At 45.6% G+C, this 72,089-nt stretch overlaps 1 protein-coding gene across 1 annotated transcript; it reads left to right on the top strand.

Annotated features, from left to right (window-relative positions):
- The first annotated feature begins 18,695 nt into the window (after positions 1-18,695).
- Positions 18,696-54,473, top strand: VAMP3 (vesicle associated membrane protein 3). The gene is made up of 5 exons (XM_073561722.1): positions 18,696-18,833; positions 49,836-49,911; positions 52,296-52,454; positions 52,715-52,766; positions 53,357-54,473. Coding segments are annotated over exons 1-5 (306 nt in total). The 5' UTR covers positions 18,696-18,831; the 3' UTR covers positions 53,374-54,473.
- The last annotated feature ends 17,616 nt before the right edge of the window (positions 54,474-72,089 follow it).

Below are 72,089 nucleotides of genomic sequence, written 5' to 3'. Positions count from 1 at the left end.
AAATCAAGACAGCAAAGATTGAGACAGAGAGACTCATTGCCAGAGAAAGTAAAAATAATCCCAAAATATTCTTTAACTACATAAATAGTAAGAAACTAAAAAATGATAGTGTTGGTCCCCTTAAAAATAGTCTGGGTGAAATGGTGGATGAGGATGAGGAAAAAGCCAATATGCTAAATGACTTTTTTTCAACAGTATTTACACAAGAAAATCCCATGACAGATAACATGATCAGGGATAAAAATTCTCCATTAAATGTCACCTGCTTAACCCAGCAGGAAGTACGGCAGCGTCTACAAATCACTAAAATTGACAAATCCCCGGGCCCGGATGGGATACACCCACGAGTACTGCAGGAATTAAGCACAGTCATAGATAGACCACTATTTTTAATCTTTAAAGATTCCATAATAACAGGGTCTGTACCACAGGACTGGCGTATAGCAAATGTGGTGCCAATATTCAAAAAGGGGACAAAAACTGAACTTGGAAATTATAGGCCAGTAAGTTTAACCTCAACTGTGGGTAATATCCTGGAGGGTTTTCTAAGAGATACTATACTGGAGTATCTGGAGAAGAATAACCTTATGACCCAATATCAACATGGGTTTACAAGAGACCGTTCCTGTCAGACTAATCTGATAAGCTTTTATGAAGAGGTAAGTTCCGGACTGGACCAAGGGAATGCAGTGGAAGTGGTGTACATGGACTTTTCAAAAGCTTTTGATATGGTGCCACACAAAAGGTTGATACATAAAATGAGAACAATGGGGATAGGGGAAAATATGTGTAGGTGGGTTAAGAGCTGGCTCAGGGATAGGAAACAAAGGGTGGTTATTAATGGAGCACACTCGGACTGGGTCACGGTTAGCAGTGGGGTACCACAGGGGTCAGTTTTGGGCCCGCTTCTTTTTAACATATTTATTAATGACCTTGTAGGGGGCATAGAGAGTAGAATTTCAATATTTGCAGATGACACTAAACTCTGCAGGGTAATTAATACAGAGGAGGACAATTTTATATTACAGGAGGATTTATGTAAACTAGAAGCTTGGGCTGATAAATGGCAAATGAGCTTTAATGGGGATAAATGTAAGGTCATGCACTTGGGTAGAACGAACAAGTTGTATAATTATGTGCCTAATTGTAAAACACTGGGCAAAACAGTCACTGAAAAAGACCTGGGTGTATGGGTGGACGACAAACTCACATTTAGTGGCCAGAGTCAAGTAGCTGCTGCAAAGGCAAATAAAGTAATGGGATGCATTAAAAGAGGCATAGATGCTCATGAGGAGAACATAATTTTACCTCTATATAAGTCACTAGTGCGACCACACTTAGAATACTGTGTACAGTTCTGGTCTCCGGTGTATAAGAAAGACATAGCTGAACTGGAGCGGGTGCAGAGAAGAGCGACCAAGGTTATTAGGGAACTAGGGGGTCTGCAATACCAAGACAGGTTATTACACTTGGGGTTATTTAGTTTGGAGAATCGAAGGCTTAGGGGTGATCTTATTACAATGTATAAATATATGTGGGGACAATACAAAGACCTTTCTAATGATCTTTTTACTCTTAGACCTGTGACGGGGACAAGGGGGCATCCTCTACGTCTGGAGGAAAGAAGGTTTAAGCATACTCACAGACGCGGATTCTTTACTGTAAGAGCAGTGAGACTATGGAACTCTCTGCCATATGATGTTGTAATGAGTGATTCACTACAAAAATTTAAGAAGGGACTGGATGCCTTTCTTGAAAAGTATAATATTACAGGGTATATACACTAGTCTCCTAAATATTGCGTTGATCCAGGGAGCTAGTCTGATTGCTGTATGTGGAGTCGGGAAGGAATTTTTTTCCCCAATGTGAAGCTTACTGTTGCCACATGGGTTTTTTTTGCCTTCCTCTGGATCAACATGTTAGGGCAAGTTAGGATAGGATATGGGTTGAACTAGATGGACTCAAAGTCTCCCTTCAACCTTAATAACTATGTTACTATGTTACTATGTTACATCACATGCAATCCACTTTGAGTTCCTGAAATTAGATTCTACATATACAGGTAATTTGAAGAGCAATGGTGAAAAGATATAGCCTTGTCTGATGCTTCACCCTACTTTGAACCATGCCATTTTGCCATATTCTGTTCAGACTGTTGCTTCTTGGTCAATGTAAATGTTCCTAATGAGGATGATCAGATATCACCCAAATCCTTCATGGTAGTCCAAAGATTCTGGTGATTAACACAATCGAAGGCTTTGCTGTAGTTGATAAAGTAAAAGCAAAAATATACAGTTGTGTGAAAAAGTGTTTGCCCCCTTCCTGATTTCCTATTCTTTTGCATGTTTGGCACGCTTAAATGCTTCAGATCACCAAACAAATGTAAATATTAGATAAAGATAACACAAGTAATCAAAAAATGCAGTTTTTAAATGAAAGTCTTTATTATTAAGGGGAAAAAGAAATCCAAACCTACAGGGTGCTGTGTGAAAAAGTGATTGCCCCTAAAACTATAACTGGTTGGGCCACCCTTAGCAGCAAAAACTGCAATCAAGCGTTTGCGATAACTGGCAATGAGTCTTTTACCACAATCTGGCAGAAATTTGGCCACTCATCTTTGCAAAATTATTGTAATTCAGCCACAATGGAAGGTTTGCAAGCATGAACCACCTTTTTAAAGTCATCACATAGTATCTCAGTCGGATTAAGGTCAGGAATTTGACTAGGCCACACCAAAGTATTAATTTTGTTTTTCTTAAGCCATTCAGAGGTGGACTTGCTGGTGTGTTTTGGATCATTGTCCCTCTGCATAACCCAAGTGCACTTCAGCTTGAGGTCATGAATAGATGGCCGGACATTCTCTTTCAGGATTTTTTGGTATACATGAGAATTCATGGTTCCATTTACCACAACAAGTCTTCCATGTCCTGAAGCAGCAAAACAGCTCCACACCATAAAAACTACTAACACCATATTTTACTGTTGGTATGATGTTCCTTTTCTGAACTGCTGTGTTATTTATATGCCAGATATAATGGGACATACACCTTCCGAAAAGTTCAACTTTAGTCTCGTCAGTCCACAGAGTATTCACCCAAAAGTCTTGGGGGTCATCAAGATGTTTTCTGGCAAAACTGAGACAAGCCTTTATGTTCTTATTGCTCAGCAGTGGCTTTCGTCTAGGAACTCTGCCATATAGGCCATTTTTGCTCAGTCTCTTTCTTATGGTAGAGTCATGAACACTGACCTTAACTGAGGCAAGTTAGGTCTGCAGCTCTTTGGATGTTCTTGTGAGGTCTTTTGTGACCCTTTGGATGAGTCATCGCTACACTCGTGGGATAATTTTGGTCGGCCAGCCGGCAACTCCTGGGAGAGTTCACGGCATGATGTTTAGCTTTTGAGGACCTTTTGGTCTACTTCACTTTGTCAGGCAGGTCCTATTTAAGGGATTACTTGATTGAGAACAGGTGCGGCAGTAATCAGGCCTGTGCATGATTGGTAATTTTATCTCTGCATCCCAAAGATGTGATAAAGCACAGGTTATTTTAATGGGGGGGGCAATAACTTTTTCACACAGTGCCCTGTAGGTTTGGAATTCTTATTCCCTTAATAATAAAGACATTCATTTAAAAACTGCATTTTGTGATTACTTGTGTTATCTTTGTCTAGTATATAAATTTGTTTGGTGATCTGAAACATTTAAGTGAGACAAACATGCAAAAGACTAGGAAATCAGGAAGGGGCAAGCTCTTTTTCACCCAACTGTATCTCTTTGTATTCTTTTTTTTTTTTCCCATTATCTATGTAATGTTAGCAATCACATCTCTTGTTCCTGTGGCTTTTCTGAATCCTGCTTGTCTGGCAGCTCTTTGTCAAAGTAAGGCTAAAACCTTCTTAATATTATCTTCATTAGTATTTTGCTAGCATGATGTATGAGCGTAAAAGTCAGATATTTTCAACAATCGGTAGCATCACCCTTCTTTAGAATATGAATCAACACCGATCTTGTACAGTCCTTGGGCCATTTACCAGTTGTACATATCTTTTGACACAGGCTTGTGGCGACATCAGTTGCAGCTTCAGAAGACTTTAGCAACTCTATTGATATATTGTCACATCCAGGCACTTTGTTGTTTGACAGAATCTTTATTGCAGCAGAAACTTTATCTTTCAGGATGTTTGGCTCTCTATTATTTCCAGTTTTGGTTTCTCCCCATATCACAGAGTCAATCTTATAAAGCTGCTCCGTGTACTCTTTCCATATTTGTTTGAACTGTTTTGGCTCAGTTAGCTTGTTCCCATTGGCGTCTTTCAATATGCCTACTATTGATTAAAACTTTCATCATACTTTTTTGATCTTTGGGTATGCCTTCCTGGTCTTGCCCCTCAGATGTTCGCTTTTAATCTCCATACATATCTTTTGGTAAAAAAAAATCTTTTCTTGAATGGCTCTCTTTAGTTTTTTACTGATGTTTTCAGCAGCATGCTTGTTACCTTTGTTTATTGTCTTACTGGCTTCTTCAGTAATATTAGTCTTTATTGTATATGTTCATAATTCCTCAGGCTTTCTTTCATCTGTGCCCAGTGATGCAAATCGGTTGTGCACTAAGTTCCAAAAAACTTCAGATATTTTAGTCAAGTCGAAGTTAGAAATGGTCTGTTGTCCAATCCATTTGCACAGCTTGACTCTAACCTTTTATGTCAAAAGTTCTTTATCAGTTCCACCATCAGGTCCTGGCCTTGTTTTCACAGTAATGATAGAGGACCTCCATTTTGGGCTAACACACATTGTTATTATTATTATTTATTTATATAGCACCATTGATTCCATTGTGCTGTACATGAGAAGGGGTTACATACAAATTACAGATATCACTTACTTAGGGGCCTGAGGAAGCCCATGCGAAACGCGCGTTGGGGCTGCAGTTTCTGACGGCACTGTGGACCTGAGAGGGTATGACCTATATGACTGTTTACTGACATTCACTCATTAACTTTTGATGGTACTTATTATTTGCCAGCCAGCTGCAGTGTTTGATAGATGAATGATAATGCACTCCTTGCAATAATTTGTATATATATATATATATATATAGATATATTCAAACAATGTAAAGAACATATAGCCAGCTCACCATAAAGGAGTTCCTCGTCGGTGTTCACCTTATATTCTGCACGGATCCAGGCAGGGAGTGTGCCCCAACAAATAGAAAATATAAGAGAATTGGGATCCAGCAAAAACATGAAAGTTCACCAGAATTATAAAATCTTCTTCTTTATTTATGCATTAATTCATATAAAAAATGTATGAGGAACTCCAAACAATTGGTAACATTCCAGCAAAGGGACTACATGTTTCAGCACTATGTGCCTTCTTCACAGTCCTTTTTCAACTGAGCTCCAACACTGACAATATATCCTCCTTTATGGAACATATTCAAATGATCCTTAATTAAAAGCAGTGAAACAAACCAATTAAAAACACCTGAGTAGATGGTTGAAACTCAGTTCAAAAATATTGCTAGAAAAATACATATATTGAACATGTTTTATACATAGACCAATGAAATAAACATTTGGTAATAAATCAACAGTGATATGAAATAACCGCCACACAAAAAAATAATAAAAATTATTAGACATATATGAAAAAAATATATATATAAACATCATGTGGTAGGCGCGATCTAAATATCAGAGACAATCACATATCTTTCCTTTTGAGAGTTATATTTGTGATTGTCTCTGATATTTAGATCGTGCCTACCACATGATGTTTATATATATATTTTTTTCATATATGTCTAATAATTTTTATTATTTTTTTGTGTGGCGGTTATTTCATATCACTGTTGATTTATTACCAAATGTTTATTTCATTGGTCTATGTATAAAACATGTTCAATAAATGTATTTTTCTAGCAATATTTTTGAACTGAGTTTCAACCATCTACTCAGGTGTTTTTAAGTGGTTTGTTTCACTGCTTTTAATTAAGGATCATTTGAATATGTTCCATAAAGGAGGATATATTGTCAGTGTTGGAGCTCAGTTCAAAAAGGACCGTGAAGAAGGCACATAGTGCTGAAACATGTAGTCCCTTTGCTGGAATGTTACCAATTGTTTGGAGTTCCTCATACATTTTTTATATGAATTAATGGATAAATAAAGAAGAAGATTTTATAATTCTGGTGAACTTTCATGTTTTTGCTGGATCCCAATTCTCTTATATTTTCTATATATATATATATATACTCTATTATAATTGCATTGATGGCTTGGAAGGAACTTTTTTGGTCTATTACCTGGTCTATACATTTCTGATGCCTCGGATTCTTTTTATTGTTTGTGTTCTTCTATATAATCTTTGTCCACAAAGGAATTTTTATAATCTTATATATAAATAATTTTATGATTGGAATAATAAAATATTATACTTGGATATTATTCTATTGAGGTTTTTTGCTCCTTGTGTCTGCTGTTTCCAATCAATGTTGCATGTTGTCAAAACAATCCGGCTCCTCATTCATCGTCCTACTGCCGATGCTGGGCAGTATGCTTAGTCTGGCATTTCAGTTGTAACCTGTCTGCCGGGGGTGTCTCTGCAGGTAAAATACACTATCGATGGCACAGTTTTCAACATCGCTGATACACGCAAGCCCCACTAATGCAACAATCTGGTACTGGCATGAATGGGGGGGGAAACACTACCAACAATGAAATTTTTTTTCTTAGCTTTAGACAAAGTTATATTATAAAGATTACGTGTTTGGCAGGACTTATTACATTACACAAAGTAGAAAATAAGACCTGGAAGATTTTTGATTAATAAGCAGGTCTACAACTAACTACAACAAGATTTTGAAACTGGAAAGGAATATTATTGTAATATTCATTAATATTCATACAACTTATTATTCAATATGAACACATAATAATACAAGACATTGAGTCATCCATTACCACCTTACGTGACTCATTAAAAAAGTTCTGCCTAAAAAAAACAGATTTCAAACTTTTGAATGACAAGTAAGAAGAAAAAACCTCCACAAAGGATTCAATCATGAAGATGAACAAAAATCCAAATTTGATTGAGACAAACATTCCACATATGTAAGCTTCAGTTACTCTGAAATGAAATCATCAGATGTCAATAAAGACATATTGGAAACTGAGTACTCTGATATCGCAACAGGAACTTGTCATGATCCAGCGTGGATCTGACAGTTTAAATGGATAAGTGAACTTTTTTCCCTTTGGCTAGGTGCCAAAGTGATGTGATTGCCCCCCCCGGTGGCCATTAGAATTATTACACGTGATGTTGTTCATTCTAAGTTGCCCCGGTGGTGGTGAGTGGTAGTGCACTTTAGTTTCTTTGGTTTAGTGCACGTAATTATAAATCAGGTGTGAGGCTCTTTAAAAGAGTTCAGGTGGGTTTGATGACTGTTGGTGATATTGTGTTCATCATTTGGGAAGCAAGCCTGGGTGAGGAAGGAGCTGAACATGAGTCCTGCGCAGCCCAGCCAGAGGGGACGAGTGGCAGCTATGTGGTCTGCAAGAAGGGCTGGCATGGCGTGGTGGATTCACAGTTTATGGTGTCGGCAGGAAGCGCTTGCATGGCTTGGTGGAGTGACGACTATGGAGAGAGTTGCACTCAGCATGCGGGACTTGGTTGCTGAGAGCTGGACTCAAGCATGCTTGACTTTTTGGGCAGGAGCTGAACTCATCTTTGGGACTCTGTTACTGGACTTCTGCAATTGGTGGTGGACTCTGCTCCAAGGCTGCACTATGATGAAGGATCCAGTTGGAGGAGAAGATGCACACAGGTGGTGGGCTCTGTTGCTAGGAGCGTACGCAACAGAGCAAAGCTAAGTGGTGTTTCCCCTGTATTGTCATTTTCCCTCATGTGTGTTTAGTGCAGTGGTGGGATTAGTTTCCGCACCAACCAATTCCCTAGTGAGGATTTATGGCCAGGGCGAGTTAGGGTTTTTAGGTTCCTGTGCGTCGCCCGGTGCGGAACCGGCATAGGGAACGTTAGGAGTGCAGGGACACTGGCTCAGGGGAGTTCAGAGGTCTCCACTTCCCTATTCCCTATTGCAGGGCCCACCATTGTTAATGTTACCCAGGTTCCCCTTTATTATTTAAATTCGCCTTACTGGAGGCGAGGTTTCCAGACTACTTTATATATACGTGTAATATCTAAATTCGCCAGTTGGAGGCGGCGTATCTAGCTGCACGTTTTATTATTTAAATTCGCCCCACTGGAGGCGGTGTATCCAGGGTCACGCGGGTCATGGGCTCGCCTTGCGGTACTCCCTGCGTCCAGACACACGTGACCGTGACAGAACTAACAGCCAACATAATGATATGCCATTGAAAAATCAGTTCTCTGACATATTTTACAAAGCAGGCAGGCCATAGAGCAACTACAAAGTCAAAAACGTGAAATTAAATCAAAAACACCAAATTTTACTTTGATACATTTTTCTGCTACTATAATAACAACCATGTAATATGAAGATTTATTGAAAGGCCTCAACAATACGAGTGGATATATTTCACGCTATTAAAGACGTCAATAGGTTTATGTGTTTCTGACAATCAACAAAAAAAAAATTTGAACTACATCAGACAGACTGATCAAAATATCCTCACACGTGTGTCTACTGCTCCACACTCCCATGAAATTCCAGGAATAATTATCCACTTTAACATTAGTGGATTTGTGAAAGAAAAGAAGTCCTTTATTCATAATACATCAAACCTGAAGAGAACAAGTAATCCAGATTTTTATCTGCTTCACTCAAGAATTCCAATTATGGATACTTTTCAAATGGCTCTAGAAAGAGAGATCAGTGCACTGCTACAAAATAGAATATCTAGTTTTCTAACTATGTTAAAAATATAAATCTGAAAATTGTGACATGCATTTATATTCAGTCCCCCTGAGTCAATAGTTTGTAGAATCAACATAACTGCAGTTACTCTGGCAGCATGTTTAGGGTCGTTGTCCAGCTGGAAGGTGAATCTTTGCGCCATTCTCAAATCGTTTGCAGCTTCTATCAGGTTTTCATCCATTGTTACGCTGTATTTAGCTCCATCCATCTTCCAATAAACTCTGACCAGATTCCTTGCCCCTGCTGAAGAAGCGCATCAGCACATCAAGATGCTGCCACCACCATGTTTACGTTGGGGATGTTTTTTTTCAGAGTAATGTGCAGTGTTAGTTTTCCACCACACATAGAATTTTGCATTTAGCCTTCTCTTCCACATGCTTAGTGTATTCCCTATATGGCTTTTTGCAAACTGCAAATGGGACTTCTTGTGGCTTGATTTAAAAATGCCTTTCTTCTTACCACTCTGTCATAAAGTCTTACCACTTACTTGTCTTACCACTCTGTCATAAAAAAAAAAAAATAATAATAATAATAATAATAAAGTCCAGATTTGTGGAGTGTACAACTAATAGTTGTCCTGTGGACAAGTTCTCCCTACCTTAGCTGTGGATAACTGCAGCTCCTTCAGAGTGACCATGGACCTCTTGGCTGTTTCTCTAACTAGTGTTCTCCTTGCTTGGCAAATCTGTTTAGATGGACAGTGATGTCTTGATAGGTTTGCAGTTGTTCTTAGGTATCACCTTTCTCAAGTTGTGCAGCAATCTGCAGACAGGATAAGGCCCCTCATTATAGGGATACCCTTCAAAATATCTAAGTCCCCAAAGATTGTACTATGGTTCTTAAACTTTGAACCTTAATGATCTTTATATACTCCTTTTTCCTTGATGAGTCTGCTTTGACCGTTGGATGAAACGGGTCAGGAGGGAACTTGGGGACATTTTCTAGGACTGGTCGACACTTGGGGAATGTCCTCGTAAGGACGGAAGATCTGCCTGGGGCATTACAGGGCAGCTTTTTTAACATACCCCTCCCCCCAGTTTCTCTACAATAAGCATGGCCTACTCCAGGACATCAAAGAGGTGAGACCAAACCATTTAATTATCTGCATGGGTATTGTTTTTGAGCACCTTCTTTGTGGTATTGTTTACATCTATGTGTTCCTTATATTTTATATGATTATACATTAAAGATAGGTTTTAGGTCCTATTAATATCTATCCTTACACCTATCTACCTTACTGATAGGATCGTCCTTGCTGTTTTACAGTCATTAGAAAGCAATCCTGCCAATTAGTGAAAAATAATAACAGTGGGTTCAACTGATGGCCTATAAAGAGGTCTCTCATTACCAAGGTGCCACACAAGAAACATCTCATGAAGGAAAAAACAGTGAGTTTTCTCGAGTCCTTTGCAACCTTATTGATGCAAAACATACCGATGGCACTGACAGACGGATTTCTAAATTACCGAAGATTCCAGTGAGCACTGTTGGGGCCATAATCCAGAAGCGGAAAGAACATAATTACCCCATAAACTGACCACAACCAGGTGCTACCCGCAAGATTTCAGACAGAAGAGTGAAAAGAATTATCAGGAGAGTTGTCCAAGAGCCAAGGACCACCTGTGGAGACCTACACTGTTACGCTACAGGAGATGTGAGCAAGAGTGGACCCACTGGACCATGACGTCGAACCCTCCCTGAGCGAGCGCACCAGGTGGACCGACCCCTATACAGGGATCGTTTGGGAGCAGGCTCAAGAAGTTCAAACGTCACGGCAGCCAGGACCAGGGGTCGGCTCAAGAGGATGAGCTGCAGGGGAGCGGTGGAAGACCGGCGAGATTTCCGGGACAACCAGGGTCCGGGGGCGGAGACAGCGGAGCAGGCGGACAAGGGAGAGAGAGCAGGACCCGGGCGGAGGCAGGAGTACACCGTACTGCAAAAGAAAGACACAGGAAGGGTTAGCAGGGAAGCAGGCAGGCAAGGCACAGGAGCAGAGAGAGCGCGGACTGGAGCAGACAGCGAGCAGCAGCGCGCACGGCCTAGACTAAGCGAGGAAACTCGACAGTCAGGCGCCTCCCCTAAGGGAGGGTGGCCTGAAGTACCTGCTGGTGGCCACTGATTGGCCAGGTGATGAAACCGGGTCAGGGCAGGGTGATAGACGTCCGTGCTGAAGGGACGCGCGGTCTGACTCCCTGGCGCGTGCACGGAGGCAACGTGCGCGCGGCTGAAGGCAGAGGAGGAGCGCGCCGGGAAGCCGCCCGTCGGAAGGGGGGAAGACTGGAGGCGCGCGCCGGAGCTGGCAGGCAAGAGGGACCCGGAGCGGAAGCAGACGGTGCGGCGGGACCAGCGGTAAGTATGGAGGCGATGGGAGCAGCGGTGCTGACAGTACCCCCTCTCTTACATCCCCCTCTACTGTGTCTTGCAAAAAACCTCTTAAGGATGTGTGGAGCATTGACGTGCTCCCTCGGCTCCCAAGATCTCTCCTCGGGACCAAAACCCTTCCAATCGATGAGAAAAAATGTTTTACCCCTTACCCTTTTAGAGGCCAAAATGTCTCTTACCTCAAAAACATTATCAGCGCTGACTGGTGGGGGAGAGGATTTTGGAAGCGGGTGGAAACGATTCAGGACAACTGGCTTAAGGAGAGAGACATGGAAGGTGTTGGGGACTCGGAGCGAGGCAGGCAACTCCAACCGGTAGGACATGTTGTTGATACGTTTGAGAATCTTAAAAGGCCCAATGTAGCGAGGTCCCAGCTTGTACGAGGGGAGCTTCAACCTAATATACTTGGCAGAGAGCCAAACTTGTTTTCCCGGCAGATAAGTAGGAGAGTCCAAGCGTCTCTTGTCCGCGTGTCTCTTCATGCGCTCTCCGGATCTCTTGAGAGCTTCTTTAGTCTCGGACCAGACCTTGGAGAATTCTATGGCCAAGGAATCTGCTGCCGGCACACCGGAGGTAGTGGCAATCGGTAACGGGATCCCAGGATGCATCCCAAACACTACAAAAAATGGAGACTTGGCCGAGGACTCGCTGGAATGATTATTGTAGGAAAATTCTGCCCAGGGGAGGAGATGGACCCAGTTATCTTGGTGGGCATTAGAGAATAGACGTAGATATGACGCTAGTACCTGATTGACGCGTTCCACTTGCCCGTTGGACTGAGGGTGGTATGCGGAAGAAAAGTCTAATTTGACCTCCAGAAGTTGACATAGGGCTCTCCAAAACCGAGAAGTGAATTGTACCCCACGATCAGAGACAATATGCTGCGGGAAACCGTGAATGCGGAAGATCTGCTGGTTAAAAATCTTCGCCAATTCAGGAGCCGAGGGTAGTGCTGGCAGAGGAATAAAATGGGCCATCTTAGAGAAGCGATCGACTGCTACCAGGATAGTCGTACATCCGGACGAGTTGGGCAAATCGGTGACGAAATCCAAAGCTATATGCTGCCATGGAACCGAAGGGACGGGCAGCGGCAGCAGAAGACCGGAGGGTGGCCGTCTGGGAACTTTGACCTTGGCACAGAACGAACAAGATGCCGTGAAGTCAATCACATCCTGGCGAAGTGTAGGCCACCAATAGAAACGAGTAATGAGATCCAGTGTTTTCTTGACTCCCACATGCCCCGAAAGTTTAGAGGAATGTCCCCAGCGCAGCACCTCTCTCCTATCTGCCTCAGAGACGTATGTCTTGCCTGGAGGAGGAGTGATGAGATTCACTGGAGCCACTGTGATGATCTTGGCCGGATCGATGATGTGAGCCGGTTCCTCCACCAGATCAGGAGATTGCAGAGACCGGGACAATGCGTCAGCCTTGACGTTTTTAGGTCCGGGGCGAAAACGTATCTCGAAATCGAACCGTCCAAAAAAGAGAGACCATCTGGCTTGCCGGGGGTTCAGTCTGTGGGCTGCCTGGAGGTACTCTAGATTTTTGTGATCGGTAAAGATGGTAAATGGGTGGACCGACCCCTCCAGAAGATAGCGCCACTCCTCCATTGCCAATTTTATGGCTAACAACTCGCGGTCCCCGATGGAGTAATTACATTCGGCGGGAGAGAACGCCTTTGAGAAGAACCCACAGGTAACCAGTCGCCCGGACGAGGATCTTTGAGAGAGAACAGCACCAGCTCCTGTGGATGAGGCATCTACTTCCAAAACGAAGGGTTTGTTAACCTGGGGACGGTGGAGCACAGGTGCTGTCGCAAAGGCCTGTTTCAAACTGGAAAAAGCCTCTTCAGCCTCTGGTGGCCAGAGCGAGGGATCGGTACCCCTGCGAGTTAGACTGGAAATGGGTTTGATGAGAGATGAAAAATGTGGCACAAATTGACGATAATAATTGGCGAAGCCGAGGAACCGTTGAATTGCCTTGGTACCCACCGGGCGAGGCCATTGGAGAATTGCCGACAATTTCTCAGGATCCATCTCTAGCCCGGAATCCGACACCACGTAACCCAAGAAGGGCAATGAAGGTTGCTCAAAGAGACACTTCTCAAGCTTTGCGTAGAGATGATTCTCCCGCAGACGCTGTAGTACCCGACGAACACTCCTTCTGTGCGATGCCAGATCCGGGGAAAAAATAAGGATGTCATCTAGGTACACTACCACGCAGGAGTACAGCAGGTCTCGGAAGATGTCATTAACGAATTCCTGAAACACCGCGGGAGCATTGCAGAGGCCGAAGGGCATGACAAGATATTCATAGTGCCCGTCCCGGGTGTTAAAGGCCGTTTTCCACTCGTCACCGGAGCGGATGCGAACGAGGTTATAGGCTCCGCGCAGGTCCAGCTTTGAAAAGATGCGGGCTCCACGTAAACGGTCGAAGAGTTCAGGAATAAGCGGCAAGGGATACTTATTCTTGATCGTAATGTTGTTTAATCCCCGGAAATCGATACAAGGACGAAGTGAACCGTCCCTCTTCTTCACAAAGAAGAACCCGGCACCGGCAGGCGAAGAGGACTTTCGGATGAACCCTCTGGCTAAATTATCCTGAATGTATTCGGACATGGCCGCGGTTTCAGCTGGAGACAGGGGGTAAATTCGCCCTCTGGGCGGTGTGGTTCCGGGTCGTAGGTCGATAGGACAATCGTACGGCCGATGGGGGGGGTAGGGTCTCTGCCTCTTTCTTGTCAAACACATCCGAAAACGACCAGTATGCAGCAGGTAAGCCCGCAGGGCCCGAGGAGACTGGAGAAGGAATAGCCGGAAGAATGGATCCTAGACACCTCTCTTGGCAAGGATGCCCCCAGCGGAGGACCTCCCCAGAACGCCAATCCAACACGGGTTCATGTGTCCTAAGCCAGGGAAGCCCAAGTAGCAGAGCGTGGGACAGGTTGGGTAGAATGTAAAATGCGATCAGCTCCTGGTGCAAGGCCCCGACTTGCAGACGGACCTCCTCCGTAACCTGGGACACCGATACCTGCACAGGTCTCCCATCCACAGAGGCGATAACACGTGGAGTCTTTAGGGTAATCACGGGAATCCGGTACTTCCTCGCCTCTCTTAACCGGATGAAATTGCCCGCCGCGCCCGAGTCCACATAGGCCACCTCCGAAGCACGTCTCTGACCAAAAACCAGCTGCACTGAAAAAGTAAGAGGATGAGAGGAGTGGGACACACCTAGGGCGGCCTCTCTTACCTGACCTAGGTGGAGGAGTTTCCCGGTCTCTCAGGACAAGATCATAGAAAGTGAGACGCGCTGCCACAATACAGGCACAATCCCTCCGTCAGTCTCTCCCTCCGGCGCTGTTCCGCCAACTTGACCCGATCTACTTGCATCGGTTCTGGCGCCGAACTGGAAGACGGCCCAAGTGGACGTGGAATAGAGGGCCTATGGAGAGAAGAAGAAGATCTCAGCGGTCTCCTCTCCCTAGCGGCCTCGCGGTTGCGCTCCTGGAACCGGAGGTCGATCCGGGTGGCCAAGGAAATGAGATCCTCTAAGTTAGGCGGGGTATCTCGTCCCGCCAGTTCGTCCTTAATCCTGCCCGAGAGACCACGCCAGAAGGCCCCAACCAAAGCCTCATTATTCCACTCCAACTCAGAGGCCAAGGTACGGAATCGGATGGCGTATTGTCCGACCGTGAGCGAACCCTGAGTGAGGCAGAAAAGGGACTCAGTTGCGGAAGCCAACCGGCCGGGCTCGTCAAAAACTTTACAGAAAGTGTCCGTGAAGGTCTGGACGTTACAAACTATAGGGTCATCCCGTTCCCACAGGGGATTCACCCAGGAGAGGGCCTCTCCCTCCAAATGGGACACAATGAAGGCTACTTTTGCCCGGTCAGTGGGATACTGCTGAGGCAGAAGTTCAAAGTGCAACCGGCACTGATTCAAAAAACCTCTGCATAATTTTGGGTCGCCGCCATACCGTGGCGGTTTACCAAGCCTAGGGGACGGGCATGTACAGGATCTGGAGTACGAGATGAGTCTCGTGTGGCTGCGGACTGAAGGGAGAGCAGCCGATCGTCGACCGAAGCCATATAGGAGAGGATATGAGCCTGGGTATCTCGTTGTTGACCCAGCTCCTGCTGAAGGCTGGCCAATTGGGAGGCGTTGCTGGGATCTGCGGCCTGTAGGGCCGACAGGCGGGAGTCCATGGTCTTCATAAAAGACATTATGCGGGTTTGGTTCTCCCGTAAGAATACTAGCTCTTTCTGGGCAGCGGCCCCGGCGGGGTCCATGGCCTGACTGTTCTGTTACGCTACAGGAGATGTGAGCAAGAGTGGACCCACTGGACCGTGACGTCGAACCCTCCCTGAGCGAGCGCACCAGGTGGACTGACCCCTATACAGGGATCGTTTGGGAGCAGGCTCAAGAAGTTCAAACGTCACGGCAGCCAGGACCAGGGGTCGGCTCAAGAGGATGAGCTGCAGGGGAGCGGTGGAGGACCGGCGAGATTTCCGGGACAACCAGGGTCCGGGGGCGGAGACAGCGGAGCAGGCGGACAAGGGAGAGAGAGCAGGACCCGGGCGGAGGCAGGAGTACACCGTACTGCAAAAGAAAGACACAGGAAGGGTTAGCAGGGAAGCAGGCAGGCAAGGCACAGGAGCAGAGAGAGCGCGGACTGGAGCAGACAGCGAGCAGCAGCGCGCACGGCCTAGACTAAGCGAGGAAACTCGACAGTCAGGCGCCTCCCCTAAGGGAGGGCGGCCTGAAGTACCTGCTGGTGGCCACCGATTGGCCAGGTGATGAAACCGGGTCAGGGCAGGGTGATAGACGTCTGTGCTGAAGGGACGCGCGGTCTGACTCCCCGGCGCGTGCACGGAGGCAACGTGCGCGCGGCAGAAGGCAGAGGAGGAGCGCGCCGGGAAGCCGCCCGTCGGAAGGGGGGAAGACTGGAGGCGCGCGCCGGAGCTGGCAGGCAAGAGGGACCCGGAGCGGAAGCAGACGGCGCAGCGGGACCAGCGGTAAGTATGGAGGCGATGGGAGCAGCGGTGCTGACATACACAAAGACCTAAACTCAGCAGATCCAAAGAAAACTATAAGCAATGCACTCAACCTCCATGGTCTGTATGCAGGCTCACCACGCAAGACTCTATCGCGGAACAAATAGCAAGTTGGAGTGCATTTAAAGTTTGCTCAACAATATTTAGGCAAGCCTGTGAAATACTGGGAGAATATAGTCTGGTCAGATGGGACTTGACTATGGAAAACAGCTAGTCTAGTTATATGCAGGGCTAGCAAGGTGATCTAATCAGAACCTGCACAGCTAGGATTTAACTCTAGCCTACCTGTCTTTGCTACAACTACATACCCCTCCCCCCCATGTGCAAAATCTGGGGCTGGGCACCATCTGCCAATACATAGAGCCTACAGGGCTTTAAACTGACCCAAACCTGAGGCTCATGCTTGATGATACGAGGGTGACCTAGAAACTTCAAGAACCTACCCCTATTTTTTCGTCCATTCTGATTTTTGGAAGGTGCCAAAGTTCCCGTCACTTTTGATACCCACAAGCAGTGGCGTACCGCCAATGGCAGCGAGTCACGCGACTGCTATGGGGCCCCGAGGGATGAGGGGGCCCGCCGGAGTCAGACCAAAACGGCGAAGTGCTGTGTCATGTGCCTTTAATTAAATGTGAGCACCACCATCACTCTGTACCTGGCTCCTAACTCATCCTTTCTAGTCCTGCACTGCTCCCAGCTGAACTCTCTGGCTGGATTTGTATAAGGATGCCATGCCTCCTTGCTGACATAGCTTTCCAGCCAGAGAGAGCAGTGTATGCTGGGCCCGGCCATAAGTAGTTGCACATGTGAGGGCGACTACCGGCTGCTGGAGGCGGAGCATGAGGAGCTGAGGCTGTGTGGAGACACAAAAGGGTGAGCTGGGCCCGGTGGTGAATTCTTTTTCTTGGGGGGGGTCCCATTTAGACTTTTGTTATGGGGCCCCATGAATTCTATGTACTCCCCTGCCCACAAGGTTTGCTTCTGAATGGGCCAACCAGCAATGGGTTTCAAGCCGGTCGCTCTACTTCCAGGGTTTTAGTAAGTTCCCATAATATATGGGAAAGGCCTTCCTTTTCCCTGGTCATTGTACTTTATAGTTGACCTCTCCCACCACCCTACAGGGTCCCTGACAGGGGGTAAGGGAGCTTGCCTCGTCCCTGTGGGTCCTAACACATGTACCAGATCCCCAGACTTAAATTTTCTCACTCGAGCCAATCAACCATACCTTCTGGATACTTCCTCTTGGGCCTTGAGGAGACGTTATTTTAACTGTCCCTTCACTTTGTTCCCACTACACAACAAATCATTATATCTGACCCCTTGTGGCACCTGACTCCCATCTCCCACAAAAAAAACAGCAATTCTATATTTATTTCTTTTTATTCACTCTTCGGGATAGTTGTCATGTTTTCTTTATTATATGGATTGATACATTCACGTCAATACCAAACTTATACTGGCCTTTTTTATGTTTCAGTACTTTTGCACAAATATTTACTTTTTAAGTAAAACATATACGGTATATTTTTTGGATCACCATTTTTTGTTTTTTTCTTAGAGCTTTGTCAGTCTTTTTTTTGGTCGTAGGCATGAACAAAAAACATTAAATCTGTAATTGTTTCCCATTTTTTTTGCATTTTTTATGTTGCAAACATATGACAAGAAGCAATGATCAAATTCACCATTTTTTGTGCCCTGCCTGGCTGATAACAGAGAACAATGACAGGATTAAGGCTGGAGTCACACGCAACCATTAAAAAATCGGTCCGATTTTTACGCTACAAAATCGCACAAAGATTTCTTGTCCAGGGATCCGTCTGTCATCCGAATTTCCAGCGATGAACCGATTTTATTCGCATCTAAGCATCCAACTGACATCCAATGCCAATGCCTGATGCTCTTTCCTGTTGTCCTGGAGCAATCTTGCGATTTTATCGCAAGTCACACTTGTGGTCCGTTTGTTATCTGATTTTTCATCGCACCCATAGACTTGCATTGGCGAGTCCGATCCGAAAATCGGTGACAATCGCAGCATGCTGCGATTGTCTCGGTCCGAGGAAACGTTCCGAAAAAAAATCGGATGATGGGAGCTGCCCCATAGAATAACATTGGGATGAAGGAATGCGATTTTTTATCGCATTGCATTCGTCCGATTTTTTCGCTAGTGTGACTCCGGCCTAAGTGTCAATAACACAGCTAATGGTGACTTCACCTCTGCTGCCTCACAAAGTAGAGTGCAATGTCTAGGACGAGGCACAGATAAAGTGACAAAGATCTCACACTTCCTGACAAATCTGGTCTTCATAAAAATGGCGGCGGCCAGCCCTGGAGACAAATTCCTGACATTGGCATGAATGGTTCAGCCCTACCTGCAATGGACCGTCCCAACCTGGTGACGTCATATAAGCCTCGCCCAATCAGTTTCCACTTCCAGTTGTGTCGTTGTGACAGAACTTGCTGTTCGTTGACTGTCGGTTTCGGTCTCCGCTCCCCGCGGCATCATGTGAGTGTGTGAGGGGCCGAGTGACGGGCGGATGTACTGGGTGCACAGGGCCACAGGCGTCCGCTCCTATCGGCTCCACCCTTAACCCCATAGTGTCTGGCGCAAAGTTCTCCAACTTCCCTGTTGCCGTCGTTCAGTCTGTTTCTGCGTCTGTAATGACTTGTATCTGTTGGGGGAGGGGTCCTGCTTCTTCACCCCTGCCATATTGCAGATCTGGGGTAATTGGTGACTTGTGCTCCTTTACTGGAGAGTTAATGATGGGGTCGCCACAGCCTGGCAACGGGTCTTGCCCCCGATATGCCTTATGCTGAAGCCTTAAGACTTCTCGTCTCTGAGACTTGGTGGCTTTACACTACCCCATCCGATGCTCAGCATTGTGCTTGGTGATGTAAGGCTGCGTGCAGCTGCTCTGCCATGAAGCTCCTGGTGGGGGCGCAGTGTCTGTGCTGATGTTAGTCCCAGAGGAGATGTGGACTCATGGAGTCAGCAGAGCGTTGGTGACTTTTTCAGCATTTGTCCCCCCGCTCCTGTCACGTTACAGGGTCTCCACTTCTCAGTAATATCACTGACAGGTGATGGGTGCAGATTCAGGTGAAAGACATGTTCTGAATGAGCTTGTTACACCAGTGGCTCCGATTACATTCCATGAGCTCCTTACCCCCAACCATGGTGGGGGCTGGAGGTTATACCCCAGGGCGAGGTGGAAAAGCCCCTGACATCCAGATCAGGCTGACCGATAATGACAGCACATCTACAGGTTCTTTTAGTTTGGTGGTTAAAAAAATTGTATCGCTGTAATTGTCCTGATCCAAGAATCCTGTTACCTGTTCAGTTTTATTGCATAATGAATGTCATGAAGCCAAAACCCAGAGGGAAAAGGCAAATGTGCGGTTGTGGGTGTGTTGCATGTCGGCTGATGGGAAAACCTATGTTATGGGCATTGTTCCCTGGAGGGTGGTTAGGTTGGTAGGATTCATGGCCGCTCCTTCCCTGGTCAGCAGGCAGTGTCTCTGTAGTGTCAGTTATGGCTGGGGCAGGTAGACGTAGGCGTGCTCCACCCTTGGTTAGAAATACTGCGCGAGATCTGGTTGTGTCCCTGTGACCTGGTGAAACACTTTCTGCTAGCTTTGTGTGTAATAAGAGATGCCCTTTTACTTCTACTTGTGCAGCTGCACTGATATCTAGATAATGGGGGGGTGATTTGGTAGCTGGGCGGATCACACAACGCTTTGTTGTGGCCTCTGGTCACTTGTCGATATGGCTGTAGATGTCAGCTGCCTGCCTTACACTTGCCTGTGACTAGTGGGAGACTGCCAGAATGTAGTGTGTGCTTATTACCAGGCGTCCTTTGAGGGTGTGCAGTATAACCCCCCCACCATCACTGCTTATCCCTTGCTTGTGTATAAACCATAAGGGTATGTACACACGGTGTAGATTGGGCTCAGGAATTTCCTGAGCAGATTCTGCATCTCTTGGCAGAATCCGTAGGTCAAAATCCGCGCCTTTTTTTTTTCAGCTTTCTGTAATGAAATGGGGGTAGAAACGCAGCGGAATCCGCACAAAGAATTGACATGCTGCAGAAAATAAACCGCTGCGGATTCTGTGCAGAACTTTCCGCAGTATGTGCACAGCATTTTTTTTTTTTCCCCGTTGCTTGACATTGTATGGTCAAACCCTTGTGGATCCGCAACGTGTGCACGCAGCCTTAAAGTATGTGCATGCTCTTTATTTACTTTTTTTGCAGCAGCAGCAGAAAAAAATGTGCTGTAAATGCTAAGTGTTCATTTTCCCCTTCACCATCGATGTCTGATGAACTCCCTCTTCTGGTGAAGAAAGGTAGGGAGGCTGATTACCAAACACCTGATCTGGTAGATGACTGGGTAACAGGAAATTCTGACTGGATATAAGGCAGCCGACACCCTTCTGAGTCGCTGGTGATTTCTCTGCTGGATTCTTGGAGACCAGTCTGATTCCCAAAGATAAGTTCAATAGCAGAGCAAAAACTTAGTTTTGTTTACCTTGTTTTTTGGAGTTCAGCCATCCCCGGTCAGGGGTGTGCTGAGTTCCATTTTTGTCTCTGATCAGTTTGTCTCTTTGCTCTGTCTTGAGAATTTACCTGAGTGCTGATAGTCATTTTGAAGTCCTAGCGACTCCAGGGCCTGTTTTTCCTATCAGACGGTTGGGACATTTTTTGGTAGGGTTTTTTACAGATTGCAGACAGCAGCTTTTCTATCCTGTCCTTTTTAGTTAGCTTGGGCCCCATCGTTTGCTCAACCTATCTTTCTATCTGTGTTAGTGTTTTCATCTTGCTTCACCGTCATATGTTGGGGGCTGCCTATTGCTTTGGGGTCTGCTCTGGGGCAGTTTAGATTTCCCCTCTCTTTAGGCCTATTTAGGTCTCCGGCTGTGATTGAGGGGTCTAGGGCATTGTAGGAACCCCCCACGGCTACTGTTAGTTGTTGTGGATAGGATCAGGGGTCTGCAATCCGATAGCTACTAACCTCTCCGGTTTTCTGGCCTTAGCTTGTATTTTTGTTTTTTCCTCCTTCGGTGACTCATTCATAACAATCACGTAAAAAACCCTACCAAAAAATGTCCCAACCGTTTTCACTTCAAATTCCGCAGAGCCAAAAAACTGTGTGCACCTAGCCTTAGCACTATAAGCTGCGGCCACCGCCATCAGGGGCTTATCTGCAGCATTATGTAATGCTGTAGATAAGCCCCCCGATGTAACCTGAAAGAGAAGAAAAACAAGTTAGATTATACTCACTGGGGGGGTGGGTCCGGCGCCTCCCATCTTCATACGATGATGTCCTCCTCCTTACTTCTCCCTCGGCTCCTGTGCACGCGTACTTTATCTGCCCTGTAGAGGGCAGAGTAAAGTACTGCAGTGTGCAGGCGCCGGGAAAGGTCAGAGGTCAGGCGCCTGCGCACTGCAGTACTCTGCTCTCAACAGGGCAGATAAAATACGCGTATGCAGGAGCCGAGGGAGAAACAAGGAGGAGGATGGCATGAAGATGGGAGGCGCTGGACGGGACCACGACACCCATCAGACTGGACCGAATGCCGGAGTGAGTATAATCTAACTTTTTTTCTTTCAGGTTTCATCAGGGGCTTATCTACAGCATTACCGAATGCTGTAGATAAGCCCCTGATGGCGATGCTGGCAGCTGATGGGGCTACAATGGGGTGACAGATTCCCTTTAAACATTAGATGGTTACCTGCATATAAATGATGTAGGTGCAATACAGCACTCAGATCTGCAGGAGTACTAGAAGTGACAGGTCACGGGTCTGCTGGGGCGGCTCTTGGCACATGACAAGGAAGCTGGACCTGATCAGCCAGCAATGTGTAACAGAGGGGGAATACGGTATACAGCTTTCACTGACTGTATAGGGGCCATTTTTGGATGGCATTGAGGCTCACATTAACTTCCTCTTTAAAAGAGGTTCTGCAGCTGTTCATCGACTCTTAAGATGTTCTATACCCCATGTTCTGCAGCCTTATACTTGTCCTTGTTTCTCCTCCCAGCAATTCAGATAACTTGGCAGAATGAACCTTTATACACGGCAGCAGAGAGATCACATCCTGTCTTTAGTCTGACGCAGCATACAAATGCAGGGTGTACTTATTCCAGGACACAGCGTTTCCCTAAGAACTATGAATGGTTTCCAGGGAAATTCCTAGCAGGAAGTTGTACAAGGGATTTTGGCTGTGAATCATAAAGCTGATGTGCTGACATCTAGTGGTGACTTGTTGTATTGCCGTTAAAATATTTAGGCTGCGTTCACACTTCTCGTTTTTTCATGTTTTCGCGGTGTTTTTAACGCGCGATTTTGCCACGAAAGTGCAGAAAAACCGCATGCATTCCTATGGGATTCCGCAATGCTGTGCTAATGCTGTGGATTTTCTCGCGGCAGAATTGCATCGCGCAAAAATCCGTAGGAAGCTCATTATTTTGCGGAATCGTGTGGGTCTGCCCATATAGGAATGCATTGTTCTGCTTACTTTCCACATGTGGCAGTGCACACCATGCGAAAAGTAAGCAGAACATTTGCGGATGGTACCCACGGTTCAGAGGAGAGGAGTGTCCTCTGGGCTGTGGGTACCATATCCCTGTAAAAAATAGAATTAAAATAAAAAAAATCGGTTTATAGTCACCGTCCAATGTCCCGCGCAGCGTCCCCAAGCTTCAACGATACATGCGGCAGGTACCATTCCCAGTAATGCATCGCGATAATGACCTTTGCTGACGTCGCTGTCTCGCGATACTGTAGCGGTCTCGCGAGACCGCAACGTCATCCAAGGTCATTGCCGCAATGTATCACTGGGAATGGGACCTGCCGGAGCATCGCGGAGGCCTGGGGACACTGCGCGGGAAATCGGACAGTGACTATAACCCAATTTTTTTTTTTATTTTTAACATTAGATCTTTTTACTACTGAAGCTGCCTAGGCAGCCTCAATAGTAGAAACTTGGTCACACTCCTCAAACACTGTTTGAGGAGTGTGACCAACCTGTCAATCAGTTCTCCAAGCGATGCTACAGATCGCTTGGAAAACGCTAGTGTTCTGCAAGCTAATTACGCTTGCAACCTGCTTGTTTTTCTGCGGTAATTTAAAATGTGATTTTCCCGCGGAATGGAATTCTTGTGGGAGTTCCGCTACGTGTGAACTTAGCCTTAGGGTTGTACTTGGGGGGCACCATGGAAATGCCAGTTACGTGAAATTTTCAGAATATCCCAAGTAGTAAAAAAAAGTGGCTGTGGAGGATGACACCATGGAGTGAAAAACTGTGTGGATAGCATGTGTCTTCTATGGTATTTGCTCTGTTTTTCCCTTCTCCGGTGACAGCACCACCTGAGAGGGTATCTGCCCACCAGGACAGGAAACCTACTGAATAAAAAGGTGGTACCTCTCCTCCGCATCAGTTCGGTTTCCTGTCCTCGTGGGAACATGCGGATGAAGCGGTACTTACCCGGGAGGGTGTCCGGGAATGTAGCATGCCATCCACGGGTGAGGTATCGCTGACAGGGAGGTTGGAGCAGTGCCGTGCAGGCTGAGACCTCTTCTTGGGTAAATGTCTCCTAGCTGACATGGGTCCCAGGGCTTCACGTGCTGGGGGTTGCACCCCAGCGATGTGTGCCAGGACACTCTTCTGGGTCTGCACATGGCTGGGAAAGCTGGCGTGACCTGGAGCTGAGTGCGCCAGAAAGCGAGGCCGCCCAGGTCTGCACATGCGTGGGACACAGGAGGATATCGGCGTGTTCTGGTGACATAGCATGCCAGGGACTTCATTTGCCATCCGAGTCAGTGCAGGGCTAGAGGAATCCCTGCACACATATTTGAAACCGCAGACGAGGTGGGCGGGGCCACCCGATATTTAAAGTGAAGTGCCCAGCAAGACGGTGGCTTTTCCTGCAGCATCCGACTCATGGATGAGCCACAGCAGCAGTGTCTCCTGATGCTGCAGCAGCCACTACCACAATCTTCGCTGCAGTTGACACAGGAGCCTGTTCAGTGCTGACAGCAGCATCGGCAAGGGCGCAATGGCAGTCGTACAAGCAGCAGGACCAGCCTGAAGAGTGAGGCAGGTCACGAGCCCACCACCAGGGGGGAGACTTTCTTTGGAACCAGCTCAGCTTCCATCTCCGGTACCGTAGATCGATCAGGTGAATGATCTACGTGAAAGTGCATTGTATTAAAACAGGCCCCCTTTCTGTGTATTCCTTTACTAAGGAAGGCCCCTGAAATGTAGTTCCAAGCAGAATGAGGACTGTGCAAGGGGATCTACCCAGCACTTTTGCCCTCAGTGTATTCAGCAGACTGTTTCAGAAGAAACCCCTGGGTTTGCTAAAGACCTAAAAGCCATCATTAGATTGGAGGTCCAGGAATTCTTAAAACTCCTGATAGGACAAATAGAGGGGAAGTCAGAACCATGGTCGTCAGTCTGAAGGATCAGTAGAGTTCAAGGGGGAGAGTTTGAACCCGACGGAGTCATCCTCCTCTTCCCCTTTCAATGAGGACACGGGGCGGGTTTAGGCCCTGCTTTCCAGCGGAGGATACTGACAGGCTGGTTAGTGCAATAAGGTCCAAGCCAACCAAGACAGTTCAGGACATTGGGGGCTTGGGTCAAAGGAAGAGGCGTTCCTTTCTGGCTAATCAAAAACCTCAAGATGCTCATAAGGAGTGGAAAAGGCTGGAAAGGAAAGGGCCACTACCATCATCTTCGAAATGGAGCTATCCTTTTGATAAGAGGCAGGCATATGGGAAAAGACCCCAAAAATTGACGTCGCAGTTGCTAAAAAAAAAAAAAAAAAAATTTACATTGCCCTAGGGACTGTAAGGGGTTCCCTTTCACAAGAAGACAAAGGTCTTCCTAAAACAAGCCTTGGAGTCCTCAGTAGGCTCGTTAAAGCTGGCGATAGCAGCAACCTGCATGGCAAGATTAGCGATGGTGTGGCTACAGCAGCTTGGCGACCATCTAAGATACAACACCCCAAGAGAAAAGATCCTGGCTGAACTTCCACTGTTGCGGGGAGCAGCTTCCTTTTTGGCCGATGCCTTGGCCAACTGTTAGGTTAGCGGCAAGATCAGCAAACCTCTCCAATGCTACCCATAGAGCCCTATGGCTCAAAAGCTGGCTGGGAGAATCTGCAGTCCAAAACTAGGCTATTCTCTATCCTGTGTCAAGGGAAATATCTTTTTGGTCAAGCTCTGGATGATATTCTCAATAAGACACAGAAATAGAAAGGGTTCCCTAGTGTGTCCTGTCCTCAGTTTAAAAGTTCCTTTTGTAGGAGATGGTATAGCAGGAGTAGACCCTTCAAGAAACGGGGTGACTGGAGGGCTAAGAAACCGGAGAGCAATGGTTTCATGTTTGGGGTTTCCTCGACGAGGAGCAGAAAATCCTCTAAGTGATGGGCAGTCCCAGGTAGGAGGAAGGCTGTCCAACTTCCAAACTGCCTGAGGGAAAATCTCGGCCAATGCCTGGGTGCTCGGTATAATATCAGGGCTGAGACTAGAGTTCACATCCACTGCCAGACACAGCTTCAGGATCTCGTCCCCCAGATCCTGGAAATAACAGGCCCTGGAATCAGAAGTGTTGCTCCTACTTCAAAAGAGGGTGCTGATGGAGGTGCCCGTTCAGCAGCAGGGAAGGGGATTTTATTCTTGCCTGTTTCTGATAAGGAAGCCCAACCAGTTCAGGACTACTATCAGTCTGAAAGGCCTCAAGTTCCTGGTCTACAAACCATTCAAAATGGAGTCAATGAAGACAGCAATAAAGATTTTGTTCCTTGGATGTTACATGAGTGTCTTGTATTTAAAGGATGCATATTACCATGTCCCCATTAATCAGGAGACCAGCAATTCCTAATGGTATAGGTATATATAAACAGACAACTCAGACATTTCCAGTACAGGGCTTTGCCCTTTGATCTGTCCATGGCACTGACAATCTTCACCAAGATTGTTCTGGAGGTGACGGCACATTTATGGTAAAAGAACGTGTTAGTAGTGCCATATCTGGATTTTTTTTTTTTTTTGTGATCCACAGAACGCAAATGCAGTTCTCAACTAAATCACATCCGAACCACTATGTCCAAACTCGGGTGGATGATAAATATCAGAGTTGAGGCTGCAGCCTCTGAAGGTTCAATCCTTCTTGGGGCTTATTTTGAACTCTGAAAAGCACGTCTGTCTCCTATTAGAGGAAAAGAGAGACGGGGTTATAAGTTATAACCCTAGTGTAAGCAGTATTGACCAACCTGATCATGTCTCTAAGAAAAGCCATGTCCCTTCTAGGATCAATAACATCATACATTCCAGCAGTGCAGTGGGCCCAGTGTCATTCCAGGACCTTTCAGAAGGATGTCCTAGAGGGAGAAGGGAAGCTTGCTGGACACCTAGAGGGAAAGATTATGCTCTCACAGGAAGCAGTAGACTCCATGACCTCAGCCGGACAACCTTAAAACTGGGAATGGGAACTGGATCCATCTATCTTTCAACAGATTGTGAATCTTTGGGGGCAGCCAGAGACTTATTTGCCAACAGAACGACAAAGATCCTTTGTCCCTGAACCCAAGAAAGACCATACGCAGTAGATGCACTATGTAGATTCCTTGGGATTTCTGACTGGCTTATGCATTTTTCCCCATTAATGTTGATCCTGGCAGTTCGGAGGAAGATTCGGGTGGAAGGAGCAGATGTCTTCCTCATTGCTCTATTTTGGCCCAAGAGACCATGGTTAGATGAATAGGATGTCCTTGGCAGATCCCTGGAATTCCCCTGGACGTTCCAGGTCTCCTCAGACAAGGGACCAGTGTCGCATCATCAGAACTCAGGTCTACATTTGATGGCCTGGATTTTGAGAGGGTGCTGCTAACTGAGAGGGTTCTCTCGGCCTTGGTAGCTACTCTGATGCAGAGTAGGAAGCCTATAACTAGGCTATATAGCAGGATATGGGCTAAGTTTTTGACTTTTTCAGGGCAATCTGTTGGGGGTACGGTCCCAATCGGAAATATTCTTGAGTACCTTCAGGGGGGTATGGAGATGAGTCTGGCAACCAGCACCCTTAAGGTGCAGATATCTGCCTTAGGGCCCCTATACAACTATAACCTGGCAGCTGATGGGTGGTAAGGTTCATTAACGCATGGCAGGGGTCTAGGCCCATGACTGCTCCAAAAATGCCTCCGTGGTTTGTAAATTTAGTCCTGGAAGCCTTAACGAAATCGCCCTTTGAGCCCAAACATGAGGTACCAGATAAGATACTATCACTAAAAACGGTGATTCTAGTGGCCCTGACGTCTGTCAACAGGGTTAGTGATTTGCAGGCCCTATCTATTAATCATCCTTTTATGCAGGTATTAGATGATAGAGTTGTTTTGAGGCCAGATCCAGAGTATCTCCCCAAATTGGAGTCAAGGTAGTTCTTCCCTCCTTCTATAGAGAACCAAAGACAGCAGAGGAGCGCAAACTTCACACATTAGACATCAGGAGGGCCCTGATGCAGTACTTGGACTGAACTAGGCAATGGAGGAAGGCTGAGGCCTTATTTGTGTCATTCCAGGGAATCGGGAAGGGGTGTGGGGTTACAAGGGTGACCATAGCTAGATGAATAATTGGCGCCATTAGCTTGGCTTACATCTTCCGTAATAGGCCAGTTCCTGGAAATCTGAAAGCCCAGTCCACCAGGGCTTTGGCGACCTCCTGGGCTTAAAGAGCTGAGGTGTCCCATCAACAAGGTATGCAAGGCAACCACATGGTCTTTCCCTTCCACCTTCTATAGACACTATCACCTCAAACTGTCCTCCTCAGTTGACCTGTCCTTTGGGAGGAAGGTATTGCATGCAGTGATCCCTCCCTAGGGTGCTTTGATCTCTTTAAATTTCTCAGGTGGCGCTGTCATGGGAGAAGTGAAAAAAATCTTAGTTACTTACCAGTAACGGGATTTTGCAGAGCCCATGACAGCACCCTTATATTCCCTCCCCCGCTTTGTCACTTGTGGTGTGCACTTTTATGGATGTTAAGAAAAATGTATTTGATGGTTGTGTTACTGTCTGGAGGTCCTCTTGTGCTCTGGAACCAAACTGATGTGGAGGAGAGGTACTGCCTCTTTATTCAGTAGGTTTCCTGTCCTGGTGGGCGGATACCCTCTCTCAGGTGGTGCTGTCATGGGAAAAGGGAAAAACTATGGGAAAAGGCAAATACTATAGTGATGTCCCACCCTGGGACAAAGTAAAGTGAAAAAAAAGTGTAAAAACAATTTTAAAAAAATGCCAATTTAAAGAGAATTATTCCCCAATAAATTCATTTCTTTATGTAAATAAAAATGTACACATTTAGTATCGCCGCGTCTGTAACGACCCACCCTATAAAACTGTCCCACTAGTTAACCCCTTTAGTGAACCCCTTAAAAAATAAAACAATGGTTTATCATACTGCCGAGCAAAAATTGGAATAACACGCGATCGAAAAGATGGATATAAATAAACATGGTACCGCTGAAAATGTCATCTTGTCCTGCAAAAAACAAGCTACCATACAGCGTCATTAGTGAAAAAATAAGTTATAGCTCACAGAATAAAGCGATGCAAAATTATATTTTAGATAAGTGTTTTTATTGTACAAAAGCACCAAAACATAAAAAAATTATATAAATGAGGTATTGCTGTAATCGTACTGACCCAAAGAATAAATCTCCCTTATCAATTTTACCACAAACGGATCAGTATAAAGCCCCCCCCCAAAGAAATTCATGAATTGCTGGTTTTTGTTCATTTTGCCTCCCAAAAATCGCAATAAAAAGCAATAAAAGTCATGTGCCCAAAAATGGTACCAATAAAAACGTCAGCTCGTCCTGCAAAAAAGACCTAACATGATTCTGTGGCCAAAATATGGAAAAATTATAGCTCTCAAAATGTGGTGATGCAAAAACTATTTTTTTGCAATAAAAAGCATCTTTTTTTTTTTTTTTTTTAGCGTGTGACAGCTGCCAAACATAAAAACTCGCTATTATGGGTTAATCAAACCCCGCTTTATCACCCCCTTAGTTAGGGAAAAATAATAAAATTTAAAAAAGTGTTTATTTCCATTTTCTGGTTGGGGCTTGGTTTAGGGGTGTGTTGGGGTTAGGGTTGGAGTTAGAATTGGGGGGTTTCCACTGTTTAGGCACATCAGGAGCTCTCCAAATGCAACATGGCGTCGAATCTCAATTCCAGCCAATTCTGTGTTGAAAGTCAAACGGCGCTCCTTCCCTTCTGAGCTCTGCCTTGCGCCCAAACAGTGGTTGCCCCCCACATATGGGGTATCAGCGTACTCCGGACAAATTAAACAACTTTTGAGGTCCAATTTCTCCTGCTCCCTATGGGAAAACGAAAAAAAATTGGACCTGAATTTTTTTTTTTTTTTAAACAAAAAATTCCTGTGAAGCACCTGAAGGGTTAATAAACTTCTTGAATGTGGTTTTGAGCACCTTGCGGGGTGCATTTTTTTTTAGAATGGTGTCACTTTTGGGAATTTTCTATCATATAGACCCCTCAAAGTGACTTCAAATGTGGTGTGGTCCCCCCCCCAAAAAAAATGGTGTAAAAATGAGATCGCTGGTTAATTTTTAATCCTTATAACTTCCTAACAAAAAAAGTTGGTTCCAAAATTGTGCTGATGTAAAGTAAACATGTGGGAAATGTTTAAGTATTTTGTGTGCCATATCTCTGATTTAAGGGCATGAAAATTTAAAGTTGAAAAATTGAGAAATTTTCAAAACTTTCGCCAACTTTCCGTTTTTTCAGAAATAAACGCAAGATAAATGAATGAAATTTTACCTCTAACTTTAAGTACAATGTCACGAGAAAAATAATGTCAGAATCACCGGGATCCGTGGAAGCGTTCCAGAGTTATTACCTCATAAAGGGACAGTGGTCAGAATTGTAAAAATTGGCCCGGTCATGAACGTGCAAACCACCCTTGGGGGTAAAGGGGTAATTTGTTTTGTGTTTTTTGTTTTGGTTTTTTTCCTCCCCAGCCCCCATGGAATGTGAGTGGGGTTTTCTCTTCTCGCCAGTAGGTGTATTTCTCTGCTTGTCACTGGAGGGCAGTATCGCTCAATTCTTTTGCTCTATCTCAGAGCACACAATACCTGAAAGGGATCTTAAGAGTAGTTAAAGGTGTTTCCCACAAACAAAAGTTCATTTTAGTCAATAGATCTTGGCATAATAGTTTCCACAAGTAGTTGTGTTTTAAATAAAATGTTCTTGTGCTTTTTGGTGCCAAAACCTGATGAAGGTGAATCAGGTTGTTTTTTTTTTTTTTTTTTTTTTAATGAACTAAACTTTTATCAGCATGCACAAGAGACAAATGTACCTTGACAAAAACGCAGCAAACCCTGCTTCTTCAGTCACCTTCCACGACAGCTACATCGGAGGATGTCTTCCCCACCCTAATAGGGGACAGGAACACAAAGAAGTTAAATACCCTATGGGGCATGAAGAGGTCTACGATGGTGCTGCCGTGGCCGGCGATCGGGAGCACCCCACGTCCAGTACCAGCTGGAGATACATGTCAGATGCCGGGCAGCCGAGGTCGGAGGCCTTGCCCTCCTCCTCAGGTGGCTGCTCCCCTCTCCGCCTGCATGGTGGGACTCGGGACTCTCCCGCCTCTCCTGCGCCTCCTTCGCGGGTAAAGCGAGGCGGTGATGTGTGCGCCGGGGGCCTCCAGATAGCTCCCCGGCTTCCTCCTCCATACTGCTGGTTCCTGGGGGCTCACGCTGGCCGGGGGTGGCGTTCCTCCACTTCGGGCGTTACTGGGCTTTCCACTGGGGCGTGCGTCGTTTAGGGGCGTGCGTCACTTCCGGTCTGTCCCTATGCGTTCCATGGTGGAGCGCTTGCGCTGTGGGGGGGGCGTGTTACTCCTGGGACCAGCTGTCACATTCTGGGGCGTCCTCATGTGGTTCCCTCCATTGGGCCAAAGGGAGGAGGTGCACAAACAACGCTGGACCCTTGATCTTTTAAGGTCTGGGTGAGATCACCAGGTAAGACACCTGTCTGACACTGACTGTAGACGGTATGGACGGTGACAAGACCTCTGTCGGCGGAGCCCAGCGTACCCCCTCCTACTGTAAGTAGCAGGCGTCGGCCCTGGCTATCCAGCATTTATTTCCTAAAATGGCGTAGCATACCTCTCTCTATTATGGGTAGAAAAGGTCTCTGACCCTAAGAGGACCAGTCACAAGTGTAAAATGTGTGCTGCCAGACTCCCTCGACATACGGGGAAAGCTTTGCCCGTCCTGTACGGAGAGGTCCATCGCGCTGAGCAGCCCTCTCTCCTGGATAGCATCAAATCCCTCATAATACAGGAGGTTCACTCCTCCATGGCTCCCTTCTCCCAGACCGCCTCCCTCTAGGAGGAGGAAGAAAGCTCCAATAGAATCTGACTCACTCAGGTGAAATTCAGTCCTTGGATTCGGAGGACGCTCTGGAGATTGAGGGTTCTTCTTCCACGTCCACCTCTAAAACCAGGGAACAAAAAATATCACTTGGTTCTGAGAATATGGGTGAGCTAATCAGTATGGTTAAGAGCACCATAGGGGTGGAGGAGGAAGAAGTTAAATACACAATACAGGACGAGGTGTTGGGCTGAAGCCCAAAGAAGGTGTCCTGTACACGAGAAGGTACAGAATCTGATCCTCCATAAAGAGGCCTCCCTGAAAAAAAAAGCCTATCCCTTTGAGGGCTCCTCCCAGCTCAAAGATCCAATGGATCAACGAAACAAAGAAAAAACAAAATATATATAAATTTTTTTTTTTTTTTTTTTTTGAGCTTATCAAGGAAGTCCCGGGACACCTCTACAAATCTGCAAGAAGCTAATATAGCTTCCACATGCCCTGTCTCTGATTACGCACAGACTCAGTGCACCTCAGGGGAAAAGATACCTGACTCCCTACCCCTACTGCAGAGAGCAGCGAGGTTCCTAGCCGAAGCTTCCGCTGGCGGTTACTAAACAACTTGAGACCAGGACGGAAGACCAGCCTGCAATTCGCAGGTCTCAGGTAATTCCTTAATGCACTGTCCCTTCTAGGCTGAGCGTGACTGCTCTAGTCAGGTCCAGATAGCCGCAAAATCGGCTGTACTTTCTAACTCCTCTAGAGGAGTGCCCTGGTTAAAATCCTAAGGAAGGCGACTTGTCTCCAAATGGTGCGCCGTCCCCTTCCAGGGCCACTATGTGTTCAAGCCTGTCCTGGATAACATCCTGGACAAGGCTTCAGACAAAAGGATTTCTTCTGGAACATAGAAATACTAGGAGATGGATTTTTTGTCCCTCTCGTGACCAAACCTCTGTCAACAGCTATTCTAAGCTGAATTTGCATGCCCTCGTCAGATCACAGCCACTAAGCAGCTTGAGGCTGGGCCAGTACCGGCATGAGAGGCTGGGCCAGTACCGGCATGAGAGACTGGCTGGGAATCCCTGGTCCTGTTGACATACTCAGTAAGAGTATAGGGGGGCAAGGGCAGGAACATCCTTGTCCCTAACCATCAGCAGACCCCAGATAAGCAATGACGCCCGGTTGAGGGTCGTCTCGCTCTTTTTTTTTTTCACCCGCGGGCAGTCCATCTCCACAAATCAGTGGGTCCTCCGTACCATACGAGATGGACTAAAAATTGGGTACGAGAGTCCTTCCCTGTAATGCTTAGGGGTAACCTCCCTACAGCTTCCACACCTTCAGGGCTCCTTACCAAGAGATCTGCTCCGGTAGAACGCGTGGGTGCCAAAGCGGGAGAAGGACACTGCCATTACGCACTTCCCTTCCTGGTGACGAAGCCATCAGAGAAAAAACGAATCATCATAAACCTGAAGCCATTAAACGATTTGGTCCGGTACAGGCAATTCAAAATGGAGTCAATCAGGGGCAGTCCCGCTCATCGGACAGAACTGGGTAATGGCAACAGCAGATCTGAAGGGTGCATATTACCATGTGCCAATCCATCCGACCATATATCTCTCCAAGATCATGGCGGAAGCAGTGATTTTCATCCGGCGCCAGGGGATAGGCGTTATCCCATATCTGGACGACTTCCTCCTCACTGTACCATCCATCTCATGTCAGAAGATGGACATAGGAAAGACCCCGGGGATATTAAGATCCCTGGGTTGGATACTGAACCTGGTCTATCCCTCCATGAGAAGGAAGCTTCTGGGAGTTCTCTGACTCAAGGGGAAAGACATTCTTCCTACCTAAGGTTTGTCAGGTCAACCTGGTCCACAAAAGAACTTGGTTCAGGGACCAGCGGGCACTGACCCTCAGTCAATGTATGCTCTTGGATCTCTGACCACATGCACCCAGGTGGTTTCTTGGGCTAGGGCCCACACCCAAATTCTACAAAGCCACGTGCTTTTACGTTCCAGGATCTGTCTGACCTACACGGCGACAAATTCCATTGTCCTGAAGGATTCCCCTCCCTGGTCAGGTTAAACCGGCCCTGAGGTGGTGGTTGAACTACCAAAATCTTCAGAAGGGAGTCAGCCGGGTTCAGCTTCCGCTGAAAACACTCCGCTCAGATGCCAGCCAACAAGGCTGGGGCGCAGTTGTAGAGAGATTCTATTTTCAGGGGTGATGGCTGCTGAGAATCAGCACCAGTTCCTCCATTCTGAGAGAACTGAAGGCGGCAGGTAAAGCGCTAAAAAACGTCATCGCTAATCCAAAATCGCCACGTCTGCATCTACTCAGGCCACTGTGGTCATGTTGTCCATCTCCAGCCAAGGGGGTATGAAGTATGCCGACCTGAAGGCAATAGCAGCAAGGATCTTCTCCTGGTCAGTGCGCCTGAAAGGATCAGACAACACCCAGGCAGATTTCCTCAGTCGAGAAGACGTTCATCCGGAGGACTGGCGCTTGGACCAGACAGTATTCTTGTCCCTAGCCTCAAGATGGGGCGGAGGGGGACCTAATCGCCAACAGGCAAAATGCGAAGATGGGGGTATTCGTCTCCCTCAACCACATGGACGGAGTGCAAGGAATAGATGCCCTTCACCCAATGGGATTCCAACCTTGCATATGCCTGCCCACCCATACCGACACGGGCAAAAAACATTTCAGGAGGTCCAGACCGACCGAGTTCCCACAATACTAATAACCCCTCTGTGGCCCGGAAGAAGTTGGTACAGTGCCCTACTTGCCATGGCCCAGGAAGGCCTTCGCTTCTACCCCAAAAGGGCGACCTCCTTCACCAAGGTCCTCTGCTACACCGGACGTAGGCAAATGGAACCTGGGAGCATGGCTATTGAGGCCGAATTCCTAAGAGCTGAATGGCTCTCGGATAGGGTAATCCAAACCCTTCAGGAAAGCCAATAACCAAGGCCATCTATGCCAAGGTCTGGGAAAAGGTTTACGCCCTGGTGCTCTCCAGGCACCCCTGATCCCTTCCATCCCAGTGCAGCACAGACCCTAGACGTTTACAAAAGGTCTAGAACAGGGCCTTATCCCCAGCACACTAAAGGTATAATTATAAGCTCTTGGCACCTTTTTTGATCTTGACCTGGCCAGCCACCGCTGGATCAAACGATTTTATGGCTTCGGCAACCAGGATTCGTTCTAAACTCCACAGTCAGGGGCCTCCTTGGGATCTCAACACCGTGCTCAACACCCTAACTTAATATCCATTTGAGTCTCTAGATTCCATGACCATGAAAACCTAACCCTTTAACCGTCCTCTTAGTCGCAATTACTGCGGCTACACGTATAGGAGAATTGCAGGCCCTGTCAATTCAAGAAGCTTACCTTGCACTCATTGCAGATATTATCTTGAGATTAGATCACGCCTTTCTAATCAAACTTTCATAGGGATCAGGACATTGTACTGTCCTCATTCGGCCCAAGCTCTTCCAACCCTAAGAAAGAGACCTTCCCCACACGCGACATTTGCAGAGTGGTCTTGTCTACTGACAATAGAGGGAAGCCTAGTGGATTCACCAGCATTTATTCATCCAGTTCTCAGGACGAAATAAGGGCAAGAAGGCGTCAAAGAACACGATCGCGAATTGGATCACACTCTGCCTGACCTACGCATCACAGAAGCTGGCTCCACCTGCCTCACTGAGGGCACATGCTACCTGTGCGATAGCAACATCATGGGCAGAAAGGGGGAATGCTTTGACAGAGCGGATATGCAGAACCGCCACCTGGCCGTCCATCCACACGTTCACCAGGCGTTACAGGCTAAATTTCAATGGGAATTTAACATTTGGCAGACGAGTGCTGCAGGCAGTGATCCCCCTAGAGAAGTTAACTGTTGGTATTACGCCGATGTAGCTGTCGTGGAAGGGGACTGGAGAAAATAGAATTAGACTTACCGGTAATTCGGTTTCTAGGAACCTTCCACGACAGCACTAATTTCCCTCCCTGTCTGATTTTCTTATTGGATGATTCCTGCAATTTGGTGGTAACTATTCATACTGGTTTCCAGGAAAACACTGGTGGTTGCAGGAAGGGGAGGGGGATTTAACCTCTGTGTTCCTGTCCCCTATTAGGGCGGGGAAGACATCCTCCGATGTAGCTGTCGTGGAAGGTTCCTAGAAACCGAATTACCGGTAAGTCTAATTCTATTTTTTGACGTTGCTTCTTTACTGCCATGAGAGCAGGTTTTGCCTGCAAAAAAAAGTGCAACATGTGAACATAGCCTAAGAGTATACAGGCTATGGGGCAGCACGGTGGCTCAGTGATTAGCGTCCTGGGTTCAAATCCCACCAAGGACATCTGCAAGGAGTTTGTATGTTCTCCCTGTGTTTGCGTGGGTTTCCTCCGGGTACTCCAGTTCCCTCCCACATTCCAAAAACATACTGATAGGGAATTTAGATTGTGAGCCCCATCAGGGACAGTGATGATAATGTGTGCAAAACTGTAAAGCGCTGCGGAATGTTAGCGCTATATAAAAATAAAGATTTATTTATTTATACAGACAGGAGCTGTGGTATGATCAGACCATGTTCCTGTACGGTCAGACACAGCCTTTACACAGTACACAGCAGGGGCACTTTTATAAGATTATCTCCGCACAGGAACATTTTATTTACACACATCCATTTGTGGAACTTATTATTATTCAAAGATTAAAATGAACTTTTGTTTTTGGGGAAAGCCCCTTTAACCCCGTATTCTCAGTCAAGTTATAAATCTGGTTACATAAGACCTCTGCTCAGCCGTTCTAGTGATGGATATTGTCATGTTTCGCACTAGGGCTGAACTGCCCCATGGATACGTGAGATTATCTTGTAGTGGAAGATGGTCCCATTTGGAGATGTATTTGTAGTCCCTCTCATCATTAGGGTCTGTCTTATGATTCCTCACAAATAACCTATTCCATAGTGCTACGATTTCTGGTGTCATCCTCCTCCATACATATTCTGTGTAGATGGAGGGTGGCCCTCAGGATCTAACCTTCCACTGGCCCAAAATAACCGGAGACACACGTGGTTACTGACAGCAGTTTCAGCCCTAACTGACATCAAGAAATGACTTTTATACATGATATTTTTTTTTTTTTCCCAACTGGTTTCTATAAGACAATAAGTCAAGCAAAAAAATACAGCTAATGTAATAGGACAGTCAGTGGTGTAGTCCAAGGACGTCCTAGCACAAGCAATTATAAGAAATTTCCCCCATGGAAATACAGTACAAATGGAAAGAGAGAACTCTAAAGGGATTATTATATGAAGATCCATCCTGTTCATACATTCATCTGCATGACTACCATGGCCATCAACCTGCTAGTCTTGTGATGGTTGCCTCTGGGGCATTTGCAATCCTTCACATTATAAGAGCTAGGACCAGTTTTGTGGCCATTTTTGCTCAACATGGCAATACCCCCTGTAGCTCTATAGTACTGCCAGTACTGCTTAGCCACATGGTGAGACTTGGGAGGGACTGAGTACTATTTGCCTCTTGGAGAACAAATTATTGTAGAATAGCTTGTGGACCCCTAAGTGCCAGAAGAGCAGAATAACCCCTCAAGTGACCCAATTTTGTTAATTACACCTCTACAGGTGTAGTGACTACTTTGACTCCCATGTTTTCAGTAACAAGCAGCAGTGGATGTTGCTGAGTGAAAATTGCAAATCTGTTGGTGTGGTGACCAGTACACTGTAGTGTCTGTACATTGTGCCCAGCTTCTACTTCTGGAGACGTGAACCCTGAAAATTAGGCGGGCTCTCGTTGCTATATAAGTGCGAAACATCTGGATTTTAACTGTGGTTTTAGATACACTGGGGCTCAGAAGGGAGCATTTGGATTTGGGAGTGCATAATTTGCTGGATTTCTTCTGGAGGGTGAGGAGCTATTTCACTTTTCCAGAGCCTTTGTGCTACCAGTAACGTGGAAGCCCTCTAAATTTCTTTTAACAGATGACGGACTTGAGTGAGGACTAGCTTTTGTTGGGAATATTTAGAATCCCATTTATCCGGCACTCTACGCTGAGCTCCTACTTTTGGGTTTTCATTTAAATCCATGAGTGATGTGGTTCAGATAAACCCCCAATGGATTCATTCACTATAATGAGGCAGCAGTATTACCCTGGACTTCGTCTAGCCACTCTTCAGTGTCATCCTTCTTTTCAGAAGTGCACAAAACTCTGGCCCACAGCACTTTTATGCAATCTCAAAAAGACACACACCACAGGATCTTAGGCCAGACTGCATCCAGGGTCACTCCATTTCAAGTGATCCAAATCGGAATTTTTTTTTTTTACCCAATATCTATTTTCTTTGGTGTTTTTTGAATTGTTACTTTAGTGAATTAAAATTAGTCTTGAACTTTTTTTCTTCAATTTTTTTTTTCTACATTTCTAAAATTTTGGGGGAAAAAACAGAATTTTGGGCTTGTATGACTTTACATTTATCAGATTATTTTGGGCTAGAATGAAGATAGATGGGAGACGCCTGACTTTTGTCCAGAACTGTAGACTTTATTTTCATGTGTCACAAGACTGTTGATATCTTGTTTGTGAGGAGGGTCACTTCTACTTCATTATCATCACATAATCTTGGCCAGCAGCGCCGGTCATATTCACAGGTCACATAACCAGTAATGTCATCCGTTGCCAATCTTGTGCCGCCTTCAACCACTTCATGGACTTCACTGTCATTTTGCTTACTGTAACCAACTGTTTTAAGAAACTCTCCTCTTCGTAGTCCTGGATATTAGGAATATTTTTCTCACTCCGGTTGAAAAGTTGCATGCATGCTGAGACTTGGTGTGAATGTCCTCTGGAGATGAGCTCAAGCTAGAAACAGGTTTCACGGGACCTCCTAAACCTATAGTTCAATTTGCTGCCACTCCAAAAATCTTTCTTGTGTTGACATTCAGTTATAAAGTTCATCCTGTTTTTATTCTGTTCAGAAAAGCCATCCGAATAGTTGAACTTGGTAGGATGTCAGTTTTTATCTCTGAAATCATTTTTTTTTGGAACAAATGAACAACTATTGAATCATTAAGTAAGCACTCGGATATCAGAACTACACTTTTGCATTTTATTTGACTACTTCATCTTGAAGAACAAAAACAGATCTCTAAAGTGTAAGCGTGTTACTGCCTACTGTTAGCGAGCTATAAATGAGGGTAGTGTGCCTCATCCTGGGCCAAAATAAGTACACCTCATATATAGATGGTTTGCTTTGAGTCACTGTATGGTTATGTGCACACGTTGCGGATTTTGATGCGTTTCTGCAGTGTTCTTGGATGTGTGGAATTGCATCAAATCCGCAGTGTAGTGCACAAGCAATGTTAGTCGATGAGAATTACAGAATTGGTGTGCACATGCTGCGGAAAAATACGTGTGGATTTGCAGCGTTTTATTTTCCACAGCATGTCAATTCTTTTTGTGGATCATGCAGCATTTTGTGCACCCATTGACTACCATTGAGTCAGGCAAAACCGCAGGTTTAAAAAGCTCTGTGGAGTTGCGTGCGAGAAACACTGCAGAAAGGCAGGCGGAAGAGTGTGTGAGCGGAGACTGTGCGGTGAATGTGTGGGTGTCCGTGGATGTGGGTCTGTATGTAGGCAGGCATCGTCCGATGGGACTACTAGTCCCATCCGGCTATGCCTGCTACAGTGACAGCTAGCCATTGATAGGGCAGTAGTAATCGCATCATTCGGCTAGTGTGTTCAAATGTGGAAAAAAAAAAAAAACTCATACAGTACATACTCACCATAGAGCTAATCCCTGACGCCCTCGATCACCTGTAAAAATAAATAAAATTAATAAAGCAATAGTATAGTCCTCTGTCTTGACGTAATCCATATAACAATTGTCCCACGACGGTCTCCCGTGAAGAGTAGTCACATCGGTAGATGTGACCGTTCTCCAGGGGCTCCGGACGGCAGGTATCCTCCCACAGTGTATCACTCTGCCGTCAGAGGTCAGTGGAGTTCATGCTGTCACTTACGGCACCACTGTGTGGGAAAAATCTCACGCCGCAGTGCCATAAAGTGAGAGCATGAACTCCAATGAGCCCTCAGTGATGACACTGCAGGAGCCATTATCTCCTGTCAGTGTGTCACTGGAGGCCCTGTAGAGAGGTCACATCTCCTGATATGACGGCTCTATAGGGGACATAATCATGGGTCACTGAAATGGATTATGGCAGAACAGGGAGTATACTGTTGGTTTATTTAAATTTTTTTTTTTTTTTTTTTTTTTTTTTTTTAACAGGTGATTGAGGGCGTCAGGAATTAAAAGTACAATAAAAATGGGAAACTTTATTTCATTAAAATACTTTATTCTGTCTGGGTGTTTATTTAACCCTTTTCCAACTATAGGTTTAGTAATGGATAGGTATCTTATTGACGCCTCTCCATTACTAAGTCGGGCTTGATGTCACTTTACAAAGGTGACATCAACCCCACAAATATTACCCCATATGTCACCGCCACAGGGCGTGGGAAGAGAGGCTAAGTGCCAGAATTGGCGCATCTTAGAGATGCGCCATTTCTGGGGCGGCTGTGAGCTGGTATTTGTAACCAGGGGGGGCCCCTTCCTAGGCTATTATCGGCCCACAGCTGTCTGCATAGCTTTTTCTTGCTATTAATTATAGGGGGACCCCACGTTGGGTTTTTTGGGGTCTTCCTATTTTAATAGCCAGTAAAGGCTAAATATACAGCTGTGGGCTGATATTCATAGCCTGGGAAGATCCATGGATATTAACCCCTTCCTAGCCTATAAACATCGGTCCCCAGACGCTGGCTTTTCTCTGGCGCAGAAAATTGCACGGGAGCCCACGGAAGGCGGGGCCGGAGTATGCCGCCTGAATTTATTTCTATTCAGCGAACACTCAGGTCCCAGTACCGGGTACTGAGGTGTAAGACTCGTGAGTTTCTCGCAAGTGTGACCCCGGCCTAACGCAGATTGTGTCTTTAACTCTTTATATACCATTTTATGATGTTGATGATGGGTCTTGGTATCTATCCATCTATAGATATCCATCTATCTATATTGATATAGCGATAGATTTATCTATTGGTCGATCTGTCGGTCAACATTTTATATATTCTATTGAATAATAAGAGGTTGGACAAGGAAATGACATCACACTTCCTTTCTTTTTTGTTAAATAATATATCTTGTTTGGCTTACAAAAACATACAAATCCACATGAAAAACACATGAAAATCCACATAAACGCATAAAGTGCGGATTTTTAACTGCGTTTTCTGCCAAGAGATGCTGAATCTGCAGAAAATTTCAGGCAAAACCACAACATGTGCACATACCCTATGTCTGTTATTTGGTTTTTAGCCTGAGGGCTATTTCAATCCTTAATATTTTTTGTTTCATGTACATGTTCTACCTTGCTGATCTCGCCTGTCTATCGATTAGTAGTCATTCATGCAATCCTAAATGGCTTTAGTAAAAAAAGACATGGGGCACCTATCTTTGATAATCAACCAAGGTAAAGCTGACATCTGTGTTCTGATATCAGGCTGGGAAGGGCTGTGGTAATTGGACCCATCCCAGCCTAAAGATACAAGACTGCAACCGCTCCAGAATGGGTGCAATACATTGTGCTAATTATGGTGTTTTATCTTCTCTTCTCGATTTGTCCTGGTGCAGTGGCAATCTGGGTAGTTTTGGTTGAGGACAGCTGTGATTTGTCAAGTCACAGCTGGCGTCCAGCCCTGTGGTCAGTAATGGAGAGGTGTCTATTAGACACCCCCATTCTGTGTATTTATTTTTTTTTTTATTACTGAGTTAGTAATCGAGGTGTCTGATCAACACCTTCATTACGGACCCCAGGGGTTCATGGCAGCTGTGATTTTTGACACCTCACAGAAGTCATCAAACCCAACTACCATTTAGGCCTATTGCCCCCACACCGGGCAATCGGGTAGAGCCTGTTAACATGCCAGCATTAGCAGATATGTGATGCACCAATTATGGAATGGTTGTCAGTAGAGTTGAGCGACTTTTGGTTTTTTAGGGTCGTGTTTCGTTTCGTGAAACCCGACTTTTCCAAAAGTCGGGTCGAGCAAGATCGTCCGATTATAGGGAAAAGTCGGGGTCGTCCCGAAACACGAAACCCAATGTAAGTCAATGGGGAATAAAAGTCGGCAGTGAGAGGAGGACAGGAAACACACCTACAGTGCCCATTTGAATGCCAAAAGCATCAATTCTTCTTACTTAAGCTTGTCAACCTTAATTAACTTCATAATACAAGTTACGCACTGAAAAATGGGGGGTTATTTGGCTAAAGTTGTGGGGGGGGGGAGGGCTGGCTACAGGTTTTCACGTGCCCTGGGCGAAAGAGCGCCCCTTTAACACATACCACAACTCATCATGCTCCGATACGGCAGATAAATAGCAGTATAGTACAATGAAAAATACCTCACTTTTTACATCTCATGACGAGGCCCATCTATTTCTCCATACAGAATCATTGGTCCCATATAATGTTTGAAACAGTATATGATGAGCTCCACATAATGCTACAGTATATGTTGGTCCCCATGGATGAAGCTCCACTGTCTTATGGGCCCAAATAATGCTCCAAACATAATGGTCCCCATTTCTAATGCTCTAGTGTATAATGGGCCCTGTAAATGCTGCTCCAGTGTCTGATGTCCACCTTTGGAATGTTCCAGTGTATGGTGGGCCCCATCTATCATTCTCCAGAGTATAGTGCTCCCCAAAAATTGCTGTCCCAACATTGAAAACAATCAAATAAGTCTCCTCGCTAGGGAATCCCTGTACTTGTCTGGACAGGTGCTGTAGCTTGCTTAACAGCTCGCCAGCCGTTCTCACGCCCAGTATGGATTGCACGTGATTGCACAAAGGTTAGAAAGGGTACCGTATCCCTGGATAACATGTATGGATAGCGTACACATTCAAAATATATGTCTCAGGAGGCAGGCTCAGACGGTGTTAGGCCCAGTATGGATTGCACGTGATTGCACAAAGGTTAGAAAGGGTACCGTATCCCTGGATAACATGTATGGATAGCGTACACATTCAAAATATATGTCTCAGGAGGCAGCCTCAGACGGTGTCAGGCACAGTATGGATTGCACGTGATTGCACAAAGGTTAGAAAGGGTACCGTATCCCCGGATAACATGTATGGATAGCGTACACATTCAAAATATGTCTCAGGAGGCAGGCTCAGACGGTGTCAGGCACAGTATGGATTTGACGGCCCAGATTACACAGCGGAGGAGCAGGGAGAGGTAAAGATTGCAAATGCTGGGGCCCTGCCCAAGCAAGGGGGGCCCACTCGTGGGCGTCGGTACTGGCACTGGGCCCCTCATAGTACAGCGGTGTGTCTGACGGCGGGTGTGCACCACCACCGTCAGAGACATTTGATTGCACTATGAGGGACCCTGTGCCAGTGCCCGCGCCCAAGAGTCGGCCTACCCACCTGTCCAGGGCAACGGCACTCGCACGGTGTCGTGCGTTAGGTGGTGACCCCGGCCATGGGGGGGGAGGCAGCACAGTTAGGGAGTTTTAGAAAGTGGCATATGTTGATGTAGGACATTCAGCTGATGCAAAAGGCGAAATAGGTGAAGTACCAGGAAGAGGTGGACCAAAGCAAGCCATTTTTCTGTCACCCTATGTGTCATCAGGGGAAGGTGGGACAAAATCCTTGGAAACCCATGCGTGGTTCATTTTAATGAAGGTTAGATCATCCACATTTTGGGTTGACAGACGGGTCCTTTTTTCTGTCAGGATTGATCCAGCTGCACTGAAGACTCTTTCCGATAGCACACTTGCAGCTGGGCAAGCGAGCTCCTGTAAGGCATATTGGGCCAATTCAGGCCAGGTGTCCAGTTTAGCGGCCCAATAGTCAAAGGGGAATGACCTGTGTGGGAGAACATCGATATGGGAGGAAAAGTAGTTTGTAACCATAGTAGACAACTGCTGTCTCCTGTCCCTTTCCATCGATGCAGTATTACCAGTTGTGTGAGCGGTATTTGAAAAATCAGTCCACAACATTGTCATGAAACCCCTGTCTCCAACGCCACTTCTGCTGTGTGCACCACGAACACCTCTGCCAAGCTGCCCCCGGCCCGTACGGCTCGTGTGAGAACCATCACCGCTGCTGTGTGCTGGGAATGCCTCAAGCAACCGATTTACCAGAGTTGCTTGTTTATTAGCCAATATTAGGTCAAGGTTCTCCTGTGGCATGATGTTTTGTAATTTGCCTTTATAGCGTGGATCCAGGATGCTGGCCAACCAGTAGTCGTCATCGTTCATCATTTTGGCAATGCGGGGGTCCCTTTTTAGGATCCGCAAGGCATAATCTGACATGTGGGCCAATGTTCCCGGTGTCAATGATGCACTGCGAGTGCTGGGTGGAGGAGCACTTTCTGGCAAATCCACATCCCTCCAGTCACGCACAAACCCTGTACCAGACCTTGCCACGCCAACATTTTCACTTGCCCCACGAGATGCATCCTCCTCCCCTAAGTAATCATCCCCATCATCCTCCTCCTCCTCCTCTTCCTCCACCTCGTCCAGGAGAGGTCCCTGAGCAGACAATGGCTGAATGTCATCAAGGATTCCCTCCTCCTCTTCCTCCTCATCAACATTGGCTGCAGACGCCTGCTCCTTAAGGTGCGTCAAAGTTTGCATGAGCAGACGCATAAGTGGGATGCTCATGCTTAGGATGGCGTCGTCTGCGCTTACCAGCCGTGTGCATTCCTCAAAACACTGAAGGACTTTACAAAGGTCTTTCAGCTTCGACCACTGCACGCCTGTCAACTCCATGTCTGCTCTCAAAGTGCCTGGCCGTGTATCCTCCCACAAATGCATTATGGCCTGCCTCTGCTCACACAGCCGCTCCACCATGTGCAGGGTGGAGTTCCACCTTGTTGCAATGTCGATAATGAGGTGGTGGTTGGGAAGGTGGAGCAATCGCTGCAGCTTCTGCATACGAACGGAGTGTACAGGCGACCGGCGGATGTGCGCGCACAGTCTTCGCACCTTCTGGAGCAGGGCTGTTAACTCCGGATAATTTTTGAGGAAGCACTGCACCACCAGGTTCAAGGTGTGAGCCAAGCAAGGTATGTGGCTGAGTTTTGAAATGGCTATGGCTGCCATAAAATTACGGCCGTTATCACTAACTACCTTGCCTGCCTCAAGATGTACACTGCCCAGCCATGACTCAGTTTGTCGCTTAAAGTACTCGGCCAGCACCTCGGCGGTGTGTCTGTCGCCCAAACACATCATCTGCAACACAGCCTGCTGACGCTTTCCACTAGCTACTCGATAGGGGGACACATCGTGTGCAACAGTGGCAGCTGCAGATGGAGTGCTCGTACGACTGCGCTCTGTGGACGAGCTTTCGCTTCTGGAGGAGGAGGAGGGTCGAACGCCTACAGCCAACTGTTTCCTATACCGTGGGCTAGGCAGCACTGTCCCACCACCGCTGTCCCCTGTGGACCCTGCATCCACCACATTAACCCAGTGCGCAGTGATGGACACGTAACGGCCCTGGCCATGCCGACTGGACCATGCATCAGTTGTGAGGTGCACCTTTCCGCTCACTGACTGCTTGAGTGCATGGACAATGCGGTCTTTCACATGATGGTGGAGGGCTGGGATGGCTTTGCGAGAGAAGTGGTGACTGGGTAGGTCATAGCGTGGTACGGCATAGGCCATGAGTTCGCGGAAAGCTGTGCTTTCCACCAACCGAAAGGGCATCATCTCAAACGAGATTAGTTTGGCAATGTGGGCGTTCAAACCCAGTGTACGCGGATGAGAGACTGAGTACTTTCTTGACCTACTCATAGTGTCTGGGAGGGTGAGCTGGACTTGAGAGCTGCATATGGTGGAAGTAGCGGTGGACAGGGCGGACAGAGGGTTGATGATGGTGATGGAGTTGGTGTTCTTTCTGATGGCCTAGAATCAGTCTTTCGTTGATATAACAGTGGGATTCCCTGTCTGCTGTGGTCTTGCAACGACACCTCACCATTTGCTGCTGTGCTAACCGGTGGGCTTACAGTGGGGGAAACAATGTAGCGTTGCTGACTACCTTCGTTGTGATCAGTTGCACATGTGGCACTTGAGGTTTGGTGTTGTGTCCACGCTTGCAAGTGCATGGTGGTTAAATGTCTAAGCATGCAACTGGTATTCAAATTTTTCAGATATTTCCCTCGGCTAAAGGTCTTTGCGCACTTCTTACAGATAACCTTGGCCTGATCATGAGGATTTTGTTCAAAAAAGTGCCACACTGCACTCTTCCTACTTTGGCAGACATTTTGCGGCCTAGCACGCTGTGATCTTTTGACCCTCTGGACAAGCTGTCCAGCAACTCTTTTGATGTTTGGAACCTGTCTTTGGAGTGCTCCGGGCCTGCCAGATAACAGCTGTTGCGATGTCGATGTCTGCTGTGGATGCTCCTCATCTGAGCTATTGGAAGCAGCACCCTCTTCCCCCAATGGATGCCAATCTGGGTCAACAACTGGGTCATCCATCACCTCCTCTTCTATGTCATGTGCACCTTTCTCTGTGTCACCGTGTATGGTGGTATAGTGTGCGGGAAGGGGCACCTGAGTCTCATCAGGGTCAAAATCTGGTTCTGTACACTGCGAGGACAATGTAGTGCTCTGAGTGAATGTACCAGCAGAATCATCCATCAGCGGCTGTGCATCAGTGCACTCCATGTCAGATTCATCTTGGCCTGTGTAATTCACCATTTCACTTGATAATCCAGGCATGGTATGTGAAAACAGCTCCATGGAGTAATCAGTAGTATGGCCTGCGTCATCCTTCAATCTTGGTTGGGGTGAAGGACACAAGGAAAGGTGTGGTTCATGAACATGAGCTTCCAATGACTCAGTGCTTTTACTTTTTACAACTGAAGAAGAGGAGGCGATAGAGCTGGAGGCTGAGTCAGCAATGTAAGACAAAACTTTTTCCTGATGCTCTGCCTTTAAAAGCGGTTTGCCAACTCCTAGAAAACTAAGCGTTCGAGGCCTTATGTAGCCAGACGACGCAGGGTCAGCACCTCCTGCATTCGGTCCTATTTTGCTCTTGCCACTGCCATCAGATCCAACACCATCATTACCAGCTGCCAACCCCCGCCCAATTCCACAGCCTCTTCCACCAGCCTTCCTCATTTTTGGTAGAAATGTAGACAAAATCCAACAAACTATATAGTAATGTAAAACAAGGTACAAGGTGTCTATAGGACAGGGGAGATTTAGAATTTCTGCACACACTTGTGGACAGTGGACACTTGTGGATTGTGTGAGGCCCACTGATATCTGAGCGCTATGTGACACGCTCGATGGCACAGCTGCCTGTGACCAAAGTGACGAGAGGATAATGGAGATTTTGAATCTCTGCGCACACTTTTGGACACTGGACACTTGTGGATTGTGTGAGGCCCACTGATATCTGAGCGCTATGTGACAGGCTCGATGGCACAGCTGTGACCAAAGTGACGAGAGGATAATGGAGATTTTGAATCTCTGCGCACACTTTTGGACACTGGACACTTGTGGATTGTGTGAGGCCCACTGCTATCTGAGCGCTATGTGACAGGCTCGATGGCACAGCTGTGACCAAAGTGACGAGAGGATAATGGAGATTTTGAATCTCTGCGCACACTTTTGGACACTGGACACTTGTGGATTGTGTGAGGCCCACTGATATCTGAGCGCTATGTGACAGGCTCGATGGCACAGCTGTGACAAAAGTGACTAGAGGATAAGGGAGATTGGATTGCTTTTAAAAAAGCAGTTTGCGGAGCAGTGGGTAAACAGCAATGCCAGCGTGTCAGGAAGCCTTAAAAGGCAGCCCAACAACCAACACCACTGATACACCACAATATAGCCTCCCCTTGCACTGCACACACAGTGACTTGTGTGTTGTGCAGGCCAAATCGCTAGCAGCAGAAGCAGTTTTTTTGTCGTCTTCCCTGCCTAACGCTCTCCCTACAGAATCAGCAGCAACCTCTCCCTATGCTAAGATCGGCAGAAGTAAGATGGCGGTCGGCGTGCACGCCCTTTTATACCCCCTGTGACGCCCACCAAAGCAAGCCAATCACTTGCATGCCCTTCTGAAAGATGGTGACCCGTGCCTAGGTCATCACGTTGCCCACAGTGTCCGTGGATCCTGATTGGCTGAAAGAGCGCAAAACAAACTTTTGAAACGAGACTTTGGCGCTTAAGTCGCCGACCTCGTGGCCGACCTCATCCTAGGGTCGGGTTTCGTTTCATGAAACCCGACTTTTGAATTTTTTTCGACCCGTTTCGCTCAACTCTAGTTGTCAGGAAAAGGGACCTTTGGCCAGCACATGGCTATCACATTAGCAGGCGGGCTTATCTTAGTTATCCCTCCGCTGCCACAAAATGTAATGGAAAAAAAACAAAAGTCTATTGACCTATCAATTTACCGCAGGAGCTTATTTTAATTATCCCACTGCTGCCAACAATGTCACGAACTGCAGGGATTTATGTATATCCCACTTTCTGAGCTGCTTTGGAACTTGCAGCTCTCCGGCGCCACCTTACCCTCAGGTCAGTTGGGGAACTGCACCTAGGGTAATTGGTTGCCGGATGGGCCTGCTTCAATGTGGACTGGCTATCAGGCGCGCTGCAGTGAGGGAATTATAAATGCTCTGGCCGCAGCCAGACAATAGCTTATAAACCCGTTTCGCTGCTACCAGCTCCGATTTCTTATTTCTTAATAAAGGGGGTCCGAAGCCAACACAAATTAGTAGCATAATTCACTTCTGAGAACGTGCAAATTTCGTTATAGAGCAAGGAGAAACTAAACTAGTAATTTGATATTTTCCTACAAAAAGGTAGGCAGTGTTTACGGAAGGTATAAAAAGATTTTACAATGAGACAATTTATGTACAAGGCAATTACAAAATAACTGGGATTAAAGAAGAAAAAAACACTTACAATAGCTTAGATCATCTCAGGCAGACCATGCTGGTGGGAGGAGCCATACGTCGCAATGCATCAGAGTTGGCTCTATCTCAGGTTTCCCAGGCAAGAAGTGGCTCCAGACTGACTGTAACTTGTACTTCTGGGTCATGACATCACTAAAGGTGTTGAGTTAAGAACGCCCTCCTCTTTTCTCAGAGTTAGAAACTGGCTAAGAAAACTCAGTTATCATATCACGGAGAGGGTACCTCGTATAGCGATGAACAGAGTCTTATCTTATTCTGGATGATGCTGGCGTTCATTCAAGTCCAAACACGAGGCATCGGGCTAGCTCAGCTGCGCATCCATTTCTTGGATTCCGCTGAAGCTGGAGGCTGGAAAAACACAGGCTGAGTAGCCCCGTTGAAGCACGTCCCAAATATGTATCGTTCATATTCATAACATAAACTGGGGTCGAGTTATGCCCTCTTTACTATCTCCCATACATACACAGGCAAGCACATGGATTTTTAGACAAAGAACATTCCTTAGGGAGGGGGGAGATCAAACAATAGAGTACTGGACTACAGGCAGGGGGAAGGAGGGGGGGTCAACCCTCACAACTGGTGTAGCAGAGCTCAGTGTGTAAATGGAAAATTCCAGAAAGGTGTGTTAATAAGGAAAACCATACATCATGTTAACATTATCGTGACAGTTGCAGGCTGGAAAGAGCCCAGTAACCAGGGACCTTCCCAGCCAGATAAGTCAACAGCTGTCTGCTTTACTTTGGCTGGTTATCAAAAATGGGGAGACCCACTTCACTTTCTAAATTAGTCATTTAATGTATATGAATTAACCTATACATGGCACAAATTATATCTCACGGAGATCTATCCATCTCCCCCATATTGATTTATGTACCCATATTTATCTAACATACAAAAGAGACAAAGCAAGTGAGCTCAGGTGTGGGATTCATGCAAAAATTCAGCTGCGTGAAAGCCTGAACAAACACTGATTGTGAGAACCTACCCTAATTTGGTTCCTACTTCTGTGCAGATATAATCAGATATTTGCTTATAACATTGATTTCTGAGATCTAATCCTAAACAGTTGCCTTTGTAATCCTTCCTCTGGTTCTTTCAGGTCGTCCTCTGCAGCACCCGGCGATGCTGCGAGCAGTAACAGACGCCTCCAGCAGACACAAGCTCAGGTCAATGAGGTGAGCGGCCCGTTATCTAAGCAAAATGTTACACGCACACACACTCCTCATCTTCCTGCATGTAGATCTGTCACATGGGTACAAGCTGCAGGTCACTAGCTTTTTTTTTTTTTTTTTTTTTTTTTTTTTTTTTTTTTTTTTTTTTTTTGTAACCTGTCCAATGTTGTCATTCTATCAAATTTACTCTAAAGCGGAGAGGCTGACACAGAAGGGTTAATTTCCCTAACGTCTGCTTTAGATCACTATTTCTATTGGTTGATTGTGCTATGAAGAGGGTAGTGGCTTTGTGACACTGTAAGTATCTCCGCAGCAGTGATCGGACCTACATCTGAACAAACACTTTATCCCGCATCATTTAAAGCAAAGGCTCGTCAGATACCATATATACTCGCATATAAGCTAAGATTTTCAGCCCATTTTTTTGGGCTGAAAGTCCCCCTCTCGGCTTATCTGCAAGTCATACCGGGGGGGGGGGTCAGAGATCATACTTACCCCCTCATGGCACGGTCTCTGCAGCCCCCCTGCTTGTCCCACAGTCTCCGGCACCTGCCTTCAGTGGTCATGTGGTACTGCTAATTACAGACATGAATATGCGCATATTCATGTCTTTAATGAGTGATATCACATGACCGTTGAAGGCAGGCGCCGGAGGCCGTGGGACAAGCAGGGGGCTGCAGAGACCGCGCCAGGAGGGGTTAAGTATAGCGATATTCACCTGTCCCCGTTCCCACGCTGCTCACCGCTATCTGTCACGTCCTTTGTCTGTGATGTTCAGGTCAGAGGGCGCGGTGATGTTTAGTGCGTGCCGTGCCCTCTGCTGCCTGAATGTCACTGAGAGATATGGCAGACAGCGGTGAGCAGTGTGGGAACGTGGACATGTGAATATCTCAGGTGCCAGGTCCTGAGCCTGCAGCGACAGAGTTGAGTATGTCATTTTTTTTTTTTTTTTTTTAATTCTTTGCAGGAGCATATTATGGGGGCCTATTCTGTGGAGCATCTTATGGGGCCGTCATGAACTGTATGGAGCATTTTATGGAGCAGCATTTGGGGCATAATCTATGGAATATCTTATGGGGCCATAACATTTATGGAGCAGCATATGGGGCATATTCTATGGAGCATGTTATGGGGCCATTATTAACCTTTGTGCAGCATTATATGGGGTGTATTTTGTATAGAGCATCTTATGGGGCCATCATCAACTGTATGACTCATTATATGGGGCTCCTGATTCAATATGGATATTCAAAAACATTTAACCTACTGATGTCTCAATTAATTTTACTTTTATTGGTATCTATTTTTATTTTTGAAATTTACCAGTAGCTGCTGCATTTTCCACCCTAGGCTTATATGCGAGTCAATAAGTTTTCCCAGTTTTTTGTGGCAAAGTTAGGGGGGTAGGCTTATACCCGGGTTGGCTTGTACACGAGTATATACGGTAATTCATGCAGAGAACTGGTTCCTGGCAAACATCTATTTTTGGCTCTTTTGTATTTTTATTTTTTTTTTTCACTATCTGTCAATGGCTTGCCTATGTGTCCGCTCGAGCCTCTTCTCTGGAAATTAACTTGCGTCCCGCAGCTCCAAATTACTCTTCTTCCTTTCTTGTAACTAATTACTCAACACTTCCTCAAGCTGCGCTTCAGCTGATCACATTGTTGTGGAGGTCAGAGATTTTTGAATTGTGGATTTTCCCATTCAGAATTTAAGATGAGCTTTCCAGGATATTGCTTATCAGCATTTTTAGTAACAGGGGCAACAGAATAAAACTCTTGACAGTACAAGTAGAAGGCTATCAAGCCATGTTTAGTTCATATTTTCTTTTCTTCTGGTTCTAGTGTATAACATCCATTTTCTGGCTCCACATGGGATGAATGAAAAATCATAGTTGTGTATTGTCCTTTTACCTTCAATAGATTACTTCCTGGACTGTATACTTGGTACTTATTGTTTGCAGCTATTTGTATGTAATACATAACAGCTAGTCGTCCCACCTCCATCCTGATTGTATTTCTGTGTTTTTTAATGCCTGGCTAATTTAGTAATACAATTTTTCTAGCATATCTTTGTTCTGCTACTGGCCTATGTCATTTCTTCTGGCCTCACTATATTAATAGCTTACACTTGGCATAGGCCAGCAATTTCCGATTTGTGGGCGATCCAACTATGCCAACACAAAAGTGCAAGTGTATGGGAAGATCTGCAAAATGGTGGTTCATGAGTATTTGGCGACAGCTGTCAAAGTTTTACGGCCAGCTTAAGCTTGTGTATGGGGTCTTGTTCTGGCTCTATTCTTTATAATCTGGGTTTTTTGGGGTTTTTTTTTTTAACCTGTAATATCATTCCTTTTCAATCGGTTTCTCTTTCTTTGAAACTTTTAGGTGGTTGACATAATGAGAGTCAATGTAGACAAAGTCCTGGAGAGAGACCAGAAACTCTCCGACCTGGATGATCGCGCAGATGCTCTGCAGGCTGGAGCTTCACAGTTCGAAACAAGTGCAGGCAAACTGAAGAGGAAGTACTGGTGGAAGAACTGCAAGGTGATGCTGCCTTCTCCAGGCCGTGTGTCGTTGGTGTACAACAGCTATAGTCGTTAGTAGCTGTGAATTATACACCGTACAATGGGAGTTTGGGGGGGGATGTGGCACACTATCTCCCACCAGTGCTTGGTGGAAAGTGGCCACTGCATGCAGTGAATCTTATGTTTGGTAGGGAGGGTGGTCCTACAGTCAGGATGGCATGGTTCATGTGTTATTAAAGAAGCCGATAACTGATCCGCCATAATTGCTTCTCTCTACAGATGTGGGCAATATTAATTGCAGTAATTGTGATCATCATCATAATTATCATTGGTAAGTACACATCTCACTTTTTTGTCTTGAATTTTAGATTATCCCCTTAGTAACACAGGCTGATCGCCTCCATGCCACACCACACTGATGAGTAATTGATGCAAAAACGAGCCCCGACCAAGTATTGAGTGCATTTACTGAACATACATTTCAGTAGGCCAACGTTTCAGATTTTTCAAGCTGGTGTTATAAAGTATTCTAATTTACGGAGATAATGACTTTTGGGTTTTCATTGGCTGTAAGCCACAATCAACATTAACAGAAATAAACACTTGAAATAGATCATTCTGTTTGTAATGACTCTATATAATGAGTTTCACTTTTTGCACTGAAGAACTGAAATAAATTAACTTTTTGATATACTAATTGAGAGATGCACCTGTATTTCTCTGCAAGGCAATATAATATTGTACGTCCAGTCGCCTCACGATAATGGGGAGAGATTCCACCCTAGGCTCCCCTCCGGCTTCAGTCTCATGCCTCTAGTAACATGATCAAAGAGAACCCAAGAGTTACAATTTACTATCATATTCAGCTTTGCTACATGAGTATGTATGACTAAACTAATGTTTGTCATTAATTTCTTTCAGTGTGGAGCGTGTCCTGATGTCCTTACACTGGCAGATGTCGGCTGAAGCTGGCTCACGTGGCACTGCAATTCACCATATCCAATCTGCTGTAACCAAGAGTTTATATTCTCATATCTAAGTCTTTTATTAGCTTTCTTCTTTTTTTTTTTTTTTTGTTTTTTAACCTCCTTGTTCAGCGTTAAGTGCCTTTACTGTGATATCGTACACTCCTTAAACAGGTTGTCCACTACTTGGTCAACCCCTTCTTGATCTAAATGTTTGAGCCTGATAAAAAAAAAAAAAAACTTGCTCTCCTCCCGTGCCAGCGCTGTTCCAGCGGTTGTCGACACTTGCGGTCCCTGGACTCTTGTGCGTTTTTTGTGACACAAGACCCCAGTGGCCAATTGGTGAACGGGAAGTCCAGGCTGCAGCTGATCTGACAGCCTCTTCATGTTCAATTTAACAGAAGGCAGGAACTCCAGTGCTGATTGGGTGCCGGGGTCACGTGTCACAACACTGGTATGGGAGCCCAGGCACCGAGAGTGCTGACACTGGGAAGGATGCCGGCATGGGAGGGAAGTATGGGTTTTATTTCATCGGTGCCAAGAATGGGGTATGAAGTTGTCCAAGTAGTGGACAATTTCTTTAATTTGGATGCTTTTGAGGACATTCTGCACATTTGCATGATGTTGACATAACTTGTTCCGGTCGACCTTTTGTCATCTTTTGATTGTACATATTGGTTTTCTTTAATGTTATGGAGTCGGTGTCCTTTTTCTTAGTTTTCTCTTCAGTCACCAGGGAGTCAAGTATTTAACTCGGTAATATGAAATCTAAAAAGATCTTGTTAAGGCTTGGAATAAATAATGCAATTTTTTTAGAATTCTTTAAAGCCAGGAAAGAAAAAATATGAAAGTAGGATTTGTGCTTTTGGCTCTGGTTCCAAAAAAAAACCCTGCATGTGTGATTCCATTCCAGAAAGGACCTGGTGGCTCTCCTGACATGTCTGCCTTAATACATACTTGTATTCCTCATGAAACCTGAAGCAACTTGACTTGGAACTCTGCATTGTGGTGTTTACTGTATTTATCCTTATGAATAAACTAATAAATTGGTGATACCATTACTTTCATGAAAAGGTGTTGATACTTTGTCTGCACTAGTCACATTGTGTACAGGTGCATGTCATATCAACAGAGGAAATTTACCAGTATTCATATATTTCCAGGAGGACTAACAGTGGAACATCACAATGTAGAGGTGTAATAAATACTCTTCCGAATTGTTATTTCATTGGGATCTGAAGTACTTGCTAAACTGCCGTGTCAGGAGAACTTACTGCTCGTTGTAAGTCTTCCCAGCCTCTCAGGTGCCTTAACTTCCAGAGTCCAGAGTTGGCTTTACATTTAGCAATGTTCTGTAAGAAAGGCTGCAGACAGGGGCTCAAACTGTTGTAAAACTAGAGTTCCCAGTATGCTCTGACTATCAGTAACCTTGAGATTCACAAGTTACAGCATATCCTGCCCAGTTCTTTAGAAGTGCCTTTTCCAGATCTAAGCAGCCTCATCACTCTTTTTAAGCTCATGCTTTAAAGGGAATCTGTCACCCATATTTAGTGATATCATGTAAAGATATCAATAAATTGTGCGTCCCATAAGGATTCTATTCAGGCTTTTAACCCCCTCCGACCCCACACCTTTGAGGCATAAATACCTTTTATTAGCTTGTTGGTGATGCATACAAATCGCCGCGGTCTGGTCTCATGGGTGTGGGTTAGTGGTCTTCTCCCCCCCAACCTCCTCAGCTTGCTTCATGTAATCTTCGTCTGTGAATACCACAGATGCTGTTGGTTTCTGCTCTTGCGCAATGTAAAGGCTCCTGGCGCCTGCGCAGTATGATTTACCCAACTGTGGGCGAAGCATAAAATTGCTACTGCGCAAGCACCGGTATTTTCCAGCACGGTCTATGCCCCGGAAGTGTGTCCTGCATGTGAAGTCTTCTGGGGCATAGACCACGCTGGAAAATACCGGTGCTTGCGCAGAAGCGATTTTATGCTTCGCCCACAGTTGGGCAAAGCATACTGCGCAGGTGCCAGGGGCCTTTACATTGCGCAAGCGCGGAAACCAACGGCGTCTGTGGTATCTACAGACTAAGATTATGTGAAGCAAGCCGAGGAGGTGGGGAAGACCACTAAGCCACGCCCATTGGACCGGACCGGGGCGATTTGCATGCATCACCAACAAGCTAAAAAAGGTATTTATGCCTCAAAGGTGCAGGGTCACGGGGAGTCAAAAGCCTGAATAGCATCCTTATGGGATGCACAATTTAGTGATATCTTTACATGATATCACTAAATATGGGTGACAGATTCCCTTTAAGGTTATACCACTACAATTGGATCAGTGGCTGCCGGCTGCTTGTCTCAAGTATACGCAGAGTGGTTACTGATGACCTATTGAATGATGCTGCTGTACCAGTAGCTGATGAAATATGGGTTAGGTAATGCTGTACTCTGCAGAGATGCACATTCCCAGTGTCCACTTCTAGCAATCTTATACCTGCTGAGTGAGCGCACGCTTTACACTTTCTGCTCCTATTCAGAGTAAGCCAATGTAAATTTGCCATCTTTCCCTTAAACCATTTGAAACTTCATGGAGAAATCCAATGTTCTTACATCCACCCTGTGCCTTTGTCTCTCTGAACCGTAGTGCCTTATTGCTAGAAGTCAGCCAGAATAGCAGCTGTCTCTGCTGATTTAATGATGCATAAAGTTTTTTGTTCATAACTTCTGTTTTTTGTTGTTTTTTTTTTTTAAATCCATTGTGTTGTATTTTGTCTTTTACCTGTTTATCTGAAATTGGGTAAAGTTCAGGGAAGGTTCGGAACAAAGAATGGGTCATTTGATATCCATTAAGGGATTTAAAGGTGTTTACCAGTCTAATACACTGGGACAAGACCTGCACCTGTATAAGCAGGACTTGATCAGGATGGGTTTTGATATTTTGGATGTTAAAAATAACAGAGCTTAAAAACTGCAAAACAAGTACGGGGTGGGCCATTTATATGGATATACCTAAATAAAATGGGAATGATTGGTGATATCAACTTCCTGTTTGTGGCACATTGGTATATAGGTGGGGGGAAAACTTTTCAAGATGGGTGATGACCATGGTGGCCATTTTGAAGTAGGCCATTTGGGATCCAACTTTATTTTTTTCAGTGGGAAGAGTGTCATGTGACACAGCAAACTTATTGAGAATTTCACAAGAAAAACAATGCTGTGCTTGGTTTTAACGTACAGTTGTGGCCAAAAGTATTGACACCCCTGCAATTCTGTCAGATAATACTCAGTTTATTCCTGAAAATGATTGCAAACACATTCTTTGGTATTATCTTCATTTAATTTGTCTTAAATGAAAAAAACACAAAAGAGAATGAAGCAAAAAGCAAAACATTGATCATTTCACACAACTCCAAAAATGGGCCAGACAAAAGTATTGGCACCCTCAGCCTAATACTTGGTTGCACAACCTTTAGCCAAAATAACTGCGACCAACTGCTTCCGGTAACCATCAATGAGTTTCTTACAATGCTCTGCTGGAATTTTAGACCATTCTTCTTTGGCAAACTGCTCCAGGTCCCTGATATTTGAAGGGTGCCTTCTCCAAACTGCCATTTTTAGTTCTCTTCACAGGTGTTCTATGGGATTCAGGTCTGGACTCATTGCTGGCCACCTTAGAAGTCTCCAGTGCTTTCTCTCAAACCACTTTCTAGTGCTTTTTGAAGTGTGTTTTGGGTCATTGTCCTGCTGGAAGACCTATGACCTCTGAGGGATACCCAGCCTTCTCACACTGGGCTCTACATTATGTTGCAAAATTTGTTGGTAGTCTTCAGACTTCATAATGCCATGCACATGGTCAAGCAGTCCAGTGCCAGAGGCAGCAAAGCAACCCTAAAACATGAGGGAACCTCCGACATGTTTGACTGTAGGGACCGTGTTCTTTTCTTTGAATGCCTTTTTTTTTCTCCTGTAAACTCTGTTGATGCCTTTGCCCAAAAAGCGCTACTTTTGACTCATCTGACCAGAGAACATTCTTCCAAAACGTTTTAGGCTTTTTCAGGTAAGTTTTGGCAAACTCCAGCCTGGCTTTTTTATGTCTTGGGGTAAGAAGTGGGGTCTTCCTGGGTCTCCTACCATACAGTCCCTTTTCATTCAGACGCCGACTGATAGTACTGGTTGACACTGTTATACCCTCGGACTGCAGGGCAGCTTGAACTTTGTTTGGATGTTAGTCAAGGTTCTTTATCCAACATCCGCACAATCTTGCGTTGAAATCTCTTGTCAATTTTTCTTTTCCGTCCACATCTAGGGAGGTTAGCCACAGTGCCATGGGCTTTAAACTTCTTGATGACACTGCGCACGGTAGACACAGGAACATTCTGCTCTTTGGAGATTGGACTTGTAGCCTTGAGATTGCTCATGCTTCCTCACAATTTGGTTTCTCAAGTCCTCAGACAGTTCTTTGGTCGTCTTTCTTTTCTCCATGCTCAATGTGGTACACACAAGGACACAGGACAGAGGTTGAGTCAACTTTAAGCCATGTCAACTGGCTGCATGTGTTTTTTAGTTATTGCCAACACCTGTTAGGTGCCACAGGTAAGTTACAGGTGCTGTTAATTACACAAATTAGAGAAGCATCACATGATTTTTCGAACAGTGCCAATACTTTTGTCCACCCTCTTTTTTATGTTTGGTGTGGAATTATATCCAATTTGGCTTTAGGACAATTCTTGTGTTTTTTCATTTAAGACAAATTAAATGAAGATAATACCAAAGAATTTGTGTTTGCTGTCATTTTCAGGAAGAAACTGAGTATTATCTGACAGAATTGCAGGGGTGTCAATACTTTTGGACACAACTGTAACTTTGTTTTTTCATGAGTTATTTACAAGTTTATGACCACTTATAAAATGTGTTCAAAGTGCTGCCCATTGTGTTGGATTGTCAATGCAACCCTCTTCTCCCACTCTTGACACCTATAGCAACACCGAGTAAGAAATGCTAGTCTAAGGGGGTCAGATTCCTTGTTGGAATGCTCGGACCTGACACTCATAATGTGGTGGTGCACCATCTTGCTGGAAAAACTCAGGGAACGTGCCATCTTCAGTGCATAGAGGGCAACACCTCATCATGTAGAACTTTCAGATATCCAGTGGCATTGAGGTTTCCATTGATGAATGGCCCCACTATGTTTGTACCCCATATTCCACACCATACCATCAATTATGGGTGTCAGGTCCGAGCATTCCTACATGAACAGTCTCCTGGAAAGTGGGATTGGTCGTCGTGGGCCTGTTGAATGGCCACCAAGGTCTCCCTATCTGACTCACTTAGACTTTTATCTTTGGGGGTCATCTGAAGGCAATTGTCTATGCTGTGAAGATACGAGATGTGCAGCGTCTGAAACAATGGATACTGGAAGCCTGTGCTAGCATTTCTGTTGGATACAGCAGCACACAATCTGCCACAAATGTATGGGTTTTGTTTTTTTTTTCCCCATTGTTTTCTACCAAATGGAGCTCATGATTTCCATGAAAAGGCCAACCTGGACCAGGGGGACAATACATGTCTGTAAGGAAAGTTTAGTGCCAACTACTTTACCCTCTCAAGTTCAAGTTAAAATTTCAGGAATGGGTCAATTTCCAGTGAATTCTTCTTCTTTTTTTTTTTTTTTTTTTTTTTTTTTTTCATTTAATTTGGGCAATTCATTCTGCTTCACATGGGTAGGGTTAACAAGTAATTAATATCCAATTCGGCCATTTGTAGTAAGGGCTTCAGCCAAAAATATTTTTTTGTGAATAGCTAAACCGGTCCACAATAAATCCTTGTTATTTGAACTGTTTTTCTGAATGTAGCTTTTTGAAATCGTAAGATCAATTCCAATCTGACATCTTTGAAGCCTGCAGGAAAGCGATAATTACCTACTGTGGACATTTTGATAAAGGGCTTTTGTGGCCGGTCTCCTTCATTCTTGCAAAACTATCTCCACTACTTCCAAAGCTGTCTACAAATGTTAATGTTACTGGTTATAACAGATTGTTGGATTTTTCTTTTTTTTCTGATTTATCTTTGGCCAAATGCTAGACACTCATGATGCAGTTACGACCATTTACTTCTGTGGGGCAGTCATCCATAACTAAACCTCATGGATATATTGAGCCACTTTTCTCCAGCCATTATGGGATGCAGAGATTACCAGTGCCACTTCCCAGTGTTATGAAGAGGTTATTTTACAAAAGTAGTTGTATGAGATTAGAACAGGGGTCTGCTGACGTTTTCCCTCCTATTCAGAGCAGGTCTGCAAAACCAGGGAAAGCCTATGGCCCTGAGTGGTGCATTCTCTTGGTGGAAGGGAAAAGCGGGCACGTTTTTTTTTTTTTTTCCTTAATCTTGTTCTACTCATTTAGAACTTCGGCGCAAAGCCTTGCAAAAATTATTGGTTAAATTTCGATTTTTTTCAAACTGTGCCAATAGTGCCTTGCTAACTTAAAGGATGCTGATACTCATGTTTACACGTGTATAGCTGAATCCTTATACTATTTGCCTCAGAAATGTATTTTTTAGTGAGAAAACTGGCTTTACCAATGTGCCAGGACTTGCATCCACATCCAGTGTGCCACCTGATAACTTGGGGCACTCAAAGGCTGCTTGTCCATCCTCTATACCGACTGCCCAACAAAGAATATGCATCTTAGGCTAGTTTCACACTAGCGCTTTTGAACGCAGCGACGGCTGCTGCTAAGCCACGCCCCCTGCCGCGCCTACGCCGATAGCTCCGCCTACCGGCCCATGACGCTGCATGCGTCCTGCGTCCCCTATCTTTACCACTGGGGGCGCAGGCCGTGCGCAGTATGCGTTTGGCGGCGCATGCGTCCTTTTGACGGTGCGCCGACGCAACCAAACTGCAACAGGTTGCGTTTGGCGCAGGTCGGCGCACCGTCAAAAGGACGCATGCGCCGCCAAACGCATACTGCGCACGGCCTGCGCCCGCAGTGATAAAGATAGGGGACGCATGCAGCGTCATGCGCCGGTAGGCGGAGCTACTGGCGGAGGCAGGCCGTCGCTGCGCTCAAAAGCGCTAGTGTGAAACTAGCCTTACAAAGGTGTTATGTAGCATTTTAATATTTATATAAAAAAATTATATGCTTGGATATTTTTCTGTATGTTCTTGAATGGAGGTTAATTTTGATGACAAGTTTTTAAACCTGTAGTAGATGTACAATTGTCATGATTTCACACTACTGCATTGTAATAAAGTCACTTTCTGCAGCTTGTTTTTGGAGGTTTTGTTTACCACGTGCAAAGACCAATGCTAAAAAGGGTTTCCTGTATAGGTGTAATGGTAAAAGGGTCGCCCTTTCCTGTATAGGGGATATAGGTACACCGCTGCACTACCCCCAGTAGCAAAAACCTTGTTTTCCCGTCTCCCAGGATGGCACACATGAGAGAGGGGATCTGCCCTATCAGGACAGGAACCCTACTGAAGATAAAAGGGTGGTACCTCTCGCTCGCTTCAGTTAGGTTTCCTGTCCTGACGGGGACCTGTGCGCTGAAGACGGCGGTCAAGAAGAGCATACCTGCCCACCTCTGTGCTAATGTAGAACAGGCAGAGCCTGTGCGCTGGGCGTCAAGGGTGGCAGCGCAGTCCGTGGGTCCCCTGGGGGCTCAGTGTCCGAGCGGGCGTCGGTGCAGCACGGTCGGGGGTCCAGGGGCTCTTCGGTGGCTGCCGCGCCGCTCTTCCCCCTCTGCCGGCATCCAGGAGGGGCGGCAGCTTCCGGGTCTCTCCCCTCTGACGTCACACGCAAGGCACACTGGGAATGGGCGTGCCCGCGTGACGTCGGGGGCAGTGCTGGATCCAAGATGGCGGCGCCCACGAAGAAACACCGGCCGGCAAATCACCCCGGCGGCGTGGCAGAGGGGAGGAGGGGCTGTTAGTGGGCACCGGAGGAGGCAGAGAGTGCAGTGGATCCCTCTTAAAAACAGGGATGACCACAGAAGATGCACTCGTACCCAGAGTTTCATAATGGAAGTGCGGCAAGAAGAGCCGCAGCAGCCTTTTCTGCAGGAGCTCTCGACAGATGCCTTGCCAAGCCGCCAGCATACTAGGAGTAGCCGCTCGAGTGGTAGGAGCGGCAGTCGTCAGGACCTGCAAGACTGCAACGTCCAGAAAAAACGTCACGTACATCTGAGCAGCCTCCGAAATCGATACCCTTGACTGACAGCGGTGGTGAGTGAGGTAACAGGGTTTCATATTTGTTTGATCACTAGGGGTCGAGGAAGTCTAGCGGCAAAACAAAGAACCGAGAATGTGCCGTATGCAAAAACCTGCTGGCAGATCAGTGGCAGAAAAATCTCTGCGCTAACTGTATAAATAAAACTATACAGGATGAGACCCCTAATTTTGTCACTAGCTTTAGAGCCATAATACAAGAGGAGGTAAAGGCTCCTCAAAGGCAGCCCTTAAAAAGACTGGTAAAAGAAGCCTCAAAAGGGATTCCGATTCAGAGACCTCTCTAGCACAGGAAGGTCGGAAGATCCCTGTCCCCCTCCGCTTCTTCCTCCTCTACTCAGTCCTTAGAATCCTCCTCAGACAGCGATATAGGGGACCGTCTGTGTTTCCCAACAGCGGACATAGAAGAACTGGTCAAGGCAGTCAGGTCTACAATGGGCCTTAAGGAGGAAAAAAAACACCTAAGTCATTGGCGGATGTTATGTTTGGAGGGCTGGAGGAGAAGAGAAAGCGCACCTTCCCTGTGAATGACAAATTAAAGGCTTTAATTGACAGGGAATGGAAAAAGCCATAGAGGTCGGGTACCTTACCTTCTACATCAAAAAGGAGGTACCCATTTGAGGAGAAAAGACTCAATCTTGGGAAAAAGTCCCAAAAATTGATGGTGCCGTGGCTAAGTCCTCAAAAAGTTATCTCTACCACTAGAAGCCTCGTGTGCTAAAAGACCCGCTTAATAAAAAAGCAGATGACTTCTTGAAACATCAGCGGCAGGTGGATTAAAGCTGGTAATAGCTGGTACTTGTACCACCCGTGCCCTCATGGTCTGGCTACAACAAATAGAGGACCAGATTAGGGATAAAGTTCCTAGGGACGAGATACTATCAAACCTGACGTTACTACACGGAGCAGCGGCTTTCCTAGCGGACGCTTCGGCAGATTCCGCAAGGTTAACAGAGCAGCAGGCTTGTCAAATGCGGCAAGACGAGCCCTGTGGCTTAAAGGGTGTCCGGGGGATTTACCATTCAAACATAGGCTGTGTTCCATCCCATGTGACTATCAATTCCTCTTCGGCAAAAAACTGGAGGAAATTTTGGCGCACACGGGGGATAGGAAGAAAGGCTTTCCCCGATTTCCTGGAGAAACCAAAAAGCAGCCCTTTCGGAGAAGATGATTTAACAGGGGTCATCCCCGGGAGACAGAAAAAATTGGGACTTTAAAGAAAAGAGGATCGGGCTACATGTTTAAAGGGCCCTCTACGTCCTCCAAAAAATCTCCCCAATGACATCAGAGCAGAGGTAGGGGGATGGCTTTCTCTCTTCCTCTCTGCCTGGGCAAACATCTCCCCCAGTACATGGGTCCTAAGTGTAATCAAGGATGGTTTAAAAATAAAATTCTTCTGTCTGCCCAGGCAAATCTTTGTAATAACACCCCGAAGAAAGTCCCAGGAGGAGCAACTGGCCCTGGAAACATGTCTTGGGACTAGTGCAGAAACAAGTCCTACAGGAAGTCCCAACTCAGGAGGAAGGAAGGGGGTTCTACGCCCCCCTCTTTTTGATACAAAAACCAGATGGTTCATGGAGAACTATAGTCAACCTGAGGAAACTTAATCAGTGGGTGGACAACTGTTCATTCAAAATGGAGTCAATCAATACAGTCATAAAAATCCTGTTCCAGGACTGCCTCCTAGCATTGATAGACTTAAAAGATGCCTACTATCATATCCCAATCCATCAGGAGTATCGGAAGTACTTGAGAGTAGCACTCTGTCCAAGGTCAGGTCAAATACTATCAATATACAGCCCTTCCGTTCGGCCTGTCTACAGCCCCCAGCGTCTTCACCAAAGTGGTGGCCGAAGTAATGTCATTTCTTCGTTCCCGGGACCTAGTGATCGTCCCATACCTGGACTACTTCCTTGTGGTAGGGAGGTCAGAGGCCCATTGCACACTCCAAGTGAAGGAAGTGACGTCAACTTTAATAGGGATGTTGACTATCCATCCTAATTCTAAGTCAAGATTAACACCAGTAAAAGTGCAATCCTTCCTAGGGTTAATACTGGACTCACAGCGACTAGATATGAGCGACTTTGCTTTTTTTTAGGGTCGAGTCGGGTTTCATAAACCACTTGAAATCGGCCGACTATCGTGAAAAGTCGAAGGTCCGACTGAAACACGAAACCCAATGCAAGTCAATGGGGAAGCAAAGTCGGCAGGGAGTGGAGGACAGTAAACACGCCTACATGCCAGACCGCTTTTTTAAAGTGCGCAAAAAAAACTCTGGACGCTGCACGTCATCTCGTTGCCCACAGTGTACGTCCTTGCTCAGTGGCTGAAAAAAGTCACGTGCAAGCATTCTGGGAAATCTGACTTTGGCGCTCGGGTCGGCGACCGCATGGCTGACCTCATGCTGTGGTCGGGTTTCGATCGGCGAAACCCGACTTTAGAGTAAGTCGGTGACTTTTAAATTTGACCGACCCGTTTTGCTCAACTCTACCAGCGACAGCGCTGCCTCCTACCAGAGAACAAAGTGACCAAGATAAGGGGCCTAGCTCGCACAGCAATGCAAAGGCCGGCTATGACACTGAGGAACGCAATGTCCCTTTTAGGCTTGTTGACATCATGCATATCTGCGGTAGCGTGGGTACAGTTCCACTTAAGACAACTGCGGTGGGAAGTTCTATCAGCACAGAAACAATTGAAAGGGCGTTTAGAAGAACTATATCTCTCAATGGCTGTAAGATTCCCTACTCTGGTGGACTGTAGAAAAGCATCTAACAGCCGGTGTCCTGTGGCAAAAACCAGTCGAGGACATCATTACAACCAACGTGAGTGCTACAGGGTGAGGAGCACACCTGAGATCCCACTCAATACAGGGAACCTGGTCCTCGCTAGAAAGGGATCACGGTTCAAATGTAAAAGAACTATGGGCAGTAAAGAAGGCCATGAAACATTTTCTCCCCTTGCTTTGGGGCCGCCACACTCGATTCATGACGTACAATTGTGCAGTGGTAGCTTACATCAACTACGAGGGGGGAACGAGGTCCCAGGGCCTCATAGAAATATCAAATCTACTTTTTCAGTTAGCAGAACATCTGTTTATCCATCACAGCAGACTTCCTGAGTCGCACACATCTGAGACAGGGGGAATGGTCCCTAAACCCCCAGGTTTTTCAACAAATGGCACAAGCTTGGGGCAAACCAGAGAGACCTGTTCGCCACTGCGCACAACAAAAAAGTCAGGAAGTTCTGCTCACTAAGCCCAAAAGAACACCCGTTCGCAGTAGATGCCCCTTCAAATACCCTGGAAGTTCTCCCTGGCCTACGCGTCCCCCCCGATAACAATGATTCCGATAGTAGACCGGAAAATCAGGGAAGACCAAGCGAGAATAGTTCTCATAGCTCCATTCTGGCCGAGGAGGTCTTGGTTCTCCCTTCTGAGACTGATGTTGGTAACAGATCCATGGATCTTACCGGAGGTTCCAGACCTGCTTACCCAGGGCCCAGTGGTCCACTCTCAGGTGAAGGGCTTCCATCTGGCAACCTGGAATTTGAGAGGGCGCTCCTGAGTCGCCAGGGATTCTCACCAGGGTTAGTCTCCACCCTGTTGAAAAGTAGGAAACCTATAACATCCAGAATCTACGGTAGAACGTGGAAAAAGTTCCTTAACTTCCTGGGGGAACCTTTAGAAGCTGTAGCTCCAGTGGGACCTATCCTAGAATTTCTACAGGCGGGACTGAAACTAGGGTTAGCCACTACTACCCTCAAAGCCCAAGTCTCAGCTCTAGGGGCCCTATATAACTGCAACCTAGCCTCCAATAGGTGGGTTTCCCAATTCATAAAGTCCTGTAGTAGGTCTAGGCTGGTCATTATCCCAAAGATACCACCCTGGGACCTGAATCTAGTCTTGGAGGCTCTAACCAAAGACCCCTTTGAGCCATTACAGGAGTTGTCACCAAAACTACTCACACTTAAAACAGTATTACTAGTAGCCTTAACACCGGCCCGTAGAGTGAGTGACTTACAAGCCCTGTCTGTATACCCTCCATATACACAGATTTTTGATGACAGGCCGGATCTGGTCTTAGAACCACTATCTCCCCAAGGTGGTCCTCAAGTTTCAAAGGACTCAGGAAATCTTGCCCTCATTCTGTAATATCCTAGAAACCCTGGGGAGCAAAAAATCCATACGCTAGACGTAAGGAGGGCCATATTACGATATGTCGGCAACATGTCAGTGGAGGGGATAGATAGAGAGATAGAGATATATATATCTATTATATTATAGCCTTTCAAGGTAGTAGAAAAGGGTATGGGGTAGGTGAAAGTACTATTGCCAGATGGATCAGGAAGCGCTACTCTGCGAGTGGTGGTCCGGTTCCCTAGGGCATCAAGGCTCACTCCACCAGAGCCGTGGCTACCTCCTGGGCAGAGAAGGCTGATGTATCGATTGAGCAGATTTGTAAAGCCGCTACCTGGTCCTCACCTTCGACCTTTTTCAAGCACTACCGACTTGATCTATCTTCCTCTATTGACCTAACCTTTGGTAGAAGGGTGCTGCAAGCGGTGGTCCCTCCCTAAAGGAGTCTTATTCTATAAAAGTCTCGTGTGCCGTCATGGGAGATTGGAAAACGCCAGGTTACTTACCGGTAGCCGGTTTTTCCGGAGCCCATACAACTGGAGTTCTTGGCTTGGTCACGTGACACATCTCATCACAGGAGAGCATGCTGTGACCTCTGTGGGCATTTGCTTTTTCCCCTTAAAGCAGTGTTCCCCATCTCCAGTAAAAAGTCACCAATAGGTCATGTTTTCTTTAGTATTGCACAGGTGATGGAAGAATTGTCTTCCGACAAGCCTACAACCTGCAGTAACCACCGAACCGCTGCATGGCCAGCTCTCCTCTCACCCACTGTATCCTCACTCATCCCTCATGGGTAGGGTCCTCTCTCCTCCAGGACCAGTTGTGACATGTAGTGTTTAAGATTACTGTAATTGTTTTTATGTATACCCCTCCTCACATGTAAAGCGCCATGGAATAAATGCCACTATGATAATGTGTAGGTGATGCAATCATCGCATGTGCAATACTAAGGAGATCCTGAAAACATGACCTGTTGGGCATGGGATTGACTTTTATTTTTGTATTAATTGATTATATCAATTATTAATATAAAATTAGTCACTGGTTAATTATTTTTCTTTTTTTCCCCAAATATGGCAGCCCCTATACTTGGGAAGCTGCAGTTTCCCTTGTTTAATTATTTTTTTTAAGCATGCGTATTTGCTGTGAGCTTCACTTTCCCACTGTTAAAGCTCAGTGTTAGGCCTCTTTCACACTTCAGTTTTTTGCATCAGTCAAAATCCGCTAAAAGGACAGATGGCGGATCCGTTTTAGTACTGATGACAATGGATGCCACCTGTCCGTTTTTTTTTGACGGATCCGACAAATGAAGAATTTTAAAGGAATCGTAGCCTGGAAAAGGAGAGAGAGAAAAAAATTTTTGTACGGCACCCAGAAAGAATTTCGGGTTAAATGAGTGTCTGGAGGATCCGGCAGAGAAAAAAAGTTGCAAGCTCTGTTTTGAAATCTTTGAGGATGGGGACGGACAGCAACTTTTGGCGGATCCGGAAAAAAAACGGATGCAACGGACGGCAATCCATCACAATCCGCCAATAATGGAAGTCAATGGGGAAAAAAAACGGATCCTCAAAAGAAAATTGAGGATCCGTTTTTTTTCAAAACCTGGCGGATTGTGACTGATTGTAAAAAAACTGAAGTGTGAAAGAGGCCTTAGCAGTCAGTCACAGGAGATGCGATAAATGCTAAGGGGAGGTCTGGGTATGAGGTGAGCAATCTTCCTGCTGGTGGTAGTACAATACTAGGCTGCTGATCACCACTGTGAAAGCAGAAATAAAATAAAAATCTTTAAACCCACTGACTGACCTCCATAAGAAGTGTGCATTTATGACCCTGTACATTCTCACCTTATTTTCACCATCACATCTACATGGTCCTCCACATTGTAGTTTGGCTCATCATGTCACGTAGAAATGGTGTCAGTACCTACAAACCCACATAGAAGCTGCTCATCCTGTTTCCAGGGCTGGACAGGAAGCACCATGTGAAATCCTTGTCCTGGTGTTACAGGTCAGAAGATTCAGTTGATGACTAATGGAAATTGTTACATAACTCATCTCACTTGGCTGGTACCGCTGTGAGCTCCACGTGTCTGCCACTCGGCTCTTGTTTTAGGAGAAATGACCAGAAAAACTGCTGTTAAAGACTTGTGTGCATGTCGAAGATGCTAGTACGCCGTGTGGCACTAGAGACCACAGGGCCCACCACAGAACCTCATTCTTGTGCCACACTATCCATTTACTATAGAAATTAACTTTAAAGTCTGCAATGAAAAACAGGACTGTGCTTTGGACATTAAGGTAAAGCGTGTGACACTAAATATCAGATTACTTTCATTTTTCTTATCACAATTATGACTGCATTGGATTTGATGACTATTGGGCGAATGTGGGATCAAAGTGATATAAAGTAGGGTAGTATTTTTTTTTAATAAAGTATGTTTGTTCTTTTGGTAACACTTTATTATCGCATTAGTAATGAAGGTGTCTGACAAATACCTTTTAAATTATTCTTACTCGAGCTTAGTGTCAGCCAGAGTTGTTTTACTGCCTCAAAAGTTAACATCCCCTCACTATTATTAATTCATGGTCTAATGCACCAGGGGAAATGGGAAGGAGTTGGTTGCCCCCAAAAACAGACTATCCAATGTTTATAGTTTGCACCTATGGATGGCTGCATGTCAACATATTCTGTGTTAGCTTGAAAATGTAGCAAGAAGGCAAAAATTCCCAACTTGTATTCAAAAGAAATAGATAATTGCGCTAGTATAGTGGATACAGACTGCTCACTTCTGCATAAATAGTTAGAGGAGACCATGTTATTTTTGTTTTCTATTTTTACATCAACACAGGTCAAAATGACAGCAGCAAACTGATATCGGTATGGGGAGGTCTATGGATATACAGTTAGGTCCATATATATTTGGACAGAGACAACATTTTTCTAATTTTGGTTCTAGACATTACCACAATGAATGTTAAACAAAACAATTCAGATGCAGTTGAAGTTCAGACTTTCAGCTTTCATTTGAGGGTATCCACATTAAAATTGGATGAAGGGTTTAGGAGTTTCAGCTCCTTAACATGTCACCCTGTTTTTAAAGGGACCAAAAGTAATTGGACAGATTAAATAATTGTAAATAAAATGTTCATTTCTAGTACTTGGTTGAAAACCCTTTGTTGGCAATGACTGCCTGAAGTCTTGAACTCATGGACCTCACCAGACGCTGTTTCCTCCTTTCTGATGCTCTGCCAGGCCTTCACTGCGGTGGTTTTCAGTTGCTGTTTGTTTGTGGGCCTTTCTGTCTGAACTTTAGTCTTTAACCCCTTCACCCCCAAGGGTGGTTTGCACGTTCATGACCGGGCCAATTTTTACAATTCTGACCACTGTCCCTTTAGGAGGTCATAACTCTGGAACGCTTCTATGGATACCGGTGATTCTGCCATTGTTTTCTCGTGACATATTGTACTTCATGATAGTGGTAAAATTTCATTCAAATAACTTGCGTTTATTTGTGAAAAAAATGAAAATTTGGCAAATTTTGAAAATTTTGCAATTTTCCAACTTTGAATTTTTATGCCCTTAAATCACAGAGATACGGCACACAAAAAACTTGATAAGTAACATTTCCCACATGTTTACTTTACATCAGCACAATTTTGGAACCAACATTTTTTTTGTTAGGAAGTTATAAGGGTTAAAAATTGACCAGCGATTTCTCATTTTTGCAACACCATTTTATTTTTACGGACCACATCACATTTGAAGCCACTTTGAGGGGTCTATATGATAGAAAATACCCAAAAGTGACACCATTCTAAAAACTGCACCCCTTAAGGTGCTCAAAACCACATTCAAGAAGTTTATTAACCCTTTAGGTGCGTCACAGAAATTTTTTGAATATTTAAAAAAAAAAAAAATATCTAACTTTTTTTTCACAAAAAAAATACTTCAGGTTCAATTTTTTTTATTTTACCAAGGGTAACAGGACAAATTGGACGCAAAAGTTATTGTGCAATTTGTCCTGAGTACGCTGATACCTGATATGTTGGGGGGAACCACTGTTTCGGCGCATGGCAGAGCTCAAAAGGGAAGGAGCGCCGTTTGACTTTTTCAATGCAAAATTGGCTGGAATTCAGATTGGACGCCATGTCACGTTTGGAGAGCCCCTGATGTACCTAGACAGTGGAAACCCCCCACAATTGACCCCATTTTGGAAACTAGACCCCCAAGGAACTTATATAGATATGTGGTGAGAACTTGGAACCCACAAGGGCTTCACAGAAGTTTATAACGTACAGCGGTACAATTAAAAAATCATATTTTTTCCACAAAAATGATCTTTTCACCCCCACTTTTTATTTTCCCAAGGGTAACAGGACCCTAAAAGTTATTGTGCAATTTGTACTGAGTAGGCTGATAACCCACATGTGGGGGTAAACCACTATTTGGGTGCATGGCAGAGCTCGGAAGGGAAGCAGCACCATTTGACGTTTTTGGCTGGAATTGAGATCTGACACCATGTCGCGTTTGGAAAGCCCCTGATGTACCAAAACAGTGGAAACCTCCCACAAATGACACCATTTTGGAAACTAGACCCCCCCAAGGAACTTATCTAGATGTGTGGTGAGCACTTTGACCCCTCCAGTGCTTCACAGAAATTTAAAACGCCCGGGCATGAAAATAAAAAAATTTTGTATTTTTTCCAGAAACATGATCTTTTAGTCACCAATTTTTTTTATTTTCCCAAGGGTACCAGGAGAAATTGGACCCCAAAAATTGTCCAATTTGTCCTGAGTACGCTGATACCCCATATGTGGGAGAAAACTACTGTATGGGCACATGTCGGGGCTCGGAAGGGAAGTAGTGACGTTTTGGAATGCAGACTTTGATGGAATGGTCTGCGGGTGTCATGTTGTCTTTGGAGAGCCCCTAATGTACTTACTTAAACAGTGGAAACCCCCCACAAATTACCCCATTTTGGAAACTAGACCCCCTAAGGAACTTATTTAGATGTGTGGTTAGCACTTTGAACCCCCAAGGGCTTCACAGAAGTTTATAACGCCCGGGCGTGAAAATAAAAAAATCGTATTTTTTCCACAAACATGATCAATTAGTCCCCAATTTTTTTATTTTCCCAAGGGTAACAGAAGAAATTGGACCCCAAAAGTTGTTGTCCAATTTGTCCTGAGTACGCTGACACCCCATTTGTGGGAGAAAACTACTGTATGGGCACTCGTCGGGGCTCGGAATGGAAGTAGTGACGTTTTGGAATGCAGACTTTGTTGGAATCGTCTGCGGGTGTCATGTGTGTTTGGAGAGCCCCTAACCTACCTAAACTATTGAAACTCCCCACAAGTGACCCCATTTTGGACACTAGACCCCCACACTAGGGTGACCGCAAAAAATCGATGTCGGAATTTTGTCCGTCTCTGACCCCACAAAACGATTCCCCTTTCCAGATATTGAGAGAGCCAAAATTTGAGCTTGATCAAACGACGTTAACCCGTGCCGCTCGTCGCTCAGTTTGAAAAAATCCAAATTGAGGTATTTTAAGATTTAGGTATTTTGCATAGTCTGTTAGACTATAAAGAATGTGACAACAACATTGCAGAAATAGCCCTGACCAAATTTTCGAACCATTTGTGGTATTTGAATGCAGAGTTGGTGGGATTATCGTTTTTTGATCCCACCATTAGAGACAATGAAAAGTTGTTAATGGCTAATAAATTGCTCAGTAGCACAGATGAACCATCAGAGCACGCTAGGGTTGTAAATCCAAAAGTTAGGAAAGAAAAATTAAAAGAGGTAGGAAGTAACCGACTTTAACGACCTTCTGACAAAAGATGAAGAACAAAAGCAATATGTCCTGCAAGTTGTAAGCAAATGCCGAGCATTATATTCTGACATTTCAAAAACTACTTTAACAAAAGCTCTAGAATAGATTAGATAACTATGGAACATTATCAACTCATGTAGGTTAGCGTACTCTGATGGTTTCCTCTGTGCTACTGAGCAATTTATTAGCCACTAGATTATGGCCCGATGCTATCGCATCGGGAGGATGCGATAGCATCACACCTCTTGCCATGTTAACCCTCAACACACACACTCCTCAACACACACTCCTCTCACCTTTCACCATCTCCACTCTTTCACTCCACATACGACCCCTTCTCTCACTCCGTCTCTCATACTCACGCCGTCATCGCCGCTGCTCCACGATCCCCGACATCTTCCGCCGGCGCCATCCTGGATCCAGACGTTGTCCACGCCGGCGACATGTTCTTGCGGCGACGCCATCTTGAGTATCGTGAAATCCCGCGATAGT

This window comes from Dendrobates tinctorius, unplaced genomic scaffold (assembly GCF_039654945.1).
Source record: "Dendrobates tinctorius isolate UK_male_01 unplaced genomic scaffold, ASM3965494v1 ptg000326l, whole genome shotgun sequence".
Lineage (NCBI taxonomy): Eukaryota > Metazoa > Chordata > Amphibia > Anura > Dendrobatidae > Dendrobates > Dendrobates tinctorius.
This window is presented reverse-complemented; position numbering and strand designations above follow the sequence as displayed.

Excerpts from the sequence above, each read along its gene's own strand:
- VAMP3 (XM_073561722.1), top strand. Across the intron at positions 49,912-52,295 it reads CACAAGCTCAGGTCAATGAG|GTGGTTGACATAATGAGAGT; the intron begins GTGAGCGGCCCG and ends TGAAACTTTTAG. Across the intron at positions 52,455-52,714 it reads ACTGGTGGAAGAACTGCAAG|ATGTGGGCAATATTAATTGC; the intron begins GTGATGCTGCCT and ends TTCTCTCTACAG.